The following is a 72,089-nucleotide window of genomic DNA, read 5'->3' on the forward strand; positions in this document are numbered from 1 at the left end:
CATTATACTTCATCTGCCTCCTATTTGCCCACTCACCTGCCTATTTATATCTCGTTGCATTTTTTTAATGTCATCCTCTGTGTTTACCCTCTCTCCTAGTTTAGTGTCCTCCGCGAATTTAGATATATTAAGTTTGATGTCCTCATCTGATCGTTGATGTAGATTGTAAAAAGATTTGTTAAACATGATTTCCCTTTTGTAAAGCCATGTTGACTGTCTAATCATCTTGTCATCCGCTAAGTATCCCACTAAGGATTCTAGAATTTTCCCTACCACCGATGTCAGACTAACTGGTCTATAGTTCCCCGTCTTTTCTCTCCCACCCTTCTTAAATAGTGGTGTGACATTTGCGATCTTCCAATCAATGGGAACCGTTCCAGAATCCAAAGAATTTTGGAAGATCAGACACAAGGCCTCCACTATCTCATGAGTTACCTCTTTTACAACCCTAGGCTGCAAACCATCAGGTCTGGGGGCCTTGCCACTTTTTAATGCCAACAATTTCTCTAGCACTAATTCTTTGCCAATGTAAATTTCCCTAAGTTGTTCCCTATCATTAGCCCCTTGGTTCATCTCTATCTCTGGTAGTAAACTTCTTGTGTCTTCTAACATGAAGACAGAAGCAAAGTATTTATTTAGGGACTCTCCCCATATCGTTATCCCCCATTATAATTTTTTCCTGTCTCTGCCTGTATTGAACCCAATTTACTTTTGCTAGCCTATTCCTCTCAATGTATTTATTGATGTATTATTATTATTGATGGGTTCGTGCCCATGTTGGGATAGTGCTCAGAGTCCAGGCTGATGCTCCAGCCCAGGGGAGCTGTACATCGTCAGAGTTGCCGTCCTTCAGATGAGATGTTAAACCAAGGACCTGTTTGGCCTGACATTAAAGATCCCTCGACACTGATGGAAAAGAGAAGCGAGTTCCTCCCGGCTTCCTGCGCGACGATCAACCAGATTAATGGTTCATTCAACTTCTGGCTGTTTTTGTGATATCGCTGTGTGCAAACTGGTGCTGTGTTTGTCCATGAACACAGACACGATCGGTTCAAAACCTTTGAGACTTCCTAACATTACAGATTTTGTATCAAATACAGAACTGAACGGGTTATTAAAACATTTGTTCACTTCTTCAGTGAGAGAGTAGGAAACTTATGGAACGTTCTCTAGGGAGATGGTAGAAGTAAAGAGTATTGTTTGTTTTTAGAACAAAATTAGAAGTTCAGAGTAGTAAACTAATGGAAAAGCCTCCCTAGTGGAAACAGAAAATTTGTTTCGAGAAAATAATAGAAAATAATATCTCAGGATACACTTTATAAAAATAATAATCCCTCGAAAACCAAAAACAATAATAAATTGATCATTTTCAATCTACGACTGTTTGTGGGACATTGCTGTGCGCAATTGGCTGCCGCGTTCGCCCACAAATATATAGTCAATTCACTTTACAGTGTGTTCTGTGAAGCGCTTTGGGACGTCCTCCCAACGTGAAAAGTGCTATATCAAATGCCAAGGATTATTATTATTATTATTTATAGATCTGAAATTATAGTTTAGGAAATGATATGTCAAGCGACTGCCAGGATGGTGGAAGGCGAACGAGATGGAGCTTTGTCTTCCTTCACCAGCAAATTCTTGTGTTCCCATGTAAACGTGGCCAATATAAAAAGGGTGTGAAATGTAATAGAGCATTAAAAGTCACCCAGTTACTGTGACAGGGGGTGAGGGCGGGTTAGTGTTGGGGACAAACATAACAGAGCATCAGAACATAGCGGATGCGGAGGGTGGAGCTCTGGTGGTGACCACAGAACAAGAGGAGGAAGGAAGGAGAAGGGTGACCAGCTGTGCCAGTGCGAGGCAGACGTGCGCGGGGAAGGAGTGTGTCCTGAGTGAGGGACGATGATGCTGGAGCTGTGCTCTGTACCCTGGTCCTGTCAGCCTCGGCCTTCCGTACGTACTTTCCAATCAGAAACCTGACTGGCTTTAATTACTGCTTTACCTTTTACTGGAATAATTACAGTCATGTGATATCTCCTGCAAATAAGATTCCCGTCTCTAAACTGAACAGAACTGTGTTACTCACTGAGCCCCACAGTGTAAGTGTTTGCCTCACCCTTTGGAACTCCATCCCACAGTCCCTTCCCCTCACCCCTCTCTTGATGTCCTCCCGACATGAAAGTGCTATACAATTTGTTGTTGTTGAATCGGTGATCTTCCCATCCTGCGCAGAATACTGTCTGTGATGAGGTGAGCAGGATACGTCCCTCTGGGGACAAAGTGCACATCTCATTCCAGACACACAGACATTTCCAGATATAGGTGGAATTCTGCGTAGTTTGGTTTGAAGACTCTTCAGCGCAGTGATGAGTTTCCTCTGTTATCAGACACCCGGCTGATCGCAAACAAAGTGTCTGTGCCGGCGCTGGTTCTCACTGCAGCTCTGTATTCTACTGCAGTTTCTGACTGTTAAAATGATGGTATTTTTATAGCATGAAAACAGCCGCTCCGCCCGTTCATTCCATTTTGACAAGTTTTATTTTGTTCACATGATGCTCAGTCCCACCCTGTGTCTCGCTCACTCTCCCTCCCCCCAACACCATTTAATTTAATACACTTCGAACAACAATTCCCTTTTATGGACTTGACTGTGGATTCCTGTAGCTCAGTGGTTAGAGCACTCGCCTCGCAGGCAAGAGACTTGGGTTCGATTAGCATAAGTTGGGCAATTTTCCTCTCACCACACGCTTCTGTTTACTTAGCAGTAAGTAGGAACCTGGTTGTTAGTTGAATGGCGGTTCACATTTTCGTGGGGAATAATTCCTTCAAAAAAAATTATAAATATGTCGTTCAATCCACGACTGTTTGTGAGACACAGCAGCGCAATTGGCTGCTGCGTTTCGCCCACAAAATATACTGTCAATTCACTTTACAGTGTATTCTATGATGCACTTTGAGACATCTCAAAGATGTGATCAAACCCTATATGAAATGCAAGACTCATTATTAATTGACGGACTTTGCCTCAACTCCGTCTGTGCAGAGGATTCCATAATCCCATCCTCTCTGTGTAAAGTGAAGTTTCTAACCCTCTCTAACCGTGGCGGTGGTGTTGCCCTTATCTCAAGGACACCACTTGCCCTATCCCCCTACTCCACTGGCTCTTTCCCCTCCTTTGAGCACTTCACCCTCTCCCACCCCTCCGATCGCCTCATCATCCTGGGCGACTTTAACCTACACTTCACACCCTCCTGCTCCATCTCCACAGACTTCTCTTCCCTGCTCTCCTCACTCAACCTCTCCTTACACATAAACTCCCCCACTCACAGTCACGGCCACCCACTCGATTTGGTGATCACCTGGGGCCTCAGTGTCTCGGATGTCACTATTACCGACAAGGCCATCTCTGACCACTACTTCATCTCCTTCACCACCTCCACCCCCCTCCCCACCTCCACCAGACCCACCACCATCTTCTACCGCCCTTGGAAGAAATTACCCCCACAATCCCTAACCGATGCCTTGGAGTCCTCTGAACTCCTCTCCCTCTGGCCTTCAACCCTCACCGACCCCTCTTCTCCTCTCTCCCTCCTCCACAATACCCTCTCCTCCACACTCGATACTCTTGCCCCCATCACTTCCCGCACTGTCTCCTACTCCCGCTCCTCCCCCTGGTACACCACCCACCTCCGCTCACTGAAAAGTCAGGTGCGGGCCGCTGAACGCACCTGTGTCAAATCTGGCCTAACGGTCCACCGACAAATCTGGCTAGACCTCCTCAAAATTTACCGCTCCACTCTAGCCTCGGCCAAGTCGTCCTTCTACTCCAGGATAATCCTGGAGGCGAAGAACAACCCCAGGCTACTGTTTTCCACCACAACCCGACTCCTCCGTCCCCCCCGCCACGCCGCGCAGGTCATCTCCTCCAACCTTCACTGCGAGGAGATGCTGGATTTCCTTGAATCCAAGATCAAGGGAATCCGCTCCGCGGTCACTTCCCCTCCAACTTCCACCCACCACCCACCCCTTCCCTCCCACACTCCGACTCCTACCCATCCTCCCCTACACACCTTCGTACCCGTTTCCCCACCCTCTGTCACTGAACTCATCCTATCCCTAAAACCAACCACCTGCTCCCTTGACCCCATCCCCACTCCACTCCTTATCTCCCAGCTCCACTTTCTTGCCCCACATATCACTGACATCATAAACCTGTCCCTCTCCTCTGGCTCTGTCCCCATTCCATTAAAAACTGCCACCATCACGCCCACCCTGAAAAAACCCTCCCTTGATGCGTCGCAGCTATCAAGCTACCGGCCCATCTCCAACCTCCCCTTTCTCTCCAAGGTCTTGGAAAGAGTTGTCGCCTCCCAACTGCGCTCTTTCCTTTCCACCCATTCTCTTTTCGAACCCCTTCAGTCAGGTTTCCGTGCTGCCATAGCACAGAAACTGCCCTGGTCAAGGTCACCAATGATATCCTGACCATCTGTGACCAGGGCTCCCTCTGTCTCCTCGTCCTCCTCGACCTATCGGCAGCATTCGATACGGTCGACCACGCTATCCTACTCCACCGCTTGTCCTCCCACCTCAAACTTCAAGGCACTGTCCTTGAATGGTTTAGGTCGTACCTTTCTCACCGTCTTCACTTTGTCTCGACGAATGGCTTCTCCTCCACCCCCCGCACTGTCTCATGTGGTGTCCCTCAGGCTCTGTCCTCGGTCGCCTCCTCTTCACACTCTATATGCTCCCCCTGTGGTGACATCATCCGCAGACATGGAGTTAACTTCCACATGTATGCGGATGACACCCAACTCTACCTTTCCTCCTCTACTCTCAACTCCACGACCACCGATGTCCTGACAGCTGCCTGTCCGACATCGAGTCCTGGACGAGAGACAACTTTCTTCAGCTCAACGTGCGAAAAAACCGGAGGCCCTCCTGATTGGCTCACGTCAGCGCCTCCGCACCTCAGGCGCTGACACCATCAGCATCCAAGGCTGCACTCTCCACCTCTCAAAGCCAGTCAGGAACCTCGGCGTTTTGTTCGACCCTGAGCTGTCCTTTCTCCCTCACATCCGCACCACAACTGGCACCGCCTTCCATCACCTCCGGAACATCGCCAGACTACGGCACTACCTCACCCCTCACGCGGCTGAAACCCTAGTTCACGCCTTTGTCACCTCAAGGCTGGACTACGGGAACTCTCTCCTCGTCGGCCTTCCCGCCACCTCCCTCCACACTGCAGGTCATTCAGAACTCTGCAGCTCGTGTACTGTCCCGCACCAGACACCGCGACCACATCACTCCCACCCCTCGCTCACCTCCACTGGCTCCCCATCCCCAGAGGATTGATTTCAAGATCCTCATCCTCACCTACAAGGCCATTCACGGCCTTGCTCCCTCCTACCTCTCCAACCTACTATCCCCCTACCTACCTGCCCGTACCCTCCGTTCCTCTGGCTCTGGTCTGCTCCACGTCCCCCGCCCCAACCGCCCTACCATCGGTGGTCGGGCCTTCAGCCTCTCAGCCCCAGGCTCTGGAACTCCATCCCCCAGTGCCTTCGCCGCTTCCTCCCTCTCCTCCTTCAAGGCCGGTCTCAAAACCTTTCTCTTTGACCGTGCATTCAGCTCCCCTCTCGACTCTCTTCCCCCTCCTCGCTCCCTCCCTTCCCTCCCCTCACCCTGACCATTTCCCCCCTCCTTGCTCCCCTTCCCTCCCTCACCCTGACCATTCCCCCCTCCTGCCCCCCCCTCCCCCTCACCCTGACCATTTCCCCCCTGCTCGGGTCATGACCCAACTGTGCAGCACCTTGGGACGTCCTCCTGACGTGAAAGGCGCTTTATAAATGGAATCTTGTTGTTGTTGTTGTTAGTTAATTTTTTGTGATGGTTTTTACATTTATTCCTCTTGTGACTGACTGGCTGATGAGAGGAAAATCTTTTGTGACTCTTTGAGGTTTAGCGACCGCTATCAGGTCACCCCTAACCTTCTCAGCTTGCTAAAAAAGCCCCAACCTTTCAAATCTCCTTACAAACTTAAACCGCTAAACCCTGGGGACATCAACAACAACAACAACAACAAGATTCCATTTATAGAGCGCCTTTCACGTCAGGAGGACGTCCAAGGCGCTGCACAGTTGGGTCATGACCCGAGCAGGGGGGAAATGGTCAGGGTGAGGGGAGGGAAGGGAGGGAGAGAGGAGGGGAGAAATGGTCAGGGTGAGGGGAGGGAAGGGAGGGAGCGAGGAGGAGGAAGAGAGTCGAGAGGGGAGCTGAAGGCACGGTCAAAGAGAAAGGTTTTGAGACCGGCCTTGAAGGAGGAAAGGGAGGAAGCAAGGCGAAGGCACTGGGGGATGGAGTTCCAGAGCCTCGGGGCTGAGAGGCTGAAGGCCCGACCACCGATAGTAGGGCGGTTGGGCGGGGGACGTGGAGCAGACCGGAGCCAGAGGAACGGAGGGTACGGGCAGGTAGGTAGGGGGATAGTAGGTTGGAGAGGTAGGAGGGAGCAAGGCCGTGAATGGCCTTGTAGGTGAGGATGAGGATCTTGAAATCAATCCTCTGGGGGATGGGGAGCCAGTGGAGGCGAGCGAGGGTGGGAGTGATGTGGTCCCGAAGCCTGGTGCGGGACAGTACACGAGCTGCAGAGTTCTGAATGACCTGCAGCTTGTGGAGGGAGGTGCCGGGAAGGCCGGCGAGGAGAGAGTTCCCATAGTCCAGCCTTGAGGTGACAAAGGCGTGAACCAGGGTTTCAGCAGCGTGAGGGGTGAGGTAGTGCCGTAATCTGGCGATATTCCGGAGGTGATGGAAGGCGGTGCCAGTTGTGGTGCGGATGTGAGGGAGAAAGGACAGCTCAGGGTCGAACAAAACGCCGAGGTTCCTGACTGGCTTTGAGAGGTGGAGAGTGCAGCCTTGGATGCTGATGGTGTCAGCGCCTGAGGTGCGGAGGCGCTGACGTGAGCCAATCAGGAGGGCCTCGGTTTTTCGCACGTTGAGCTGAAGAAAGTTGTCTCTCGTCCAGGACTCGATGTCGGACAGGCAGGCTGTCAGGACATCGGTGGTCGTGGAGTTGAGAGTAGAGGAGGAAAGGTAGAGTTGGGTGTCATCCGCATACATGTGGAAGTTAACCCCATGTTTGCGGATGATGTCACCGAGGGGGAGCATATAGAGGGTGAAGAGGAGGGGACCGAGGACAGAGCCCTGAGGGACACCACATGAGACAGTACGGGGGGTGGAGGAGAAGCCATTCGTTGAGACGAAGTGAAGACGGTGGGAAAGGTAAGAGCTAAACCATTCAAGGACAGTGCCTTGAAGGTTGAGGTGGGAGGACAAGCGGTGGAGTAGGATAGCGTGGTCGACCGTATCGAATGCTGCCGATAGGTCGAGGAGGACGAGGAGACAGAGGGAGCCCTGGTCACAGATAGTCAGGATATCATTGGTGACCTTGACCAGGGCAGTTTCTGTGCTATGAGCAGCACGGAAACCTGACTGAAGGGGTTCAAAAAGAGAATGGGTGGAGAGGAAAGAGCGCAGTTGGGAGGCGACAACTCTTTCCAAGACCTTGGAGAGAAAGGGGAGGTTGGAGATGGGCCGGTAGCTTGATAGCTGCGACGCATCAAGGGAGGGTTTTTTCAGGGTGGGCGTGATGATGGCAGTTTTTAATGGAATGGGGACAGAGCCAGAGGAGAGGGACAGGTTTATGATGTCAGTGATGTGTGGGGCAAGAAAATGGAGCTGGGAGATAAGGAGTGGAGTGGGGATGGGTCAAGGGAGCAGGTGGTTGGTTTTAGGGATAGGATGAGTTCAGTGACAGAGGGTGGGGAAACGGGTACGAAGGTGTGTAGGGGAGGATGGGTAGGAGTCGGAGTGTGGGAGGGAAGGGGTGGGTGGAAGTTGGAGGGGAAGTGACCGCGGAGCGGATTCCCTTGATCTTGGATTCAAGGAAATCCAGCATCTCCTCGCAGTGAAGGTTGAAGGAGATGACCTGCGCGGGGTGGCGGGGGGGACGGAGGAGTCGGGTTGTGGTGGAAAACAGTAGCCTGGGGTTGTTCTTCGCCTCCAGGATTATCCTGGAGTAGAAGGACGACTTGGCCGAGGCTAGAGTGGAGCGGTAAATTTTGAGGAGGTCCAGCCAGATTTGTCGGTGGACCGTTAAGCCGGATTTGACAAAGGTGCGCTCAGCAGCCCGCACCTGGCATTTCAGTGAGCGGAGGTGGGTGGTGTACCAGGGGAGGAGCGGGAGTAGGAGACAGTGCGGGAAGTGATGGGGCAAGAGTATCGAAGTGTGGAGGAGAGGATATTGTGGAGGAGGGAGAGAGGAGAAGAGGGGTCGGTGAGGGTTGAAGGCCAGAGGGAGAGGAGTTCAGAGGACTCCAAGGCATCGGTTAGGGATTGTGGGGGTAACTTCTTCCAAGGGCGGTAGAAGATGGTGGTGGGTCTGGTGGAGGTGGGGAGGGGGGTGGAGGTGGTGAAGAAGATGAAGTAGTGGTCGGAGATGGCCTTGTCGGTAATAGTGACATCCGAGACACTGAGGCCCCGGGTGATCACCAAATCGAGTGGGTGGCCGTGACTGTGAGTGGGGGAGTTTATGGTGTAGGGGAAAGGTTGAGTGAGGAGAGCAGGGAAGAGAAGTCTGTGGAGATGGAGCAGGAGGGGTGAAGTGTAGGTTAAAGTCGCCCAGGATGATGAGGCGATCAGAGGAGAGGCAAAGAGATGTGAGGAGTGTTGAAATGTCAGAGATGAAGGTGGGAGAGGTTTAGGGGGCCGGTAGAGGAGGAGGATTTTAAGGGAGAGGAATGAGGGGTGGGAGAGGGTGAGGTGCTCGAAGGAGGGGAAAGAGCCAGAGGAGTAGGGGATAGGGCAAGTGGTGTCCTTGAGATAAGGGCAACACCACCGCCACGGCGGTTGGGGCGGGGATGTGGTGGGAGGTGTAGCCGGGTGGCGTGGCCTCCGTGAGGGGGAAGGTGGCGCCTGGGGTGAGCCAGGTTTCTGTCAAGGCCATGATATCAACGTTCTCATCAAGGATGAGATCGTTGATGACCAGGGCCTTGTTGCAGAGGGAGCGGACATTTTGCAGTCCGATGTGGAGGGAGCGGTTGACAGAAGGGTGTGTGGGAGGGGAGGGCCTCCAGGTTGTGAGGCAGGGGTGGGGGGAATGGGGATGAGGGAGGAGAGGTTGACTCCCCGGGTCTGTGTCCGGGGTGGCTGGCGAGAGTGGTGGGGAATGGGGCAGTCGGTGTGGCTGCTGCTGGACAGCCAACGCCGAGTACCGCGGTGAGCCCGGCGGAGGATCCCAGACTGGAACAGAGGGAGGTTGTGGGAGGGTCAAGTGGGGATAGAAGACGAGAGGGACGGAGAGAGAGGAGGAGAGAGCGGAGAGATGGAGAGGGGGGAGGGTTTGGGGGGAGAGAGGAGGGGGCGGGAGGAGGGGGTGAGGGGGCTCGGGTCAAAGCGGCAGCCATAGTGCGCACGCGGGGACCGGGAGCGAGCGGTCAGGTGGATGGCATTATCCCGCAGATTGGGGCATCGAACCCAACAGGACCATAGTGGGGGGGGGGGGGCGCGGAGGGTTTTTTTTTTTTTTTTTTTTTGTTTGTTTTGTGCGCGCGCACTCACCTGAAAACTAATCTATGACGTCGCAGTTCCCCCGCTCCGCCCCCACACCTCCCTCCACTGCCTAGCTGCACTCGCTCCGGCGTCGAGTTTAAGTACCTGGGTCAGTAGGCCCAGGCTCCTCCCCGCGCTGTCCTGCTGCCGCTCCCCGACTGGCTGCACTCGCTCCGGCGTCGAGTTTAAGTACCTGGGTCAGTAGGCCCAGGCTCCTCCCCGCGCTGTCCTGCTGCCGCTCCCCGACATCGCAGTGAATCTAAGCTGCAACTTTTCCATCACTTTTATATCCTTCTTACAGTGGGGGTCCCAATACTATCCACATTACTCCCCGCTGTGACCTAACCAAGCTCTTGTACAAGCTCAGTGTTACCTGTTTGCTTTTATGTTGTGTTCTGGTTCACATTACACCATGTGTGTCCTCACAGGGCTCAGTAGGAATGGCTGGACGATGGAGACCCCCGATACAGTGACCGGCAGGTTAGGGTCACCGGTCACCGTGTACTGCAAGTTCACTCCCCCTCACCCCAGATACACAGGGAACATCACCATCATGTGGAAGGAAGGCTGGACTGGTCCTGCGCATTTTAATTATACAAATTATGGGCCGGATTCACAGGGAAAGTATCAAAATGTTATTGATGTAAACGAGGGAGAGCGACATCGAGTGATTGGGAACCCGAGGAGGAACGACGCAACAATAGAGATAAACCAACTGAGGGGAGAGGACAATAATAAGCTGTTGTCCTGTTGTGTGGAGCTCCAGGGTGAGGACGGAAAGTTTGAAACTGGGCCCAGAACACGTCTGATTGTTACAGGTGAGGAACGATGGGAAGTCCCCTGAGCACCTGGAGGCTGAGGCGGCCTCACTGTGGGGTTGTCTATTTGCCGAGGCCCCTCACATGAGGACCTGGATTCAGCAGCTGGTGATCAGTAAGCCTGGGACGTGGCAATGGATCTCGAGAACATCAAGGTGGCTGGCAGGTCACAAACTGCCCTGTAAGATTCTCCCACCACAAAAAAGCCGGTGTAAAGCAGGGACTGGCTCCACAGTGACATACCAGGCCACAGGACGTCGGGCAGGAGTCAACCCTCTGTGGGGGTCTCTAGTCTGGTTCCTGAGCCAGGCGGTCGCAGTACTCCAGGGCACTGCTGATTTGGCATCAGCCTCATTGGCAGACCAGTCACTGGGCGCGACCATTCCCACTCAGCTCAATAACACCACAGATCTACACAAGCAGCAGGAAGCTTGCCACACAGTGCCGTCACTGGCCAACTGTGCTGTGGAGTCCTGTAGTGTAGTGGTTAGAGCACTCGCCTCACAAGCGAGAGGACTTGGGTTTGATTCCTGGGCAGGAAGAAACCTTGAGCAAGTTTCCTTGCTATACACGCCTCTGTTTACCTCGCAGTAAGTAGGAAGCCGGTAGTTTAGTCGATTGGTGGATCACCTCTGGGGGCAAAAATCTCTCCAAAAATAATTTTTTAAAAATTTGCTCTCTCAATCCATGACGGTTGTTGGAACGCTGCTGGCACAATTGACTGGTGTATTTCTCCCACAAGTTATACAGTCAATTCACTGGACAGTATATTTGGTGAAGCGCTTTGAGATGTCTCAATAGCAAGATATCAAATCCAGGTATTATTATGATTATTATTATGCTGCTTTCGCTGGTTGAACTCCAAATTGCCCCAAACATAATACTCTCTGAATTACATACTCAGAGTGGATATATATGTGGAAGTCTCTCTCTGGTTTAGATACTCTTAACAACGGTGACAGATATCTGTATGTATCAGGAAACCGACTGCCCCAAAACATGAGGAGGGATTTTCTTTACACCACCAAACCTCCATCTGAATTAGGTTGTTCAACAACAACAATAACGTGCATTTATACAGCACTCCTCATGCAGGGCAGCATCCCAGAGCCTTCATAAGCATTGGGGGTCCTTCATCTGAGTAAATTCGCTGCAAAACAGTCACTACACTTGCCAGTAATCATGTTAATGGTCCTATAAACATCCCAGGTTTTGTGTGTGAGACATTGTGTTGGACATAGGCTCATAGAGGGTGAGTGAGGAGCACAGGCCTGAGGGAGATGGTGCCATGAAGAGCAGGTAACATATCCAGGATTTCACAGTGTGTAACATGTACTCTGTCACACTGACTGCTCTGCACTATTCCAATCCTGTTCCTGTCTCAGGTCCTGAAGAGAAGCTCCGGTCAGTGACTGGTACCAAGGGAGGTGATGCCACACTGCCCTGCTCCTTCACCATCCCCAACACATACCAGAATCGTGCCACAGTCACAGTGCTTTGGAGGAGAGGGAGTCCACATGGGCAGCTGGTGTTTAATTACACTCTTGGCCTCACCGCCCACACCAACTCCAGGGAGTCAGAGACAGTGAATGAAGGAAATCGCTACAAGCTGGTCAGGAATGTGGGAGATGGAGACGCTTCCCTGAAGATCAGGGGCCTGGAGTTAAACGACACCGGACGGTATTTCTGTCACGTACACGTCATGTTTATAATGGAAGGATCCCATCAGGACCAGGTGACACAGGACATGTCACGGCTGCAGGTTGTTGGTAAGAGATCTCTTGTCTCTGTGGGACATGGAAAAGGATGAATGAACAGGTCATCACTGACGCAATGTTACAGACGAGGTTTGTCTCATTCCTTACCCTGTTTGTCATGTGTTAATTAGCACAAGAAACATGGTATCAGAAGGAGGAGACTTTAGTATGTTACTGGGGACAGGGTTTCTTCCCACTTGTCTCCTGTTAACCCTACAAGCTAAAGCCCAGGGTGATCCTCGCTGGACAAGCAGCGGGAAGCTTCCCAACAATAAATAATGTGTTTTTCACAAGTCCAGGATTGGTCTGAATGAAGAAGGTCCATCTGGTCTGATCCTTACAGAACACCACCCCCCCCCATCACAGTATCAACTGCTTTTTAAATGAGTCCCAGTGTCCTGGCCTCAGCCACCCTTCCTGGCCACCTGTTCCAATCCCTGATTACCCTCCGAGTAAAGCAAAACTTAAACACACGACCAGGTCCATCAGTGTCGGAATAAGACAGACTGGTTACCATCCCAGACACTGCACTGCCATCAGAACAGCAATATTTAGTTTCCCAACAGCACACGGTGTAGAAGTTACTGATTTTCTTCACGGATTTGATAAGAAATACGTCATTGCTCTCAGATACGTCAGGAGGGCACAGGGTCAGGGTTGTGATGGGCAAAATAAGAACAGATACCCGGAAGTACTTCTTTGTCCAGAAGGTAATTAATGACAGGAAGTTACCAGGAAGGGTGGTTGAGGCCGGACACTGTGGCTTATTACAGAAAGAGGTCGATGCTGTAACATCGACAGTGGGGTTGGGGGGGGATTGGGAACTTTGAGGTCAAATGGGCTGAAGCATTTTCTTCACACAAAACTCTCTTGAGATTTTATCAATTACATTGATACAATTGATACAAAATACATTTGCATAGCGTCTTTCCCAACAAAAGGACGTCCTGAGGCCCTGAGACTCGAATAGACTAAAATAGACTATATTAAAAAAATATTTTGTAAAGTGGTTGTAGCGGAACACTATGAACAACATGTCCAAGGAAAGAGAAGGGATTAGAGTAGAGAACTCCAGTGGGGGAGCGAACCAGCACAGACACGATGGGTAGATAGCAGGGAATGGGGTTAGAGTAGAGAGCTCCAGTGGGGAGTGAGCACCAGCAGACACGATGGGAGAGAGCAGGGAATGTGGTTAGAGTAGAGAACTCCAGTGGGGGAGCGAACCAGCACAGACACGATGGGTAGATAGCAGGGAATGGGGTTAGAGTAGAGAGCTCCAGTGGGGGAGTGAACACCAGGACAGACACGATGGGGAGAGAGCAGTGAATGGGGTTAGAGTAGAGAGCTCCAGTGGGGGAGTGAACACCAGGACAGACACGATGGGGAGAGAGCAGTGAATGGGGTTAGAGTAGAGAGCTCCAGTGGGGGAGTGAGCACCAGCACAGACACGATGGGGACAGTTGTTTGGTTTGAATATCTCTGTGTTTCTTTATACCTGAAGCTCCGGCCGTCATCCTGAGTCTGTCCCTCGTGGCCGGAGGTGACATTGTGTGCTCGGCTGAGGGGGAACCACCGGCCAACATCACATGGATCGACCCTGAGAATAACACGCTGCCCATTAACACCAGCCACACGCCAGTCACACATGTACCGGACAAGCATCAAACCGTGGGGGAGATCCGGGGCCCGAGGCTGAGGGGAACTTACCGCTGTGTAGCTGAGAACACACAGGGCAGAGACACCCGAGACATCCTCGCACCTGGACCACAGAGTGATGGCAGCTTCATCACTGTGATGCTGTGGCTGATGCCAGCAGCTAAATGTCTCTTTCTGTTGGTGATCGGGATCGTTCTCCTCTGTAAAACACAAGGTTTGTCAATCCTTTGCTGTTTGTATCTTAAATACAAAACCACTGAAAACCACTCCTGTGGTTATAATACATAACAGAACACAATACACAGTCACTATTTTATAGTAAAATCTCCTGAAACACTTTGAGATATCTTGAAATCATGATAAGGCGTTGTATCAAATGCAAGAATTATTATTATTCCAAAACAAGCACAGTCACTACACTTCACAGTAACAAACATCCTGTGAAGAGTATTCAGATGTTTAACCATGTGATGATGCGCTGCATCCAATGGAAGCATTATTATAACTAATGTGCTTTGTCAGATGTAGTGACTGTGTTTTTGTCAGCAAACGCTGCAGCCAGTCAGTGCGCAGCAAATCCCCCACACCCAGCAGTGATGTGGGCGACCAATTCATCTGGAGGATTGCTGGCCAGGACCCTCGGAGAAATCCCACCTTGAGACCTACATGAATATGGGGAAGGTCTCGTCTCCTCATAGCCCACTCCTCTGGCTGCCCCTTTTGCTTGGCATCCAACCTTGCCACGATAAAGAGCTCTGAGACGCTGTCCTGTGTGAATACAAGTTGTTGTTGGATTTACCCCATTTGTGGACCATCCGAGATTTGAGGGCAAAACATCTCAAGGGCTGAGATGAGGTGGAATTTTGCGATTCTGTTGAGCCTTTGAGAACATGGGAACCCGTGACTCCCAATAACAGTGTTTGTTTGGCTGAAACATGATCTCATTCTTTTTCTTCACTCATAGATTCAAGACGTCTCCATCCTGAGGCCAAGAAAAGAAGGAGCTCTGTATAGTTCCCGCTCTCTCACCTGTGCCTGTCTCCAGTGGCCATGAAAGTGTCTCGTACAAGATCACAAGAGCTTGAAGTCAGGCAGAGCTTCTGATGATCGAGACCTTTTGGCCTATAAGATCTCATCCTTGCAGTAAGCGCCAGCCTGCAGTCCTCCCATTATAGCATTGAGCTGCTTCGACGACGTTCACAGTCACCTCCTCTGTCCCCCCGGCTTGGCAACAGGCTACGCCACTATGAAGCATTCCGAGACGCTGCCCCATGTGAAGGGCGCTGAATAAATGCACTGTTGCTGTTAGGTTGAAGGTTATGACCTCCAGCAGCCACTCATGTCAAAGCCTTCCATGTTCTAAATAGCTGTGTTTGAAAAGATGACTTCTTTCCTCTGTTCCAATCGTTGCAGTGAGAATCCTGATCTCACCGTTCTTCTCACCCACTGTGAAACGCTCAGTGTATTCAGGGGTTGTGCTCATCCCGTGCCTTCAACTTCACACATCTCATCAACTCCTCGCGGCTTCCTGGAATCTCATCCTTTCCAATGGGTTGTTGGAACCTCCAACCTCCAACCTTGAAGAACATCGTTGATTCCAAGACATTGAATGGGACTCTCTCATGAACTCCTTTTGCTACTAAACCTGTGCTCCTTAGTAAATATTCTGTTTTCCAAATGACTGAATAAAATACTTGTGAAGGTATCACTCAGTCGTGTGGGTTAGTGTGTCTGCAGGCGGGTGAATCTGTGGTACAATAATCGAGTCCTGTAGCTTAGTGGTCCTGTAGCTTTGAGCTCTGGCCTCGCAAGTGAGAGGATCTGGGTTCAATTCCCGGACAGGGTGAAATGATCGGTAGTTTCCTGACTTCACACGCCTCTGTTTAAGTTGATCGCTTTTCCGGAAGGTAATAATCCCTTAAAAAAAGTTGTTCACTCAATCCACGACTGGCACTGATGTGTTCAATTCGCTGCCGCATTTTGCCGACAAAATATAGAGGCAATGCACCTGACAGTATATTCTGTGAAGCGATTTCAGACGTCTCAAAGACGTGATAATGCGCTATATCCAGGGAAGGATTATTACAATACAAAATGACAATACAACATTAGATTGTATAGCGCTGTACGTTTCCTCCACGTGCCTTTGTTTACCTATCAGACAGTGGGAACTAAACAGGTCAGTCGATCGCTTTTAGTGTAATACTCTCTTCAAAGAAATTGTTTTTAAAGTAATTTGGTCACTTTGTTTGTGGGACACTGCTGTATGCAATTAGCAGCTGCATTTCTCCTTAAAAATACCCAGTCAATGCATTTTACAGTATACTCTGTGAAGCGCTATGAGACGTCTCAAAGATGTGACAACGCATTGTATCAATTGTAAGATTTATTACAAAGAAAATGACAATACAACTTTAGATTTGTATAGCGCCGTTCACATTGGGAGGATATCCCAAGAGGTTGGACAGTCAGGCATTTAGATCCGTGCAGGAGAGTTGTTGGGATCAGGGATGGCGGAGGGCAAGGAGGGTCGGAGTGACAAACTGACAAATGACGCTCTGTCTATCTGGGACCAGGGCTCCCTCTGTCTACTCGTCCTCCTTGACCTCTCTGCTGCCTTCGACACCATCGACCACTCTACCCTCCTCCACTGCCTCCTCTCACCTCAACGTTCATGGCTCTGTCCTTGACTGGTTCAGATCGTACCTCTCACACCGCCTCCACTTCATCTCCACAAACGGCTTCTCCTCTGGGATCCCCACCGTCTCGTGCAGTGTTTCTCAGGGCTCTGTCCTTGGTTCCCTCCTCTTCAATATCTATATGCCCCCTCTCGGTGACATCATCCGCAGACATGGGGTCAACTTCCACACGTATGCAGATGACACCCAACTGAACCTCTCTGCCTCCACCCTGAACTCCAGGACCACTGCTGTCCTGACAGAATGTCTGTCAGACATCAAGTCCTGGATGAGAGCGAACTTCCTTCAGTTGAACGTCAACAAGACCGAGGCTCTCCCGATTGGCTCCCGTCAGCACCTCCTCACCTCAGGCGCTGACAGCACCACCATCCATGGTTGCACACTCCACCTCACTGAGCAGCACGGAACCTCGGGGTCTTGTTTGAGCCAAACTTTCCTTTCTACCCCACATATGCATCACGACCCGCTCTGGCTTCCCACCTCTGCAACATCGCCCGGCTCCGCCACTGTCTCACCCCGCAGGCCGCTTTCATTACATCGTGGCTTGGCTTTGCAAACCCATTGCTTCTCGGCCTCCCCAACTCCTCCCTCCATAAGCCGCAGATCATCCAGAACTCTGCAGCCTGTATCCTCTCCCGCACTAATCTCCATGATCTTATCCTCGCCTAACACCACTGGCTTCCCATCACCCAGAGGATACAGTTCAAGACCCCGGTCCTCACATTCAAAACCCTCCATGGTCTTGCTCCCCCCCACCTCTGTGACTTTCTAACCACCTACCATCCTGCTCACTCCCTCTGTTCAGTGGGCTCTGCCCTGCATCATGTTCCCCGCCTCACTTGCGCTACTATTGGCAGGCGGGACATCTTCCACTCTGACCCCATCCACTGGAACTCCATCCCGCAGTCCCTCCGCATCGCCCCCTCCCTTGCCAACTTCAAGACCCAACTCAAGACCCCCCCTTCGACATTTCTTTTGATCTCCCTGCTTCCCCCACTGCCCTCCACACTCCCCGACCCCAACCCCCAGTTCGGGTCCGTAACTCTGTCTGTCCAGCAATTTGGGACGTCCTCACGACGTGAAAGGTGCTTTACAAATGTAATTTTGTTGTTGTGCTGTTGCTGTAGGAGAGTTCCCGAAGGCAATGTCGAAGCAGCGGATCTTGAGACGTACCTGGAAAGAGGCGAGGGTGGGAGCGCAGTGGAGAGACTAAAGGGTGGGGTTGGGTAGAGTTCCAAAGGGTGGGGACGGAGAGGCTGAATGCCCACTCCTGATGGTGGGCAGGAGGGCAGACCTGGTGTGGGCCGAAGCCTGCTGTGTGGAGGGAGTGCGCAAATTGATATGGGTTAGCAGGTCACAGAGGTAGGAAAGAGCGAGGCCGTGGGGGCCCTGAAGGCAAAGATGAGGATTTTGAACTCTATCCTCTGCGGGAAGTGGAGCCAGTGACGCCGGGCGAGGGTGGGGGTGACAGGGTCACAGCGCCAGGTGCAGGAGAGGACATGAGCTGCAGAGCTCTCAAGGCCTCCACCATATACAGACATACAGAGAGACACACTCACACAGTGAGAGACCAACACAGAGAGAGACTCACATACACTCACGTCACAGGGAGAGACATATTCACTCACAGACACAAAGAGAGCGAAAGACAAAAACAGTCACTCACACAGAGAGTGACGCAAACACAGACACGGAGAGAGACACACACACAGACACATAGAGAAAGATGAACACATTTATTCACACACACACACAGAGACACAATCATAGACACACAGAGAGCTGCCGTATAGAGCCCCAGTAAAGAGCGATCACCAGCACAGACAGCAGAGGGGGGGAAGGCTTCTGTGCCGTAAACCAACAAATCACATGGACAGCGGCTCCACTTCTCTGACCTTAACATAACGCAGGAAGTCAGTTTGGCTCAGTCAGTCACACTCTCACCTCTGGGTCTAAAGCCTGGGTTCGTGCCCATGTCGGGATTGTGCTCAGAGTCCAGGCTGATGCTCCAGCCCAGGGGGAGCTGTACATCGTCAGAGTTGCCGTCCTTCAGATGAGACGTTAAACCAAGGACATGTTTAACTGACATTAAAGATCCATCGACACTGATGGAAAAGAGAAGCGAGTTCCTCCCGGCTTCCTGCGCGACAATCAACCAGATTAATGGTTCACAAAAACAGTGTTATCGCTGTGTGCAAACTCGCTGCTGTGTTTGTCCATGAACACAGTCACCATCTGTTGAAGACCTCTGAGATTTTAAACCATTACAGGTTCTGTATCAAAGTACAGAAACATAAAGGTCATTGAAACATTTATCTACAAAAAATGTTCTACATTTATTCTACAAAAGTTGCAGATTTTAACGTTTGGCATTTTTTGCTGCAGTTACACCTGACGGCCACTGAGCCAAAGTGGCGCTGTGCCATCGCGCATCACAGAGCACACACTGCAGTTACCACTGGCGGCCGCTGTGGCGCTGTGGCGCTGTGGCGCTGTGGCAGCCGCCGTCACAGAGCAATCACGTGGCCAAGAGGCGGGAAGAAAATGAAGGGCAACAACAACATTAAATGTTTAAAGAGCCGATCCCCTCCTGAGCCCCTCCCCCTGAGCCCCTCCCCCTGAGCCCCTCCCCCTGAGCCCCTCCCCCTGAGCCCTCCCCCTGAGCCCCTCCCCCCGAGCCCCTCCCCCGAGCCCCTCCCCCCGAGCCCCTCCCCTGAGCCCCTCCCCTGAGCCCTCCCCCTGAGCCCCTCCCCCTGAGCCCCTCCCCCCGAGCCCCTCCCCCGAGCCCCTCCCCCTGAGCCCCTCCCCCTGAGCCCCTCCCCTGAGCCCTCCCCCTGAGCCCCTCCCCCCGAGCCCCTCCCCCCGAGCCCCTCCCCCCGAGCCCCTCCCCCTGACCCCTCCCCCTGAGCCCCTCCCCCAGAGCCCCTCCCCCAGAGCCTCTCCCCCAGAGCCTCTCCTTTGTGCCTCTCCCCTGAGCCCCTCCCCCAAGCCCTCCCCCTGAGCCCCTCCCCCCAAGCCCCTCCCCCTGAGCCCTCCCCTGAGTCCCTCCCCCTGAGCCCCTCCCCTGATCCCTCCCCCTGAGTCCCTCCCCCTGAGCCCCTCCCCCTGAGTCCCTCCCCTGAGCCCCTCCCCCTGAGTCCCTCCCCCAGAGCCTCTCCTTTGTGCCTCTCCCCCTGAGCCCTCCTCCTGAGCCCTTCCCCTGAGCCCCTCCCCCCAAGCCCTCCCCCTGAGCCCTCCCCCCAAGCCCCTCCCCCTGAGCCCCTCCCCAAATCCCCCCACAGGAGATCTTCCACAGGAGTCCCCCCACATGAGTACAGATAAAGATGAGATGTCTGTCTGGATGTCCATCTGCGTTCCATATCGGAGACGTCGGTTGTAAGCGAAGTTGTTAACAAACAATAAACATCAAGAAATAACACGTAGTAAATTCTTGCAAAAAAGATGTTAATGGTTTGTTTAACAAATCTGGGCGGCCCACAGGTCGGGGGTGGGGGGGGGGGCGGGGTGGGGGATTAGGACTGACTGGGGGGCTACAGCAAGTTATCACCTCTGCCTCTCAGGGCTGCTCCCAGATACACAGAGAGAGAGTCACAGACAATATGAACTGCGGGGCCTCAGGGTGAGGGAAGCCCACTTCCCCCTCGAGCCGCACCGCGCCCGCACATCCTGGGCGGCTCCGCTCACAGTCGTGGCAGCGAGTTAACAGCCGGTGGCAGCGCAGAGGCCCCGAACTCACTGTGTGTTTAGCCGTTTGTAGCCGAGGGGATGTCCGTAGCGGACTCCGCGGGAAAATTGTGGTCCACTTTTCTATTGGCCGAGATCATACCCCATCGGGTGTCAGTCTGGCGAGTCAGTAGCACTCTCGCCTCTGGGTCAGAGGGTTGTGGGTTCACGCCCCACATCAGGACTTTCTGTTCACCATCCAGGCTGACACTTCAGTGCCGTCTTGGGGTCGCCCTTCATTGTCACAGGTGAGTGTACAATCCATCCTAATGTACAGCAATTCCCAAGTGTTGGTGGTTTGGATAACCCACAGCATAGGGATGGGTTTCTGCGCGTGTCAGACACCCGACTAACGAAAAATACACCGATACCTCTGCACAGACACAGTGGGGAAAGAGCAGGGATTTGGATTACCGTATAGAGCCCCAGTAAAGAGCGATCACCAGCACAGACAGCAGAGGGGGGGAAGGCTTCTGCGCTGTAAACCAACAAATCACATGGACAGCAGCTCCACTTCTCTGACCTTAACATAACGCAGGAAGTCAGTTTGGCTCAGTCAGTCACACTCTCACCTCTGGGTCTAAAGAACATAAGAACATAAGAATTAGGAGCAGGAGTAGGCCATTCAGTCCCTCTAGCCTGCCCCGCCATTCAATAAGATCATGGCTGATATATTCTAACTTCACCTCCTGCCTTATCCCCATATCCCTTAATCCCTTTAACCGCAAGAAATCTATCAATCTCAGTCTTGATTATGTTCCATAAATTCACTACCCTCTTGAGTGAAGAAATATTTCCTCAACTCTGTTCAAAAAAGCTGACCCTCAACTCAGTGCGAAATGACTTACCCCTAATTTTAAGAATGTGAACCCCTGCTTATAGTTTCTCCAACCAAGGGAAAAAGTCTCCCACTATCTATTCTGTCGTGTTTCCTCCGGCTCCGGTCTGCTCCCCATCCCCCGCCCAACCGCCCTACCATCGGTGGCCGGGCCTTCAGCCTCTCAGCCCCGAGGCTCTGGAACTCTATCCCCCGGTGCCTTCTCCGCCTCCTCCCTTTCCTCCTTCAAGGCCGGTCTCAAGACCTTTCTCTTTCACCGAGCCTTCCGCTCCCCTTTTGACTCTCTACCCCCTCCTCGCTGCCTCCCTTCCCTCCCCTCACCCTGACCATTTCCCCCCCAATGCTCGGGTCCCGACCCAACTGTCCAGCGCCTTGGGACGTCCTCCCGATGTGAAAGGCCCTCTATAAATGGAATCTTGTTGTTGTTGTTGTTGTGGTGCCCCTTAATAACCTTATAGGTCTCAAAAAATCACTCCTCATTCTTCTATATTCTAGAGAATATAGGCCTAAATTACTCAACCTATCCTCACAACTCACCGCCCTCATCCCAGGTACCAACCTAATGAATCTACGTTGAACCCACTCCAAGGTGAGTACATACTTTCCTAATAATAATAATAATAATAATCCTTGCATTTGATATAGCGCTTTACACGTCTTCTAGACGTCCTAAAGCGCTTCACAGAATATACTGTAAAGTGAATTGACTGTATATTTGTGGGCGAACGCGGCAGCCAATTGCACACAGCAATGTCCCACAAACAGTCGTGGATTGAAAATGACCAATTTGTTATTGTTTTTGGTTTTGGAGGGAATATTATTAGGCTCTGTGTGGAGTAAGGAAACTTGCCCAAGGTTTCGCCCTCTGCCTGGAATTGAACTCAAGTCTCTCACTTGCAAAGCGAGTGCTCTAACCACTGAGCTACGGGACTCCACGGAAGGTGTGTTGGTCTCCTTAAATAAGGAGACCAACACCCAATACTCTTGGTGCGGTCTCACCAGGGCCCTATATAGCTGCAGTAAAACTTTCCTACTCTTATATTCTAACCCTTTTGTAACAAATGCCAACATACCATTAGCCTTCCTAATTCCTTACTGTACCTGCAAACTAACTTTTTGTGACTGGTATACAAGGACACCCAAGTCCCTCTGAACGCTAACACTATCGAGTCTCTCCCCTTCTAAAAAATAATCTGCTCTACTGTTTTTGCCACCGAGGTGATGACTTCACAGTTCCCTACATTATACTTCATCTGCCTCCTATTTGCCCACTCACCTGCCTATTTATATCTCGTTGCATTTTTTTAATGTCGTCCTCTGTGTTTACCCTCTCTCCTAGTTTAGTGTCCTCCGCGAATTTAGATATATTAAGTTTGATGTCCTCATCTGATCGTTGATGTAGATTGTAAAAAGATTTGTTAAACATGATTTCCCTTTTGTAAAGCCATGTTGACTGTCTAATTATCTTGTCATCCGCTAAGTATCCCACTAAGGATTCTAGAATTTTCCCTACCACCGATGTCAGACTAACTGGTCTATAGTTCCCCGTCTTTTCTCTCCCACCCTTCTTAAATAGTGGTGTGACATTTGCGATCTTCCAATCAATGGGAACCGTTCCAGAATCCAAAGAATTTTGGAAGATCAGACACAAGGCCTCCACTATCTCATGAGTTACCTCTTTTACAACCCTAGGCTGCAAACCATCAGGTCCGGAGGCCTTGCCACTTTTTAATGCCAACAATTTCTCTAGCACTAATTCTTTGCCAATGTAAATTTCCCTAAGTTGCTCCCTATCATTAGCCCCTTGGTTCATCTCTATCTCTGGTAGTAAACTTCTTGTGTCTTCTAACATGAAGACAGAAGCAAAGTATTTATTTAGGGACTCTCCCATATCGTTATCCCCCATTATAATTTTTCCTGTCTCTGCCTGTATTGAACCCAATTTACTTTTGCTAGCCTATTCCTCTCAATGTATTTATTGATGTATTATTATTATTGATGGGTTCGTGCCCATGTTGGGATAGTGCTCAGAGTCCAGGCTGATGCTCCAGCCCAGGGGGAGCTGTACATCGTCAGAGTTGCCGTCCTTCAGATGAGATGTTAAACCAAGGACCTGTTTGCCTGACATTAAAGATCCCTCGACACTGATGGAAAAGAGAAGCGAGTTCCTCCCGGCTTCCTGCGCGACAATCAACCAGATTAATGGTTCATTCAACTTCTGGCTGTTTTTGTGATATCGCTGTGTGCAAACTGGTTGCTGTGTTTGTCCATGAACACAGACACGATCGGTTCAAAACCTTTGAGACTTCCTAACATTACAGATTTTGTATCAAATACAGAACTGAACGGGTTATTAAAACATTTGTTCACTTCTTCAGTGAGAGAGTAGGAAACTTATGGAACGTTCTCTAGGGAGATGGTAGAAGTAAAGAGTATTGTTTGTTTTTAGAACAAATTAGAAGTTCAGAGTAGTAAACTAATGGAAAAGCCTCCCTAGTGGAAACAGAAAATTTGTTTCGAGAAAATAATAGAAAATAATATCTCAGGATACACTTTATAAAAATAATAATCCCTCGAAAACAAAAAACAATAATAAATTGATCATTTTCAATCTACGACTGTTTGTGGGACATTGCTGTGCGCAATTGGCTGCCGCGTTCGCCCACAAATATACAGTCAATTCACTTTACAGTGTGTTCTGTGAAGCGCTTTGGGACGTCCTCCCAACGTGAAAAGTGCTATATCAAATGCAAGGATTATTATTATTATTATTTATAGATCTGAAATTATAGTTTAGGAAATGATATGTCAAGCGACTGCCAGGATGGTGGAAGGCGAACGAGATGGAGCTTTGTCTTCCTTCACCAGCAAATTCTTGTGTTCCCATGTAAACGTGGCCAATATAAAAAGGGTGTGAAATGTAATAGAGCATTAAAAGTCACCCAGTTACTGTGACAGGGGGTGAGGGCGGGTTAGTGTTGGGGACAAACATAACAGAGCATCAGAACATAGCGGATGCGGAGGGTGGAGCTCTGGTGGTGACCACAGAACGAGAGGAGGAAGGAAAGAGAAGGGTGACCAGCTGTGCCAGTGCGAGGCAGACGTGCGCGGGGAAGGAGTGTGTCCTGAGTGAGGGACGATGATGCTGGGAGCTGTGCTCTGTACCCTGGTCCTGTCAGCCTCGGCCTTCCGTACGTACTTTCCAATCAGAAACCTGACTGGCTTTAATTACTGCTTTACCTTTTACTGGAATAATTACAGTCATGTGATATCTCCTGCAAATAAGATTCCCGTCTCTAAACTGAACAGAACTGTGTTACTCACTGAGCCCCACAGTGTAAGTGTTTGCCTCACCCTTTGGAACTCCATCCCACAGTCCCTTCCCCTCACCCCTCTCTTGATGTCCTCCCGACATGAAAGGTGCTATACAATTTGTTGTTGAATCGGTGATCTTCCCATCCTGCGCAGAATACTGTCTGTGATGAGGTGAGCAGGATACGTCCCTCTGGGGACAAAGTGCACATCTCATTCCAGACACACAGACATTTCCAGATATAGGTGGAATTCTGAGTAGTTTGGTTTGAAGACTCTTCAGCGCAGTGATGAGTTTCCTCTGTTATCAGACACCCGGCTGATCGCAAACAAAGTGTCTGTGCCGGCGCTAGTTCTCACTGCAGCTCTGTATTCTACTGCAGTTTCTCACTCTTAAAATGATGGTATTTTTGTAGCATGAAAACAGCCCCTCCGCCCGTTCATTCCATTTTAAACAGTATTATTTGCTTCACCAGCTGCTCAGTCTTACCCTGTGTCTCGCTCACTCTCCCTCCCCCCAAAAAACATTTAATATTCCTCCTCTTCAAACATCTATCCAATTCCTTTCAAAAGACTTGACTGTGGATTCATGTAGCTCAGTGGTTTGCACACTCACCTCAAAGGTGAGAAACCTGGGTTCGATTCCCAGCAGGCGAAAGGTTAGGCAAGTTTCCCTACTCCACAAGCTTCTGTTTATCTAGAAGTAAGTAAGAACCCGGTTGTTAGTCGATTGGCAGATCACTTTTCTGGGGGTATTAATTCCTTCAAAATAAATGATATTAAATTGGTCACTCAATTCACGACTGTTTGTTGGTCACTGCTGTGGACTATTGGCTGCTGCATTTCTCCCACAAAATATACAGTCAATTCACTTGAGAGCATATCCTGTGAAGCGCTTTGGGACGACTCAAAGACGTAATAAGGTGCTATATCAAATGCAAGGGTTACTTTATTATTATTGATGGACTTTGCCTCAACTCCGGTTTGTTACCTGTCTGCTTTTATGTTGTGTTCTGGTTCACATTACACCATGTGTGTCCTCACAGGGCTCAGTAAGAATGGCTGGACGATGGAGATCCCCGATACAGTGACCGGCAGTTTAGGGTCACCGGTCACCGTGTACTGCAAGTTCACTCACCCTCACCCCAGATACACAGGGAACATCACCATCATGTGGAATGCAGGAGGGACTGGTCCTGTGTATATTAAATATACAAATTATAGGCCGGATTCACAGGGAAAGTACCAAAATGTCATTGATGTAAACGAGGGAGAGCGATATCGAGTGATTGGGGATCCGAGGAGGAACGACGCCACAATAGAGATAAACCAACTGAGGGGAGAGGACAATAATAAGCTGTTGTCCTGTCGTGTGGAGCTCCAGGGTGAGGACGGAAAGTTTGAAACTGGCCCCAAAACACGTCTGATTGTTACAGGTGAGGAACGATGGGAAGTGGGAATGAGACGTGACGTTCCTCACTGGGGCCGGAGTCAGTGGGAAGTGTCCCGTCCCAGGACGGGCAATAGAGAGCCAGTGTTCCCTGTGATGGACGGTGTGTAGCAGGGAGCTGACAGGTGACAGTGAGTGAGCGGCTGCAGGGAGGGAGGGCTGTGCTGTACACTGACCTGTCACTGAGCACCTGGAGGCTGAGGCGGCCTCACTGTTGGGTTGTCTATTTGCCGAGGCCCCTCACATGAGGACCTGGATTCAGCAGCTGGTGATCAGTAAGCCTGGGACGGCAATGGATCTCGAGAACATCAAGGTGGCTGGCAGGTCACAAACTGCCCTGTAAGGTTCTCCCACCACAAAGCCGGTGTAAAGCAGGGACTGGCTCCACAGTGACATACCAGGCCACAGGACGTCGGGCAGGAGTCAACCCTCTGTGGGGGTCTCTAGTCTGGTTCCTGAGCCAGGCGGTCGCAGTACTCCAGGGCACTGCTGATTTGGCATCAGCCTCATTGGCAGACCAGTCACTGGGCGCGACCATTCCCACTCAGCTCAATAACACCACAGATCTACACAAGCAGCAGGAAGCTTGCCACACAGTGCCGTCACTGGCCAACTGTGCTGTGGAGTCCTGTAGTGTAGTGGTTAGAGCACTCGCCTCACAAGCGAGAAGGCCTGAGTTCGATTCCCGGCAGTGTCAAACCTTGGGCAAGTTTCCTTACTCGACACGCCTCTGTTTACCTATCAGTAAGTAGGAACGTGGTTGTTAGTCGATTAGTGGATCACCTCGGGGGGTAATAATCTCTCCAAAAATAATTTTAAAAAGAATTTGGTTGCTCAATCACCGATATTTTGATGCAACACTGCTGGCGCAATTGGCTGCTGCATTTCTCCCACAAAATATGCAGTCAATTCACTTGAGAGCATATCCTGTGAAGCGCTTTCGGACGACTCAAAGACGTAATAAGGTGCTATATCAAATGCAAGGGTTACTTTATTATTATTGATGGACTTTGCCTCAACTCCGGTTTGTTACCTGTCTGCTTTTATGTTGTGTTCTGGTTCACATTACACCATGTGTGTCCTCACAGGGCTCAGTGGGAATGGCTGGACGATGGAGACCCCCGATACAGTGACCGGCAGGTTAGGGTCACCGGTCACCGTGTACTGCAAATTCACTCACCCTCACCCCAGATACACAGGGAACATCACCATCATATGGAATGCAGGAAGGACTGGTCCTGTGTATATTAAATATACAAATTATGGGCCGGATTCACAGGGAAAGTATCAAAATGTCATTGATGTAAATGAGGGAGAGCGATATCGAGTGATTGGGGATCCGAGGAGGAACAACGCCACAATAGAGATAAACCAACTGAGGGGAGAGGACAATAATAAGCTGTTGTCCTGTCGTGTGGAGCTCCAGGGTGAGGACGGAAAGTTTGAAACTGGCCCCAAAACACGTCTGATTGTTACAGGTGAGGAACGATGGGAAGTGGGAATGAGATGTGACGTTCCTCACTGGGGCCGGAGTCAGTGGGAAGTGTCCCGTCCCAGGACGGGCAATAGAGAGCCAGTGGTCCCTGTGATGGACGGTGTGTAGCAGGGAGCTGACAGGTGACAGTGAGTGAGCGGCTGCAGGGAGGGAGGGCTGTGCTGTATACTGACCTGTCACTGAGCACCTGGAGGCTGAGGCGGCCTCACTGTTGGGTTGTCTATTTGCCGAGGCCCCTCACATGAGGACCAGCAGCTGGTGATCAGTAAGCCTGGGACGCGGCAATGGATCTCGAGAACATCAAGGTGGCTGGCAGGTCACAAACTGCCCTGTAAGGTTCTCCCACCACAAAAAAGCCGGTGTAAAGCAGGGACTGGCTCCACAGTGACATACCAGGCCACAGGACGTCGGGCAGGAGTCAACCCTCTGTGGGGTCTCCAGTCTGGTTCCTGAGCCAGGCGGTCGCAGTACTCCAGGGCACTGCTGATTTGGCATCAGCCTCATTGGCAGACCAGTCACTGGGCGCGACCATTCCCACTCAGCTCAATAACACCACAGATCTACACAAGCAGCAGGAAGCTTGCCACACAGTGCCGTCAATGGCCAACTGTGCTGTGGAGTCCTGTAGTGTAGTGGTTAGAGCACTCGCCTCACAAGCGAGAAGGCCTGAGTTCGATTCCCGGCAGTGTCAAACCTTGGGCAAGTTTCCTTACTCGACACGCCTCTGTTTACCTATCAGTAAGTAGGAACGTGGTTGTTAGTCGATTAGTGGATCACCTCGGGGGGTAATAATCTCTCCAAAAATAATTTTAAAAAGAATTTGGTTGCTCAATCACCGATATTTTGATGCAACACTGCTGGCGCAATTGGCTGCTGCATTTCTCCCACAAAATATGCAGTCAATTCACTTGAGAGCATATCCTGTGAAGCGCTTTCGGACGACTCAAAGACGTAATAAGGTGCTATATCAAATGCAAGGGTTACTTTATTATTATTGATGGACTTTGCCTCAACTCCGGTTTGTTACCTGTCTGCTTTTATGTTGTGTTCTGGTTCACATTACACCATGTGTGTCCTCACAGGGCTCAGTGGGAATGGCTGGACGATGGAGACCCCCGATACAGTGACCGGCAGGTTAGGGTCACCGGTCACCGTGTACTGCAAATTCACTCACCCTCACCCCAGATACACAGGGAACATCACCATCATATGGAATGCAGGAAGGACTGGTCCTGTGTATATTAAATATACAAATTATGGGCCGGATTCACAGGGAAAGTATCAAAATGTCATTGATGTAAATGAGGGAGAGCGATATCGAGTGATTGGGGATCCGAGGAGGAACAACGCCACAATAGAGATAAACCAACTGAGGGGAGAGGACAATAATAAGCTGTTGTCCTGTCGTGTGGAGCTCCAGGGTGAGGACGGAAAGTTTGAAACTGGCCCCAAAACACGTCTGATTGTTACAGGTGAGGAACGATGGGAAGTGGGAATGAGATGTGACGTTCCTCACTGGGGCCGGAGTCAGTGGGAAGTGTCCCGTCCCAGGACGGGCAATAGAGAGCCAGTGGTCCCTGTGATGGACGGTGTGTAGCAGGGAGCTGACAGGTGACAGTGAGTGAGCGGCTGCAGGGAGGGAGGGCTGTGCTGTACACTGACCTGTCACTGAGCACCTGGAGGCTGAGGCGGCCTCACTGTGGGGTTGTCTATTTGCCGAGGCCCCTCACATGAGGACCTGGATTCAGCAGCTGGTGATCAGTAAGCCTGGGACGCGGCAATGGATCTCGAGAACATCAAGGTGGCTGGCAGGTCACAAACTGCCCTGTAAGGTTCTCCCACCACAAAAAAGCCGGTGTAAAGCAGGGACTGGCTCCACAGTGACATACCAGGCCACAGGACGTCGGGCAGGAGTCAACCCTCTGTGGGGGTCTCTAGTCTGGTTCCTGAGCCAGGCGGTCGCAGTACTCCAGGGCACTGCTGATTTGGCATCAGCCTCATTGGCAGACCAGTCACTGGGCGCGACCATTCCCACTCAGCTCAATAACACCACAGATCTACACAAGCAGCAGGAAGCTCGCCACACAGTGCCGTCACTGGCCAACTGTGCTGTGGAGTCCTGTAGTGTAGTGGTTAGAGCACTCGCCTCACAAGCGAGAGGGCTTGGGTTTGATTCCCGGCAGTGTCAAACCTTGGGCAAGTTTCCTTACTCGACACGCCTCTGTTTACCTATCAGTAAGTAGGAACGTGGTTGTTAGTCGATTTGTGGATCACCTCGGGGGGTAATAATCTCTCCAAAAATAATTTTAAAAAGAATTTGGTTGCTCAATCACCGACATTTTGTTGCAACACTGCTGGCGCAATTGGCTGCTGCATTTTTCCCACAGTCAATTAACTTTGCAGTATATTCTGTAAAGCGTTTTGAGATGTCTCAATAGCGTGATATCAAATGCAAGTTTTATTATTATTATTATTATTATGCTGTTTCCGCTGGTTGAACTCCAGCCTCACACACACCCACACAAGCCTTGCACTTGCCAACATGTGCATAATACTCTCTGAATTGGATACTCAGAGTGGATATATATGTAGAACTCTCTCTCTGGTTTAGATACTCTCAACAATGGTGACAGATTTCTGTATGTATCAGGCAATTGGCTGCCCCAACACATGAGGAGGGGTTGTCTCCATGGATCTACACCATCTGAAATGGTTGTTCAACAACAACAATAACGTCCATTTATATAATGCCCCTCGTGCAGGGCAGCATCCCAGAGCCTTCATAACCATTCAGGGTAGTTCATCTCAGTAAACTGGCTGCAAAACAGTCACTACACTTGCCTGTAATCATGTTATTGGTCCTATAAACATCCCAGGTTTTGTGTGTGAGACATTGTGCTGCCCACAGGCTCATAGAGGGTGAGTGAGGAGCACAGGCCTGAGGGAGATGGTGCCATGAAGAGCAGGTAACATATCCAGGATTTCACAGTGTGTAACATGTACTCTGTCACACTGACTGCTCTGCACTATTCCAATCCTGTTCCTGTCTCAGGTCATGAAGAGAAGCTCCGGTCAGTGACTGGTACCAAGGGAGGTGATGCCACACTGCCCTGCTCCTTCAACAGGCCCAGCACATACCAGAATCGTGCCACAGTCACAGTGCTTTGGAGGAGAGGGAGGCCACATGGGCAGCTGGTGTTTAATTACACTCTTGGCCTCACCGCCCACACCAACTCCAGGGAGTCAGAGACAGTGAATGAAGGAAATCGCTACAAGCTGGTCAGGAATGTGGGAGATGGAGACGCTTCCCTGAAGATCAGGGGCCTGGAGTTAAACGACACCGGACGGTATTTCTGTCACGTACACGTCATGTTTATAATGGAAGGATCCCATCAGGACCAGGTGACACAGGACATGTCACGGCTGCAGGTTGTTGGTAAGAGATCTCTTGTCTCTGTGGGACACGGAAAGGGGTGAATGAACCGGTCATCACTGACGCAATGTTACAGACGAGGTTTGTCTCATTCCTTACCCTGTTCCTCATGTGTTAATTAGCACAAGAAACATGGTATCAAAAGGAGGAGACTTTAGTTTGTTACTGGGGGCAGGGTTTCCTTCCCACTTGTCCTGTTAACCCTACAAGCTAAAGCCTTGGGCTGGACAACCAGCGGGAAGCTTGGCAATGACAAATAATGTATTTTTGACTGGATCCAGGATTGGTCTGGATGAAGAAGGTCCATCTGATCTTAACCTTACAGAACCCCCCGCTCCCACCCCCACCACCCCAATCACTTTTTAAATGAGTCCCAGTGTCCTGGCGTCAGCCACCATTCCTTTCCTCTCAGATACATCAAGAGGTCACAGGGTCAGGGTTGTGATGGGCAAAATAAGAACAGATACCAGGAAGTATTTCTTTGCCCGGAGGGTAATTAATGGCTGGAAGTGGTTACCAGGAAGGGTGGTTGAGGCCGGACACTGGGACTCATTGCAGAAAGAGTTCGATTTAGTAACATCGACAGTGTAGTTAAGGGTCGGAAGGTTGAGATCAAATGGACTTTCTTCACACAAACCTCTTTTGTGATCGTATGACTGGGAGCAGGGTTTCTGCACACTTGGCTCCTGTTAACCCTGCAAGCTAAAGCCAAATATACAACATACTGATGTTTTACACATTTGATATTAAATGTTTCTCATTAACAAATATCTAAAGAAATTTCACAAGATACAACAACAAATTACATTTATATAGCGTCTTTCTCGTCAGTTGAACATCTCAGAGCGCTGGCGACCCGAATAGACCCGAATATTAAACAAATGAATTTTGAAAGTGTTTGAAATGGAACATTATGAACAACCTGAAGATATACAAGAAAAGAGAAGGAATTAGAATAGAGAGCACCAGTGGGGGAGTGAGCACCAGCACAGACACGATGGGGAGAGAGCAGGGAATGGGGTTAGAGTAGAGAGCTCCAGTGGGGAGTGAGCACCAGCACAGACACGATGAGGACAGTTGTTTGGTTTGAATAACTCTGTGTTTCTTTATACCTGAAGCTCCGGCCGTCATCCTGAGTCTGTCCCTCGTGGCCGGTGATGGAGTCGGAGTTGACATCGTGTGCACGGCTGAGGGGGAACCACCGGCCAACATCACATGGATCGACCCTGAGAATAACACGCTGCCCATTAACACCAGCCACACGCCAGTCACACACTTAGTGGACAAACATCAAACCGTGGGGGAGATCCGGGGCCCGAGACTGAGGGGAAGTTACCGCTGTGTAGCTGAGAACACACAGGGCAGAGACGCCCGAGACATCCTCGCACCTGGACCACAGAGTGATGGGGACAGACAGAGCGATGGCAGCTTCATCACTGTGATGCTGAGCCTGATGCCAGCAGCTAAATGTCTCTTTCTGTTGGTGATCGGGATCGTTCTTGTCTGTAATACACAAGGTTTGTCAATCCTTTGCTGTTTGTATCTTAAATACAAAACCACTGAAGCTCAACTGGTTATGATATATAACACAATGCCGTACAGTCACTATTTTACAGTAAAATTCCCTGAAGCACTTTGAGATATCTTTATTATGTCTAAACAAGCACAGAAATCACGACACTTCACAGTAACATCCTGTGAAGAGTATTCAGATGTTTAACCATGTGATGAGACGCTGCATCAAATGGAAGTATTATTATAACTGAAGTGCTTTGTCAGATGTAGTGATCGCATTTCTGTCAGCAAACGCTGCAGCCAGTTAGTGCGCAGCAAAGTCCCACACCCAGCAGTGATGTGGACGACCAGTTGATCTGGAGGATTGCTGGCCAGGACACTCGGAGAAACTCCTTTCTTTTTTCTTATTGTGTCGTGTGATCATGAGCCTGGAGAGCACGACAACTGAGCCAAGCTAACTTTCTGTCTCTCACATTAATCTGACTATTAATATATCAATTGCCCCTCCATCTCTGAGGCCTGAAATTCCAGCCGGACAGACCATTCGGGCTTTAACTTTGTCACAAGTCTTAATAACTTCCCAATTACTCCTCTATCACCTCGTACCCCACTGCTCTGCCCATCCCCCTTTGCTCAGCTAACACAGGGCTGCTGTGCGTCGCCTGACCCCTCCACACCAGCATCAGTGGCCGTGCCTCCTGTCACTATGGCCCTAATCTCTGTAACTCCCTGCCTCAGTTCCTGTTTTTTTACAACTCATTATATTGAAATCCCACCTTGATACCTACCTGAACATGGGGTAGGTCTAGTCTCCTCAAAGTCCACTTCTCTGCCTGCCCACTTTGCTCAGGTAACACAGTCCAGTGTAGGTGGGATGCTCGGAACTCTTAAACATGGTGTTGGGTTTCAATATTGTCTTTGACTGTGCCTATGGTTACCTCGCCCTTCAACCTTGCCACTATACAGAGCTCTGGGACGCTTTCCTGTGTGAATACAAGTTGTTGTTGTTGTTGGATTTACCCCATTTCTGTACCACCCTGGGTTTGTGGGCAAAACATCTCAAAGGCTGAGACGAGGTGGAATTTTGCGATTCTGTTGAGCCTTTGAGAACATGGGAACCCGTGACTCCCAATAACAGTGTTTGTTTGGCTGAAACATGATCTCATTCTTTTTCTTCACTGATAGATTCAAGGCGTCTCCATCCTGAGGCCAAGAAAAGAAGGAGCTCTATATAGTTCCCGCTCTCTCACCTGTGCCTGTCTCCAGTGGCCATGAAAGTGTTTCGTACAAGATCACAAGAGCTTCAAATGAGGCAGAACTTCTGATGATCGAGACCTTTTTGCCTATAAGTTCTCATCCTTGCAGTAAGCGCCAGCCTGCAGTCCTCCCATTATAGCATTGAGCTGCTTCGACAACGCTTACAGTCACCTCCTCTATCCCCCCGGCTTGGCATCAGGCTACGCCACTGTGAAGCATTCCGAGACGCTGCCCCATGTGAAGGGCGCTGCATAAATGTGTGAAGCCGGGAGAGGAAAAGAAGCCGGTCAACTTTGCAGAGACAACAACCTTCACTGCTTGGAGGAACGTTCAACCTTGAAGAACATCGTTGATTCCAAGACATTGAATGGAAATCTCTCATCAACTCTTTTTGCTACTAAACCTGTGCTCCTTTGTAAATATTCTGTTTTTAAAATGATTGAATAAAATACTTGTGGAAGTATCACTCAGTCGTGTGGGTTAGTGCGTCTGCAGGCGGGTGAATCTGTGAGACATTAATTGAGTCCTGTAGCTTAGTGGTTTGAGCTCCTGTCTCATAAGCAAGAGGACCTGGGTTTGATTCCCAAACAGGGTGAAATGTTTGGCAATTTTCCTTCCTCCACGTTTACGTATCAGACAGTAGGAACTAAACAGGTTAGTCGATCGCTTTTAGTGTAACACTCCCTTCAAAAAAATTGTTTTTAAAGTAATTTGGTCACTTTGTTTGTGGGACGCTGCTCTGTGCAATTGGCTGCTGCATTTCTCCTTAAAAATACTCAGTCAATGCATTTGACAGTATACCTGTGAAGCTCTATGAGACGTCTCAAAGTTGTGACAACGCATTGTATCAATTGCAAGATTTATTACAAAGAAAATGACAATACAACTTTAGATTTGTATAGCGCCGTTCACATTGGGAGGATATCCCAAGAGGTTGGACAGTCAGGCATTTAGACCCGTGCAGGAGAGTTGTTGGGATCAGGGATGGTGGAGGGCCGGGAGGGTAGGAGGGTTGCCGAAGGCCAGGTTGAAGCGGAGGGTCTTGATACGTGTCTTAAAGGAGGCAAGAGAGGGAGCGCAGTGAAGGCACTGTGGGATGGAATTCCAAAGGGCAGGGGCAAAGCGCCTGAATGTCCGTTGCCGATGGTGGGCTGGGGTGGCAGACATGGAGCAGGCCGAAGCCTGCTGTGCTGAGGGATTGGGCAAGTTGATATGGGGTTAGTAGTCACAGACGTAGGAAGGAGTGAGGCCGTGGAGGGCCCTGAAGGCAAGGACGAGGATTTTGAACTCTATCTTCTGGGGCATGTAGAGCCAGTGAAGCCGGGTGAGCATTGGGGTGATAGGATCACAGCGCCAGGTACAGGAAGGGACACGAACTACGGAATTCTGGATGATCAGCAGTTTGTGGAGTGAAAAGTTGGGGAGGCCATCAAGCAGGGAGTTGGCATAGTAAAGCCTAGATGAAATAAATGGATGATGAAGATTTCGGCGACCTGAAGGGATGAGACAGTGGCGGAGTGGGGATGTTGAGGAGATGCGGAGAGCAGAGTGTGTCATGTCTCGGATGTGGGGCAGAGAGTACAGATGAGGGTCAAACAAAATGCCAAGGTTCCAGACTGTCTCAGTGAGGTGGAGTGTATATTCTTGGATGAAGATGCTGTCAGTGCCTGAGGTGTGGAGTCGCTGACGGGAGCCAATCAGGTGGGCCTCAGTCTCGTTGACGTTCAACTGTAGTTAGCTCTCATCCAAGACTTGATGTTGAGGGGATGGAGGGACTGGACAACGAGGAGCGATTAGATAAACTGGGCATGTTCACACGGGAGGAGAGAAGGTTGAGGGCGATATGATTACTGTTCTTTAAGATTCTGAAGGAAATAGATAATGTAGATCATGACAAGCTGTTTTATTTTGTACTGCACAATGGAAACAGTGGACTAAGACTGAAGGGGGTAAATTCAGAACAATTCTGTGGAAACACTATTTAAGTGACAGAATAGTAAACTAATGAAAAGCCTCCCTAGGGACACAGTGGAAACAGAAAATGTCATTAAAAAAAAAGATGCATTTCTGCTAGAAAATAATATCTCAGGATACAGTGTGTAGTTTGGGACATGATATGCCAAGGCACTGCCAGGATGGTGGAAGGCGAAGACCCCTTGGTCTTCTTTCGCCTAACAAATCTTTATGTTCTTATGATGTTTGACAGACATTCTGTCAGGATAGCATTGGTCCTGGATTCAAAGGTAGAGGCAAGGGTGGAGGCAGCGAGAAAGACCATAAGACCATAAGATGTAGAAGTAGGAGTAAGCCATTCAGCCCCTTGAGCCTGCTCCGCCATTTAATAAGATCATGGCTGATCTTCTAACTTAATTCCATTTACCCGCCCTATCCCCATATCCCTTAATTCCTCTATCCTCTAGATATCTATCAACCTCAGTCTTGAATATGTTCAAGGTCTGAGCATCCACAGCATTCACAGTTTACTCAATCTCTCCTCATAGGCCAATCCCCTCATCCCAGGAACCAATCTAGTGAATCTACGTTGTACAATTCTGTACCCCCTCTAAGGCGAGTATGTCCTTTTTAACACTACCTAGTCTCTCCGCCTCTAGAAAATAATCCGCTTTTCTATTTTTACCAACTAGGTAATAACTTCACACTTCCCCATATTATACTCCATCTGCCACATTCTTGCCCATTCACCTCGCCTGTCTATTTTCCTTTGCATTCTTCATTTGTCATCCTCACAGCTTACTCTCCCAACTAGCTTTGTATCGTCCGCGAATTTAGATAGGTTAAGTTCTATTTCCTCATGTAAATCATTGATATAGACTGTAAATAACTGAGGCCCAAGCACTGATCCTTGTGGCACCCCACTAGTCACATCCTGCCAATCTGCGAAGGAACTGTTGAACATTACTCTCTGTTTTCTTCCTGTTAGCCACTCTCCAATCCATGCTAATATATTTCCTTCAATCCCATGGGTTGTAATCTTATGCAAAAGTGTTATATTTGGCATCTTGTCGAATGCCTTCAGGAAATCCGAATACACCACATCTGCTGGTTTCCCCTCTATGTAATCTGCCAGTTACATCCTCAAAAAACTCTAAAAGATTTGTTAAACATGATTTCCCTTTCGCAAAGCCATGTTGACTCTGCCTAATCATGTTACGATTTTCTAAGTACCAACAACGCCGTCCCTAATTAAGGACCCAATTGCCTGACATTAAAGATCCCTCAACATTAATGGAAAAGAGAAGCTAGAGCCCCAGTAAAGAGCGAGCACCAGCACAGACAGCAGAGGGGGGAAGGCTTCTGTGCTGTAAACCAACAAATCACATGGACAGCAGCTCCACTTCTCTGACCTTAACATAACGCAGGAAGTCAGTTTGGCTCAGTCAGTCACACTCTCGCCTCTGGGTCTAAAGCCTGGGTTTGTGCCCATGTCGGGATTGTGCTCAGAGTCCAGGCTGATGCTCCAGCACAGGGGGAGCTGTACATCGTCAGAGTTGCCGTCCTTCAGATGAGACGTTAAACCAAGGACCTGTTTGCCTGACATTAAAGATCCCTCGACACTGATGGAAAAGAGAAGCGAGTTCCTCCCGGCTTCCTGCGCGACAATCAACCAGATTAATGGTTCATTTACCTTCTGGCTGTTTTTGTGATATCGCTGTGTGCAAACTGGCTGCTGTGTTTGTCCATGAACACAGTCACTACCTGTTGAAAACCTTTGAGACTTCCGAACATTGCAGATTCTGCATCAACAACAACAACAACAACAAGATTCCATTTATAGAGCGCCTTTCACGTCAGGAGGACGTCCCAAGGCGCTGCACAGTTGGGTCATGACCCGAGCAGGGGGGAAATGGTCAGGGTGAGGGGAGGGAAGGGAGGGAGAGAGGAGGGGGGAAATGGTCAGGGTGAGGGGAGGGAAGGGAGGGAGTGAGGAGGAGGAAGAGAGTCGAGAGGGGAGCTGAAGGCACGGTCAAAGAGAAAGGTTTTGAGACCGGCCTTGAAGGAGGAAAGGGAGGAAGCAAGGCGAAGGCACTGGGGGATGGAGTTCCAGAGCCTGGGGGCTGAGAGGCTGAAGGCCCGACCACCGATAGTAGGGCGGTTGGGGCGGGGGATGTGGAGCAGACCAGAGCCAGAGGAACGGAGGGTACGGGCAGGTAGGTAGGGGGATAGTAGGTTGGAGAGGTAGGAGGGAGCAAGGCCGTGAATGGCCTTGTAGGTGAGGATGAGGATCTTGAAATCAATCCTCTGGGGGATGGGGAGCCAGTGGAGGCGAGCGAGGGTGGGAGTGATGTACTTTCCAATCAAATGCAGAAATGAAAATGTTATCAAAACATTTGTTCAATACTTCAGTGAGAGAGTAGGAAACTTATGGAAAGTTCCCTCAGGAGACGGTGGAAGCAAAGAGTGTTGTTTGTTTGAAGAATAAATTAGAATTTTTTGCTAATAAAAGAATATCTCAGGATACACTGTATAGTCTGGGACACGACATATCAAGCGACTGCCAGGATGGTGGAAGGCAAACGAGATGGACCTTTGTCTTCCTTCGCCAGCAAATTCTTATGTTCCCATGTAAACGTTGTTGATATAAAACAAGTGTAAAAGAGAATCAAAAGTCACCCAGTTACTGTGACAGGAGGTGAGGGCAGGTTAGTGTTGGGGAGAAACATTACAGAGCTTCAGAAGAAAGCGGATGTGTGGGGTGGAGCTCTGGTGTTGACCACAGAACGAGAGGAGGAAGGAAAGAGAAGGGTGACCAGCTGTGCCAGTGCGAGGCAGACGTGTGCGGGGAAGGAGTGTGTCCTGAGTGAGGGACGATGATGCTGGGAGCTGTGCTCTGTACCCTGGTCCTGTCAGCCTCTGCCTTCCGTACGTACTTTCCAATCAGAAACCTGACTGGCTTTAATTACTGCTTTACCTTTTACTGGAATAATTACAGTCATGTGATATCTCCTGCAAATAAGATTCCCGTCTCTAAACTGAACAGAACTGTGTTACTCACTGAGCCCCACAGTGTAAGTGTTTGCCTCACCCTTTGGAACTCCATCCCACAGTCCCTTCCCCTCACCCCTCTCTTGATGTCCTCCCGACATGAAAGGTGCTATACAATTTGTTGTTGTTGAATCGGTGATCTTCCCATCCTGCGCAGAATACTGTCTGTGATGAGGTGAGCAGGATACGTCCCTCTGGGGACAAAGTGCACATCTCATTCCAGACACACAGACATTTCCAGATATAGGTGGAATTCTGAGTAGTTTGGTTTGAAGACTCTTCAGCGCAGTGATGAGTTTCCTCTGTTATCAGACACCCGGCTGACCGCAAACAAAGTGTCTGTGCTGGCGCTAGTTCTCACTGCAGCTCTGTATTCTCATCCAGTTTCTGACTGTTAAAATGTTTGCATTTTTGTAGCACGAAAACAGCCCCTCCGCCCGTTCATTCCATTTTAAAAATTGTTATTTTCTTCACCAGCTGCCCATTCACACCCTCTGGCTCGCTCTCTCCCCCTCACCCCAAACCCTTTAATATTCCTCCTCTTCATACATCTATCCCATTCCCTTTGGTAGACTTGACAGTGGATTCCTGTAGCACTTGCCTCGCAGGCGAGAGGCATGAGCTCGATTTCCGGCAGGTCTGAAAGTTGGGAAACTTTCCTTACTCCACTCATTTTTGCTTACCTAGCAGCAATTAGGAACCTGCTTGATCCATCGACTGGTGGATCGCTTTTCCATGCGTAATAATTCCTTCAGAAAAAATAATAATAAATTGATCAATCAGTCTACAACTGTATGTGGGGCATCGCTGATCACAATTGGCTTCTGCTTGTTGTTCACAAAATGTACAGTCAATTCACTTTATGCAAAGCGCTTTGAGACGCCTCGAAAATGAGAAAAGGTGCTAGATCAAATGCAAGGATAATTATTATTATTATTCTGAGTGACGGAATTTGTCTCAACTCCGTTTGTGACAGAAAATTTCACAATCCCACCTTCTCTGTGTACAGACAGGGTTTTTAACCTCCTCTCAATTTCTTTTTTTGTGATGGTTTTAGATTAATTCCTGACTGGCTGAGGAGAGGATAAATCTATTTTTGTGAATCTCTGAACCTTTGTGACCTCTATCAGGTCACCCCTAACCTTCTCAGCCCTCGAAAAAAAAGCCCCAACCTCTCAAATCTCTTTTAGTAACTCAAAACCCTAATCCCTGAGTACATCACCAAACTGCAACTTTATCATTGCTTTTATATCCTTCTTACTGGGGGTCCCAAAACTGTCCACAATACTCCCAGCTGTGACCTAACCAAGCTCTTGTACAAGCTCAGTGTTACCTGTTGTGTTTATATTTGTGTTCTGGTTCACATTACACCATGTCTGTCCTCACAGGGCTCAGTGAGAATAACTGGACGATGGAGACCCCCGATACAGTGACCGGCAGGTTAGGGTCACCGGTCACCGTGTACTGCAAGTTCACTCACCCTCACCCCAGATACACAGGGAACATCACCATCATGTGGAAGGGAGACTGGACTGGTCCTGCGCATTTTAATTATACAAATTATGGGCCGGATTCACAGGGAAAGTATCAAAATGTTATTGATGTAAACGAGGGAGAGCGACACCGAGTGATTGGGGACCCGAGAAGGAACGACGCTACAATAAAGATAAACCAACTGAGGGGAGAGGACAATAATAAGCTGTGGTCCTGTCGTGTGGAGCTCCAGGGTGAGGACGGAAAGTTTGAAACTGGGCCCAGAACACGTCTGATTGTTACAGGTGAGGAACGATGGGAAGTGGGAATGAGACGTGACGTTCCTCACTGGGGCCGGAGTCAGTGGGAAGTGTCCCGTCCCAGGACGGGCAATAGAGAGCCAGTGTTCCCTGTGATGGACGGTGTGTAGCAGGGAGCTGACAGGTGACAGTGAGTGAGCGGCTGCAGGGAGGGAGGGCTGTGCTGTACACTGACCTGTCACTGAGCACCTGGAGGCTGAGGCGGCCTCACTGTGGGGTTGTCTATTTGCCGAGGCCCCTCACATGAGGACCTGGATTCAGAAGCTGGTGATCAGTAAGCCTGGGACGTGGCAATGGATCTCGAGAACATCAACAACAACAACAACAACAACAAGATTCCATTTATAGAGCGCCTTTCACGTCAGGAGGACGTCCCAAGGCGCTGCACAGTTGGGTCATGACCCGAGCAGGGGGGAAATGGTCAGGGTGAGGGGAGGGAAGGGAGGGAGAGAGGAGGGGGAAATGGTCAGGGTGAGGGGAGGGAAGGGAGGGAGCGAGGAGGAGGAAGAGAGTCGAGAGGGGAGCTGAAGGCTCGGTCAAAGAGAAAGGTTTTGAGACCGGCCTTGAAGGAGGAAAGGGAGGAAGCGGCGAAGGCACTGGGGGATGGAGTTCCAGAGCCTCGGGGCTGAGAGGCTGAAGGCCCGACCACCGATAGTAGGGCGGTTGGGGCGGGGGACGTGGAGCAGACCGGAGCCAGAGGAACGGAGGGTACGGGCAGGTAGGTAGGGGATAGTAGGTTGGAGAGGTAGGAGGGAGCAAGGCCGTGAATGGCCTTGTAGGTGAGGATGAGGATCTTGAAATCAATCCTCTGGGGGATGGGGAGCCAGTGGAGGCGAGCGAGGGTAGGAGTGATGTGGTCCCGAAGCCTGGTGCGGGACAGTACACGAGCTGCAGAGTTCTGAATGACCTGCAGTGTGGAGGGAGGTGCCGGGAAGGCCGGCGAGGAGAGAGTTCCCATAGTCCAGCCTTGAGGTGACAAAGGCGTGAACCAGGGTTTCAGCAGCGTGAGGGGTGAGGTAGTGCCGTAGTCTGGCGATATTCCGGAGGTGATGGAAGGCGGTGCCAGTTGTGGTGCGGATGTGAGGGAGAAAGGACAGCTCAGGGTCGAACAAAACGCCGAGGTTCCTGACTGGCTTTGAGAGGTGGAGAGTGCAGCCTTGGATGCTGATGGTGTCAGCGCCTGAGGTGCGGAGGCGCTGACGTGAGCCAATCAGGAGGGCCTCGGTTTTTCGCACGTTGAGCTGAAGAAAGTTGTCTCTCGTCCAGGACTCGATGTCGGACAGGCAGCTGTCAGGACATCGGTGGTCGTGGAGTTGAGAGTAGAGGAGGAAAGGTAGAGTTGGGTGTCATCAAGGTGGCTGGCAGGTCACAAACTTCCCTGTAAGGTTCTCCCACCACAAAAAAGCCGGTGTAAAGCAGGGACTGGCTCCACAGTGACATACCAGGCCACAGGACGTCGGGCAGGAGTCAACCCTCTGTGGGGGTCTCTAGTCTGGTTCCTGAGCCAGGCGGTCGCAGTACTCCAGGGCACTGCTGATTTGGCATCAGCCTCATTGGCAGACCAGTCACTGGGCGCGACCATTCCCACTCAGCTCAATAACACCACAGATCTACACAAGCAGCAGGAAGCTTGCCACACAGTGCCGTCACTGGCCAACTGTGCTGTGGAGTCCTGTAGTGTAGTGGTTAGAGCACTCGCCTCACAAGCGAGAGGGCTTGGGTTTGATTCCCGGCAGGGAGAAAGCTTGGGCAAGTTTCCTTACTGTACAGGCCTCTGTTTACCTAGCAATGAATTGGAACATGATTGGTAGTCGATTGGTGGATCACCTCTGGGGGTAATAATCTCTCGAAAAATAATTTTAAAAATAATTTGGTCACTTAATCACCGACTGTTTGTGGGACACTGCTGGCACAATTGACTGCTGCATTTTTCCCACAAAATATACAGTCAATTCACTTTACAGTACATTCTGTGAAGCGCTTTCAGATGTCTCAACAATTTGAGATCAAATGCATGTATTATTATTTTTATTATTATTATGATTATTATTATTATTATTATTATTACTATTATTATTATTATGCTGTTTTTGCTCCAATTTGCCCCAAACACATACTCTGGTGTCCCCAAGCCTTGCACTTGCCAACATGTGCATAATACTCTCTGAATTAGATACTCAGAGTGGATATATATGGAGTACTCACTCTCTGCTTTAGATACTCTCTACAACAGTGACAGATTTCTGTATGTATCAGGAAATCAGCTGCCCCAACACATGAGGAGGGATTTTCTCCTTGGGTTTACACCAACAATCCTCCACCTGAATTAGGTTGTTCAACAAAAATAATAACTTGTATTTATACAACACCCCTTGTACAGGGCGGCATCCCAGAGCCTTCATAACCATTGGGGTCCTTCATCTGAGTAAACTCGCTGCAAAACAGTTCCTACATTTGCCAGTAATCATGTTATTAGTGCTATAAAAAAACAGGGTTAGACTGTGAAACATTGTGCTTCCAAGAGGCTCATAGAGGGTGAGTGAGGAGCACAGGCCTGAGGGAGATGGTGCCATGAAGAGCAGGTAACATATCCAGGATTTCACAGTGTGTAACATGTACTCTGTCACACTGACTGCTCTGCACTATTCCAATCCTGTTCCTGTCTCAGGTCATGAAGAGAAGCTCCGGTCAGTGACTGGTACCAAGGGAGGTGATGCCACACTGCCCTGCTCCTTCACCATCCCCAACACATACCAGAATCGTGCCACAGTCACAGTGCTTTGGAGGAGAGGGAGGCCACATGGGCAGCTGGTGTTTAATTACACTCTTGGCCTCGCCGACCGATCCAACTCCAGGGAGTCAGAGACAGTGAATGAAGGAAATCGCTACAAGCTGGTCAGGAATGTGGGAGATGGAGACGCTTCCCTGAAGATCAGGGGCCTGGAGTTAAACGACAATGGACGGTATTTCTGTCACGTACACGTCATGTTTATTATGGAAGGATCCCATCAGGACCAGGTGACACAGGACATGTCACAGCTGCTGGTTGTTGGTAAGAGATCTCTTGTCTTTGTGGGACACGGAAAGGGGTGAATGAACAGGTCATCACTGACGCAATGTTACAGACGAGGTTTGTCTCATTCCTTACCCTGTTTGTCATGTGTTAATTAGCACAAGAAACATGGTATCAAAAGGCGGAGACTTTAGTTTGTTACTGGGGACAGGGTTTCTTACCACTTGTCTCCTGTTAACCCTACAAGCTAAAGCCTAGGGTGATCCTCGCTGGACAAGCAGCGGGAAGCTTGACAATTATAAATAATGTGTTTTTGACTAGATCCAGGATTGGTCTAGATAGAAGGTTCATCTGATGTTATCCTTAAAGAACACCAGCAACAAAATCACATTTATAGAGGCCCTTTCACATCAGGAGGATGACTGAAAGTGCTGAACGGAGCTCGAGCATGGGGAATGGGTGATGAAGGGGTGAGGGAAGATAGAAATGTGGGAGGATGACCCAAAGAGAAGGGTCTTGAGACTGGCCTTGAAAGAGGCAAGGGAGGCAGAGCATCGAGACAGTTCAGATGACACCAAGGCAGCAGAGAGGGAGCTGGGAGGGAGATTGTTTTCCAGGGGCGGTAGGAAATTGAGGTGGGATGGATTGAATGGTGGTGGGAAGAGGGATTGAGGAGTTGAATGAGATGAAGTGATGGTCCGAGATGATTTTGTCGGTGATGGTGAGGTCCGAGATGGTGAGGCCCTGAGTGATGACCAAGACGAGAGGGTAACCGCGGAAGTGGGAGATGGAGGGGATGTGGAGGAAGAGGTTGAGGGAGGAGGTTAGGGAGGAGAAGTCAGCAGAGGTAGAGCAGGAGGGCTGAAGTGAAGGTTGAATTCCGAAGGTGCTGGGACCCAAATGGACTTGAATATTGGAAAAAGGAATTTTGAAAAGTGTTTAAAATGGAACATTGTGAACAACATGAAAATGCACAAAAAAAGAGAAGGGATTAGAGTAGAGAGCTCCAGTGGGGGAGTGAGCACCAGCACAGACACGATGGGGAGAGAGCAGGCAATGGGGTTAGAGTAGAGAGCTCCAGTGGGGGAGTGAGCACCAGCACAGACACGATGGGGAGAGAGCAGGGAATGGGGTTAGAGTAGAGAGCTCCAGTGGGGGAGTGAGCACCAGCACAGACACGATGGGGACAGTTGTTTGGTTTGAATATCTGTGTTTCTTTATACCTGAAGCTCCGGCCGTCATCCTGAGTCTGTCCCTCGTGGCTGGAGGTGACATTGTGTGCACGGCTGAGGGGAAACCACCGGCCAACATCACGTGGATCGACCCCAAGAATAACACGCTGCCCATTAACACCAGCCACACGCCAGTCACACATGTACCGGACAAGCATCAAACCGTGGGGGAGATCCGGGGCCCGAGGCTGAGGGGAACTTACCGCTGTGTAGCTGAGAACACACAGGGCAGAGACACCCGAGACATCCTCGCACCTGGACCACAGAGCAATGGTGGTCGTACTGTATATATCGTGGTATCCATTGTGGTGCTGCTCGTTCTGGTGACTGCCATCATTATCTGGCGGGTAAAGAGAGGTAGGTGTTTACAGACAAAGGTAATGTTTATTCCAAGTGAGTCTGTCTCAGCCGCTCGCACTCTCACCTCTGGCTCAGCAGATTATCTGCCGCGGTTATCTCCATAACAACATTCACTTTCAATTGTAATTACTGTATAGCGCTGCCTATCCACACACTGGGTATCCCGATCCATGCAGTGGATATATATATCCTTGTTTCCCATTATCCACATGCAACAAGAACAACAAATTACATTTGCATTGCACCTTTCACATTCACATCTTGAAGACTGAGGTAGATAGCTATTTGTTAGGTCAAGGTATTAAGGGATATGGGGCAAGGGCAGGTAATTGAACTTGAGGTACAGATCAGCTATGATCTTATAGAATGGCGGAACAGGCTGGAGGGGCTGAATGGCCTACTCCTGTTTCTATGTTTCACGTAGGTAGGATGGCCCAAGGGGCTGCACAGTCAGTGATCTGGACCCCAGATGGGGATTGGGATCAGGGAGTTTGGAGGCCAAAGAGAGGAGGGTGACCAAAGGTGTGGTCAAAGCGAAGGGTCAGGACATGAAGGAAGTAAGGGAGAGATCGAGGTGAAGGGACAGTGGGATGGAATTCCAAAGTATGGGGGTAAAGAGGCTGAAGGCCTGACAAATACAGAGTGAGGGAGAGCTGAGACAGCCAGAGAAGGAAAGGTAGACAGAGAGATACAGAATCACTCAGAAACCTGATAATTGTACTGTTTTAAAAATCACAAAGCAATTAATGATGTGAAGCTCAAAGCGTGAATGCAAATGTATGGTGATCTTGCTGAAATGGGCATTGGATTAAGACGGTGAAAGCCTCTGAGTACTTTCATTACCGGCACTTACACCGGCACTTCTTCAGCACACTGAGCAGTGGCCAGTGACTACCAATAGACGCAACTGGGGGTGGGATTAGAGACCACCAGTGGGGGAGAGAGCACCAGCACAGACATAGTTGAGCTAATGGCTTCTTTGGATGGTGATATGAGCCTGGCTTCCTGCTTCAGTAACACCACACAACAGGAAAAGGAGAGTTTGCCACAAGTCTTTCACTGGAATAAAATGTGCACGAACAAAGGTCATCAGCAAACTGTCTAAAGCAATCTCTCATCTTTCTTTGATCTCTTCAGGTGGTGGTGTCGGACATTGCTGCCAGTGTTCACAGAGGTGAGAAATCCCTTTACTTGTATATTCACATTCAAGTTGCTAATTGCTATTGATTGTGTGGAGAGTGGAGTGGGCTACGGAGAATGGGGTGTGGAGAATGGGGTATGGAGAGTGGAGTTGGGTGCAGAGAATGAGGTTGTGTGGAATTAGACTACCAAGACCACCACAGAGGGTGGACTATATTCCGACATGCCATTGCCAAATTTCACCTTAGAGCCCGCTCATCCCTAAGGAGACCCTACTTACTAACCCACCTCCCAAAAAAGTCACAAATCCCACACGCAGCTATGAGTTAAATCGTTTTCTCGGGGTTTGGACCTGCGATCACACCGGTCTCTACGTTCACCCATTCACTGGAAAACACGTTGAGCCAAAAGAGAAGCATGCTAATAAGGGAAGTGACATCAGTGGTCTCTTTCAACAGCGTGATGTTGGTCCTTTAGTAATTATTATAATAATCCTTGCATTTTGATATAGCGCATTATCACATCTTTGACACGTCTCAAAGCCCTTCACAGAATATACTTAAAATGAAATGACTGTATAGTATGTGGGCTAGACACAGCAGCCAATTAAGCACAGCAGTGTCCCACAAACAGTCGTGGATTGAATGACCAAATTATTTATTTATTCATTTTGAAGGGATTATTACCCCTGGAAAAGTGATCCCCCAATCAACTAGCAAACTAGCAAATATGGGGACAAAACAAAATCCAGGAAGGGACTATTATTTAAATGGTAAGAAAATACAATACACAATACAAAATTACATTTGTATAGCACCTTTCACGTCGGGAGGATGTCCCTGAAAATAATCTGTACGGAAAATGAAAAGGACCAGGGGATCCCGATTGACAATAAATTGAAGCTATCGCAACACTGATCAGCAAACCAGATGGTGGGTTGCATTAAAAGGGCAGTATTGAGCTGAAATAGTAGGGTAATCCTGCCACTTTATAAATCACTGGTGCAACCGCACTGGAATACTATGTGCAGTTGTAGTCACCGCAATATAAAAAGGCAATATGATTAAGGTCTTTAAGATTCTGAAAGGAATAGATATGGTAGACCATGACAAGCTCTTTTATCTTGTACTGAACAGTAGAACCAGAGGTCACGGACTGTGATTGAAGGGGGTTAAATTCAGAACAATCTGTGGAAATACTGCTTCAGTGAGCGAGCAGTAAATTTATGGAACAGACTCCTTAAGGAGACAGTGGAAGCAGAAAATGTCATTTGTTTCGAGAACGAATTAGATACAACTCGCATTTATATAGCGCCCTTCATGCGGGGTAATGTCCCAGAGCGCTTGGCAGTAGTGGAGTCCGACACCAAGCCAGGGGGAGAGGGAGGAAGGAATTGACCGTAAGCACGGTAGGCAAAAAGTAAAGACTTTAGGCAGGATTGAATCAAATCAAATTATTATTTCAAAAAATGTTATTCCTCAAAATCCCTCAACCCTTCCTCCTTGACCCCTCCCTCCCCACATTTTTGGGGAGGGAAAAGATTTCTGCTAGAAAATAATATCAAGCTGAATATCTCAGGGTACAATATATAGTTTGGGACACACAGTATCAAGGATTGCCAAGATGGTGGAAGGCGAACGGTTGTGTCACAAGGATCTTACCAATTTAACATGCACGTGCATCAGTTGTCTTATGGTTATTTGCTAATTTTCTCTACTTCCCTTTTCTCGTATACAGCCTTTCTCCAGTACTTTTCCCAAATGGCCATTGTTGATGGGTGTTTGCCAGTCAGTGTTGGTCTTCTATCCTGAAGCAAATTCTTATGTTCTTATGTAGGAGCAGTCAAAGAGGAAGGTCTTGAGATGCATCTTGAAGGAGGCCAGGAAGGGGGTGAGATGGAGGGGCTCCAGGATGGAGTTCCAGAGGGTGGTGACAGAAAGGCCTGAAGGCTGAAGGCCTGACTACCGATAGTGAAGCGGGCAGGGCAGGGGAAATGGAGCAAGTCAGTGCCTGCCAAGCAGAGTGAACAGCCAGGTTTTTAACCTTTCAGTGGGTCGCAGAGGTAGGGAGGAGTAAGACCATGCAGGACTATCTACGTACATAGTGTAAAATCATTAGAGTTATGGAAAGTTAGTCAGAAATTCCACCAAATTAATACAGCAACCACTTTGATCCTCCACCTTGAGATATTCTGCTGCCCCTCAACTGACTGCTCGTTTTTTCCCTTTTATATTTTCCTGCCATTGACAATTATCTAGCCAACAATGAATCAACAATAACTGATCACTAATCCTCTCTGAAACAGCCTGAGGTCGAGTCCCCACAAGATTCAGCGCCTCGGCACGTCCTCCTGACGTGAAATACGCTGTAAAAATATAATTTCTTATTGTTGTTGATCTCAGCCTCAGTAAAGATGAGCCTGTGTGTCACTTAGAACCAGAAATTTTACAGTACAAGGAGACCATTCATCAGCCTATCATGTCCGCAGGAAAAGCTCTCTGTTTAGTGCCATTCTCCTGCCTCATATTCACATGTAGGGTTGACTACACAGCAGTCACTCACTGACTGGCAAACACCCATCAACAATGGCCATTTGAGAAAAGTACTGGGGAAAGGCTGTATGCGAGAAAAGGGAAGTAGAGAAAATTAGCAAATAACCATAAGACATGTGATGCATGTTCATGTTAAATTTAGCATTTACTAAATTTAATAAGTGGTGTTGGTAAGATCCTTGTGACACAACCGTTGTTTGCGTCATTTACTGGTAAGATACTTGTGACACAACCTTTGTTTGCGGAACCTTGCACAATGAAATGATCAGTTGCACATTTCTTATCAACTTTTCTTTCATTTCCCCAATCTTTTATCCAACTGAATCTGAAGCCAATTGAAGCCTCGTGCTGTCCCCAGCTGAGATCACTAACCTATCAGTCGCTTGGGATTGGAATTTACCAATCTGGTTTGTTGTACGCTCACTGGTCACTGGATAAACTCACTGAACCAGCACAGAATGTCTAATAATAGGTGATTGGTAAATCCTGTGGTTTTCTTTCATTGGATACACTCAGTTCCCTATGAGGAGAAAGAAGTTCCCTATGATGAGACGTCTCAAAGCGTTTCACAGAATATGCTGTGAAGTGAGTTGACTGTATATTCTGTGGGTGAAAGAGAGGAACATATATTCACAAACCTGGATTCTACGCAATATCTTCCAGCAACCATCATCCCAAACCATTTCATCCTAAAGCCTTTGTTTAGGCATACAATGATTCTGGAGGGAGAGGAACTGGGGGAGGGTTTTTTGTCTCTTGTGGTTGAGCTGCTCCAACACGAGTTGAGCTGTTCAGCTCACCCTAACAGATTCGAACAGGGATGACCAATACAGTCATGTAATAATCCAAGGTTTATTCATTAATACAAATAGCTTAACTTATTCTTAAAACTGAGACAATAAATACAATAGAATCGATATTGATTCCACTGGAAAATGTGCTGACCCTCTACACAATTCCAACTATCTCAAAGTTGTATCTTTCTTTTATGTGTTTCTAACTCCACCTCCACTTCTCCTCAAATGGCTTCTCCTCTAGACCCCAGACCAGCTTGTGTGGCATTGGTCAGCATGTCGACTGAGAAACTCACTGCTTGTCAGCCTCCCCAACTCCTCCCTCCATGGCTGCAGATCACCCCCATCCTTGCCCAAGTCCACTGGCTTCCCATCACACAGAGGATACAGTTCAAGATCCTGGTCCTCACCTTCAAAGCCCTCCATGTTTTTGCTACCCCCTACCTCTCCGACATCCTAACCCCCTACCACCCTGTTCACTTCGTCTGCTCAGCGGCGACGGCCTGCTTCACGTCCCCCGCCTTACTCATACCACTATCAGTGGGCGGGCCTTCCGCCACTCTGCACACACTCTCTGGAACTCCATCCCGCAGTCCCCCTGTTTCGCCCCTCCCTCGCTACCTTCAAGACCCACCTCAAGACCCTCCTCTTGACCGTGCTGTCGATCTCCCTTCTTCTCCCCGCCCTCCCCCCTCCCCCACCTTGACCCCCAGCTTGGATCTGAAACTCTTCTATCCCGCGCCTTGGGACGTCCTCCCTATGTGAAAGGCGCTATACAAAGGTAATTTTGTTGTTGTTGTTGTCACAGAGATAGCCCCCTCCCTGCGCAGGCGGGTAGCAAAACTTGAGCTGCTTGAGCTCCTTATAACTGATAAGGAGAAAGAGAAATGCACAGTTAATTGGGAGGATTCCTGTTTTTCAGTCTTGAGCAAATCAGATTTCCAGGAGTAGGCTTCTCTCTGCGACCCCCTTGTTTTCACACCTGTGCTCAAGGACATGATTACTCAACTCTTAGATGGGAGGATGGCAATGGGTCTCAGGCACCGAGCCAGGGAAAAGTTACCAGAACCTGATCTCAGCCGGGGTCAAGCCAATATATCTTTTCCTTTGCTAACACTAATTGGCACATGTAACCTCTCAGGGGCCCTAAGTTAGTCTTTTAAAAGCACCCAGCCTTGCCTATCTATGCCCTAGTAGCTAAGGAATCCCAAAATAACTGACTCTCTGATCAGCGAAATAATCGCTCACTGTTTATCCTATCGTGCCCCTTTCTGATCTTGAAACTCAATCTGGCCACCGCTTAACCCTCTCAGCTCCTGTGAAAATGCCCAACCTCCCATGCCATCAACCATAGAAACAGAATGGGAGCCCAAAACTGTATGCAAAGTTTGTGACCCATTAACATTCTCAGACCCAATGCCTCAAGAGTCCCTTCATAACCGACCCTCTGCTCTGTGGTCATATCCTAGTGAACAACAACAAAATTACATTTGTGTAACGCTTTTCACGCCGGGAGGACGTCCCAGTGAATCCATTTGCTTTCAGCCACTTTGCCCCACTCTCTAAAACTCTCACCTAAAACCAACCTCTCCACCTCGCTTTCTACCTTGAAAACCCGGTTCTTTGATGGTTCCATCGATTGTGACTGCGCGGTCTCCCACACACTTCCGACTCCTGCTCCTTCTCTGTGAAGTGATTAGAGAAGATCCCTGACATGAAAGACGCTATATAAGTGCAAGTTCCTGTTCTTGAATCTCCACCACACCTGGTCTGTGCCTTTTATATCCTTCCTTCCTTATTATTATTATTATTATTATTATTATTATTATTATTATTATTATTATTATTATTATTATTATTATTATTATTATTCCTGAAATGCATTCCCAGAACTGCACACAAGGCTGTGGCCTAGCTGAGGCTTGGACCCTTCAGAGAAGATGGTTTCTCCCAGTGTCCTGGCCATCAATCCCCTAATAAACTTAATCATACTTCATGATTATTTATGAGGAAGTTGCAGTGTGCACATTGGCTGGTGAATTTTACACTAAATCCTGTGAAGTGCTATAATAAGTCCTCCTGATGTGAAAGACACAGTATCAAATGTAAGGATTATTATATATAAGGTTTTATCTCCCATCCTCTATGAAATGTACACTATAAAAAGTTTTCTCTCTTTCTTTAGTCATCAAATGGATTTGGATGTTAACAACGACATGGTCCAACCTCAGCCGCCTGCAGGAGACGGTAACTGTTCTGTCTCGATTAGAGATTCCACAATTTTCAACCCGTGCTTTCAATAACCTGTCGCTGGGTCTCAGCCGAGCTCAGTCAGTGACCCTCTCATCTCTGGCTCTGGGTGTCTGACACACACAAAAAACCATCACCGTGCTTAAGACCATCCAGAGCAGAGCATCCACGTATGTCACTTAGCAGGAGCCAAATGGGAAGAATCCCTATTAACAGTGACTGGTCTGCCTTTCCAAGCCCTGCCAATGAGCCTGGCTGACTGGGCTGTCATCAGCACGGCCACAGATTACTGCAGACTTGCCTGGCTCAGGAACCCTGCGAGGGTATATTGGCACATGTACCCTCTCAGAGGCCCAAAGTGAGTCATTTAAAAACACCCAGCCTTGTCCATCTATGCCCTAATGGCTAAGGAATGCTATGCTAAATGGTCTGGAGACTGCCACAGAGGGTGGATTTGATTCAGTTGCCAATACATCTCTGGTCAGTGCCAGCTTGAAAGGCACTATATATGTTTGTTGTTGTCACTTTATAGCCAGCTCAAGCCCAAAGAGACTCTGCCTCTGCCTCAGAATGTAAGAGTTTTGGGCTGTTTGATGAGGCAGTTTATGGTTTATCCAGGCCCAATTATTGTTTTGAGACTTTTTAACATTATATTTGGAAAAGAAAAATCTGAGAGTCAATGGGAAAAGGGGCAACAGCCAAATGGCCTCCAACTCGGTATAAATATTCTGATTGTATAAACAACAACAAATTACATTTGTATAGTGTCTTTCATGTCAGGAGAACGTCTCAAAGTGCTGGATAATCAGGGATCCGCACTCGAGTTGGCATCAGGAGGGGTGGAGGGTGGGGATGGTTAGTGGGGTGACTGAAGACACCATCGAATAGAAGAGTCTTGAGATGGGCTTGAAGGGAGGGGGCGAGGTGGAGTGACTGTGGGATGGAGTTCTAGAGGGTGGGGGCGAAGAAGCTGAAGGCCCACCCACCAATGGTGGGGCGAGCAAGGTGGGTGACGTGAAGCAGGTCGGAACCCACTGATCGAGGTAGCAGTCAGGTTGGAAAGGGCTTAGGAGATCACAGAGCTTGTGAAGAGCGAGGCCGTGGAGGGCTTTGAAGGTCAGGATCCTCTGAGTGATGTGGCAAAGGGGAAACTGGAGAAGGAGCTGACTGTTGTGTCTCTGACAGACGTAGCTGCTGTGATCTACAGTGTGGTTACCCCAGCACCGGCCCGGCAAACAGATTCAGGTAAGAAATGTATCACACAGGGACGGAGCCGGCATTGGCTCGCACCTCAGCCGACAGGGATCTGCCTTCCCTCTCCTGTCCAGGGTTAACTGTCAGCCTGGCTCAGTTGGCAATACTCTCAACAAAACGGTTGTGGTTTCAAGCCCCACATCGGATCTTTCCATTCACGTAATCCATTCTGACACTTGTCTGCCTGTTCAGGTGGACATTAAAGACCCCATGGCAATGTTTGATCCCGGAGGAACTTCAAGTTGGAGCAGGAGGAGGGCATTCAGCCCAACAGCCTGCTCCACCAGTTTATTGGATCATGACAGATCTTTCAATCCCTGACTTTTCTCCATGCCCCTTCATCCCCTTCCTGTCCAAGTCTTTATCCGTCAATACCTTTTAAACCACGATTCATTCCACTTCTGAAGAGCATCGCATACTCTCACCACACTCAGTATGAGAAATATTACACCAAGGTGAGGACACATATACAGTACATATAAAACCAGTGTCATATTTCCTTTGTGAAGTTGATTCCCATTTCTGATGGAAATGTTATCAATATTGAAATTATTTACTAATAACTGTCTCTCTCTCTCTCCTTCCCAAGTGTACGCAAATTCCGCCAGAGCCAGAGCCTCTGATGACAGTGAGTATTGTCAGCCTTTTCTGGTTTATTGTGTATCCAGTCGCCTCGCTGCTCGCACTCTGGGTCAGGAGGTTGGGGATTCGAGCCCCTAAATCAGGGACCTCGAGGTCACAGTCCAGGCTGATGCTCCAGTGCAGTACTGGGAGGAGCGTTACATTATCAGAAGCGCTGTCCTTTGATTGAGGTCTGTGTCTATTGAGGGTTTTTTGGCCATGTGTAGAAACCCATCACCGTTCTCAAGAGTATCCAAACCAGACTGGGAATTCCACATCTATGTCACCTGTACATGGAAATTTCCCTGTGTCTGGAATGGACTGGAATCCTTCTGTTGGAAAAGAGAAGGGAATTTCTCTCTCCTGGTGTTCTGGCCAACAATGCTCCAAATATAATTGGTCACTCACTTCTTGGCTGTTTGGACATTGCTGAATGCAAATCGGCTGCCAGGTTTGCTGATAAAATACACAGTCACTGCACTTGACAGTGATTTGCTTGGAGACATTTGGACCTTAGAGACGTTATATTAAATGTGCAAGTTCTTATAAACTTTAACCTGGGTCACACTTTATATCGGAGCTCTCAGCAAGTGGCGGGACATGTCCTGACTCCATTTTGTTTTTTTTTTCCAGATGTGATTTATGCTGTTGTCGCCAACTCGAAGGGGAGATCAGCTGAGCAGTGAACACTGGTCCCGCCCATAGTCTGCAGTCCGCCACTTATACAGGTGAGACCTGCAGTAAATTAAATTGTGCCTAATACATTAGTCAACGAATCTTCATTGTACAGTTTGACAGTCGGAGCATTGTGAGTTATAGCCTGAGCGGTTTATAGTGCAGCTGTTTCACTACACAGGAGGTTACATCAACCACAACCTGACAACCCAGAAGTGGGATTGGCAGTCATTTTGTACTTGCCTTGGAGGGGGCGCAGCGTAGATTTACTCGGTTAGTACCAGGGATGAAGAGGATGAGTTACGAGGATAGGCTGACCAATTTGGGCCTATGTTCTCCAGAATATACAAACCTATAAGATCATCAAAGGGCAATGATAGAGTAGACAGTGGGAGATTGTTTCCCCCGGTTGGAGAAACTAAAACCAGGGGTCACAACCTTAAAATCAGAGGCAGCCCTTTCGCACTGAGTTGAGGAAGAACTTCTTCACTCAAAGGGCAGTGAATGTATGGAACTCACTACCCCAAAGGGCTATTGATGCTCAGTCCTTGAACATATTCAAGACTGAGATAGATATATTTCTTATTGCAAAAGGGATTAAGGGATATGGGGATAAGGCAGGGTCAGGTTATTAGCTGGAGCTAGATTAGAAGATCAGCCATGATTGAATGGCGGGGCAGGCTCGAAGGGCCGAATGGCTTCCTCCTGCTCCTAAATGTTATGTTATTGTGCTGAGGCACAGTATCCCTTCGCCGTGCCCCCACCTTTGCCCATCTTCAGATTGCACCTCAATACCATCCTCTTTATGCCTGCAGTCACCTCCCCACTCTCCCTACCTCGACATCAAGCCGCTCTAAGACACTTCTTCATATGAAGATCGTTATATAAATGCAATTTATAGTCCAACCAAATGCAGGAAATTTTTATAACACTGTTTGCAGGACACTGTGTGTGCAAATTGTCAGCCACAGTTGCCTACACTTTATCGTATATTCTGTGAAGCGTTTTGAAACATCTCAAAGACGTGACAAGGCGCTATATCAAATGCAAGGATTATTATAACGCTCACTTCATTTGAGTGTTAAACCAATTTTAATCTATGAAGCAATGGAGATGGTTTATTTTATAGGGAAAATATTATGGGATAGGCGCTGTGGTATTGCTGTGTAATCACAGGCTGTCCAGGCAAGAGCTGGGGTGATTGTCACAGAGCCTGGTGTGGGAGAGGACCACCAAAGATGGTGGCGGTCTGGTCTGAAAGAGGAAGAGTCCATTCTCGGTCAGGAGGAGAACACTGCCGTCTAGTGGACAGTCACCAAGTAACAAAGTGCCAGGCTTAAAATATTTCAAACTTTACCCTTATTCCAACATTGAACCGCTAATCAATTACCTTTATTATCTTCTTACAGATTATTTTTTGGTCAGCCGGGTATCTGACACATGGGGAAACCCATCACCATGCTTAAGAGTATCCAAACCAAACCAGAGCATCCTACCTTCACAAGGAAATTGCTGTGCGCAATTGGCTGCCGTGTTTCGCCCACAAATATACAGTCAATTTACTTTACAGTCTATTCTGTGAAGTGCTTTGAGACATCGAGCAGACGTGAAAAGCGCTGTATCAAATGCAAGGATTATTATTATTATAATTCCAGAGATATTTACTGGAATGGAATGTGCACTCTTTCCCTGGACGGACGCACCTTCTTACCTAATTCTGGAAAATATTGGATGTAGGCTGACAGGAGTCAAGGCTCCAGAGTGGGCATTGGGGTAACTTCTGAAGTGTAACCAGCCATTGATATCGCTGTCTGGCAAGATTCCCCACTGCTTATCTGACTAGGACCACCTTATCTATCAGGGCTTTGGCTTGCAGGGTTAACAGGAGATGAGTGGGATGATTCCCTGCCCCCAGTGTCTGATCTGCCCCTATATGTCCTGCGAATGAGCCAGGCTGGCTCATAAAATACAGATATTTGACAGATTGCTTTCGAATACCCAGCAATCATCTGTGAACTAATTATAAGTTCTATATAAATTAAAGTTGTTATTATATTTCAATAAACCCTGGACTCTGGGAATGCAGAATTTCAACCTAGCCGGACCGAGCCTGAAACAAAAAGATTCCATGGTCTACATGTAGACCCTGACTCCCACCTCTCCTAGCATATGCCCCATCTCACCTTCCTTGCTGACTTTCACAGTGACCAGGACCATTGGCTTTGACTCCCCCCTTAGCTGGCTAGCCAGAGTTTAAATGTATTATTATTAAGTTTTTATTACAGTAAATCCTGCCATTTCATCACTCTAAGGGAAAAGAGCTCAGTCACTCTATATGCAAGGTGACTATGCAGCACAAGACCTTCACTGTCACTAGGGGATGCTGCGAGGGAGGATGCTACACCAACTCACACTGCCGTGCGCAGAGCAGTCAGCTGTCAAGCACGACAGAGCAGCCCAGGACCCCACGACTGTCAGTTTATTTGTTAAATCATGTTTACGTTAATTAAGTACAGCATAAGTTTATGCATACGCACAAGTATCTATAAATGTGCTTATTTTCTGTGTTGGGGAATGCACAATCTCTCCCTGGAGGAACGCTCCCTAATTTCCTAATTCCGGAGAACAAAATATAGATTGGTGAGAGCTATGGCTTGGGGACCACAGAGTGTGATTGTGCTAAGAATCCCTGTTCCCAGTTATTGTTCCAACCCTCCATATCCTGCCGATATATAAATATCCGATAAAATCATGTTGCCAATAAACACTGCCAATAAATAGTTCTCAATATCACTGTGAGAGGACAAATGCATTTGTTTTCGATTCACACTGAATATCTATGCATTGAAAGCACCAAGGATTTTGTCCTTGTTCACCAGCCACAAATTGAGGGGTGTTCTTGGGACACAAATTTCTTTTTGCAACCTCAGCTTTACACTCCCTGTTGAGCACTTTGTGAATTGCATTTGGCTTTGTTCTAATTAAAAATGTCTTTCACGAAAACTTGTTGCAACAACATAAATAACAATGCATTGGATTTACACAGCGCCTTTCACATCGGGAGGATTTCCCAAGAAGCTGGACAGTCAAAGATTTGCAACCGAGATGGGGGTTGGAGTCAAGAGGGGTGGAGGATCAAAGGGAATGGGTGAGGATGACTGAAGGCATAGTCAATGAGGAAGGTCTTGACATCCTTAACTTACTCAGGCTTTAACAATCAGACAGAAACTAACTGAAGTCAACGGCTAAAACCTGAGATCTTGTCACAATAGCTAATCCAGACCAGCACACTGAGGGTGACTTTTTCCCTCGCTAGCAGACCACTGATCATGAGACTTTGCTGTATTTCAGAACATAGAGATTATAAAACCAGACCGGCTCATAAGATACAGATATTTTACAGATTTTCCAGCTATTAGCTGTGAAGTATTACAGGTGGTCTATAAATGAAGGCTGTTATTATTATAGTTCACTAAACGAGTGACTCGGCAGAATTTTCTCTCACGATGAGTCCTCCAGGGTCACTAGAATGTACTGTGTCATGAGAGAAAATGCCACCAAGTTGCTCATCACGAGAAATGGCCTAACAGGTTGAGGACATTTTCCTCCGGTACAAGTAATTTTGCTCCAGTGATATATCGATATCCGGCCCGGGAGATGATTTCATCTGACCGCAAACCATTTCCAAATCGCTCCCTCCCCGGGTGTTATGATGTAGTGGCAATAACAGAGACCTGAGCAGGTATGGGAGCTATTTATTCCTGTCTAACTGGAGTCTTCAGTGGCGAGAGCACTCGTCTCACAAGCGAGAGACCTGGGTTTGATTCCCAGCAGGGGAAATGTTGGGCAAGTTTCCTTACTCCATACGCTTTTGTGTACCTAGCAGTAAGTAGGACCCCGGCTACAGGACTCCACAGAAGGCATGAAAAGCACTATATCAAATGCAAGGATTATTATTATTATTGCAATGTATTCAGGAGGGATAGGGAAGGAAAATAAAAGGAGGGTGTGGGGGGTGGTGGTGATATTGATGAAAGACACAGTTACGGCTCTGGAAAGAGACGATGTGCTAGAGGGTCCAAAAACAGAATCTACTTGGCTAGAGTTAAGAGGCAGAAAAGGAGCTGTTACCCTGTTAGGTGCATTCTATAGACCACCAAATAGTGGGAAGGAGATACATTTCTGCAAGCAGATTTCAGAAAGATACAAAACCAATAGATAATGGGGGACTTCAATTATCCTAACAGATTAGAATCAGGGAGAGATTGAGCAAGGTGGGGCAAGGATTCCTGAAATGTGTGCAGGATAACTTACTGGGTCAGTATGTTTCCAGCCCAACGAGGAATGAAGCAGTGCGGGATCTAGTTCTGGGGAATGAAGTGGGGCAAGTGGAGCAGGTTTCAGTAGGAGAGTATCTGGACAACAGTGATCACAACATCATTAGGTTTAGAGTACTTATGGAAAGGGACAAGCAACAATTAAAGAAAGATGAAGATACTCAACTGGAAGAGGGCTAATTTCAGTGAGTTAAAAAGGGACCTGACCAAGGTGGACTGGAAAGAAAGATTGGCAGGAAAAACAGCTTATGAACAATGGGAAGTCTTCAAGGAGAAGATAGATGGGGACAGAACAAATACATTCCCACAAAGGGGAAAGGTGGGGCATCCAAACCTCTCTGGATGATTTAAGAAATTGGGATTAACATAAAACAGAAGAAAGGAGCATTACGATAAATGTCAGACCCAAAATACAGAAAATAATCAAATAAAATATAGAAAGTACAGAGGAGAACTGAAAAAGGAAATAAGAGGGGCAAAGAGATTGTATGAGAAAAGATTATCGGGTAACATAAAAGGAAACCCTAAGGTATTTTAATAATAATAATAATAATAATAATCCTTGCATTTGATATAGCGCTTTTCACGTCGGGAGGACATCCCAAAGCGCTTCACAGAACACACTGTAAAGTGAATTGATTTTGTAAGCATATAAAGAATAAAAGGTTGGTCAAAAGTAGGGTGGGGCCAATTAGGGGCCAAAGAGGAAATCTTGTGGAAGCAAAGGGCATAGCTGATGTACTGAATCCGTTTTCAATAAAAAAGAGAATACAGCCAAGGCCATAGTATCGGAGGAGAAGGTAGAGACATTGGATGAGATAAGAATAAACCAAGAGGAGGTACTAAAAAAATTGACGGTGCTCAAGGTAGATAAGTCAACTAGTCTAGATGGGATGCATCCTAGGTTACTGAGGGAAGTAGGGTTGGAAATAATGGAGGCTCTGGCCACATTTTTTCAATTCTCCTTGGACACAGAAGTGGTGCCAGAGGACTAGGGGGTTGCAGATGTTACTCCCCTGTACCAAAAGGGGCAGAAGGATAAACTCAGGAACTAATGGCCAATAAGCTGTCCTCGGTCCCCTCCTCTTCACCCTCTATATGCTCCCCCTGTGGTGACATCATCCGCAGACATGGGGTTCACTTCCACATGTATGCGGATGACACCCAACTCTACCTTTCCTCCTCTACTCTCAACTCCACGACCACCGATGTCCTGACAGCTGCCTGTCCGACATCGAGTCCTGGACGAGAGACAACTTTCTTCAGCTCAACGTGCGAAAAACCGAGGCCCTCCTGATTGGCTCACGTCAGCGCCTCCACACCTCAGGCGCTGACAGCATCAGCATCCAAGGCTGCACTCTCCACCTCTCAAAGCCGGTCAGGAACCTCGGCATTTTGTTCGACCCTGAGCTGTCCTTTCTCCCTCACATCCACACCACAACTGGCACCGCCTTCCATCACCTCCGGAACATCGCCAGACTACGGCACTACCTCACCCCTCACGCTGCTGAAACCCTGGTCCACGCCTTTGTCACCTCAAGGCTGGACTACGGGAACTCTCTCCTCGCCGGCCTTCCCGCCACCTCCCTCCACACTGCAGGTCATTCAGAACTCTGCAGCTCGTGTACTGTCCCACACCAGGCTTCGGGACCACATCACTCCCACCCTCACCCTCGCCCTCGTTCGCCTCCACTGGCTCCCCATCCCCCAGAGGATTGATTTCAAGATCCTCATCCTCACCTACACGGCCTTGCTCCCTCCTACCTCTCCAACCTACTATCCCCCTACCTACCTGCCCGTACCCTCCGTTCCTCTGGCTCCGGTCTGCTCCACGTCCCCCGCCCCAACCGCCCTACCATCGGTGGTCGGGCCTTCAGCCTCTCAGCCCCGAGGCTCTGGAACTCTATCCCCCAATGCCTTCGCCTTGCTTCCTCCTTCAAGGCCGGTCTCAAAACCTTTCTCTTTGACCGTGCCTTCAGCTCCCCTCTTGACTCTCTTCCCCCTCCTCGCTCCCTCCCTTCCCTCCCCTCACCCTGACCATTTCCCCCTCCTCGCTCCCTCCCTTCCCTCCCTCACCCTGACCATTTCCCCCCTCCTCGCTCCCTCCCTTCCCTCCCCTCACCCTGACCATTTCCCCCCTGCTCGGGTCATGACCCAACTGTGCAGCGCCTTGGGACGTCCTCCTGACGTGAAAGGCGCTTTATAAATGGAATCTTGTTGTTGTTGTTGTTGTATATAAATGACCTGGACTTGGCTATACGGAATACAAGTTCCAAGTTTGCTGATGATACTAAGCTGGAAAAGTAGTAAATAGTGAGGAGGATAGTAGCCGACTGCAAGAGGACACAGACAGACTGGGGTAACATGGGCAGAGAGGTGGAGAAGTGAGGAGTGATACATTTTGGGAGGAAGAATGAGGAGAGGCAATATAAACTGATGGTACAATCTTAAGGGGGGGGAAGGAGCAGAGAGACCCGGGGGTCATATAGTAAATCCTTGAAGGTGGCCGGACAGGTAGATACAACTGTTAAAAAGCATGCAAGATATTAGTGCTTTATAAACAGGGGCATAGAATACAAAAGTCAGGAAGTTATGATGAACCTTTATATAAAACACTGGTTAGGCCTCAGCGAGAGACTGGGTTCAGTTCTGGGCCCCACACTTTAGGAAGGATGTCAAGGCATTGGAGAGGGTGCGAAGGAGATTGACCAGAATGGTACCAGGAATGAGGACTTCAGTGATCAGGAGAGGCCGGAGACGCTGGGAGTATGGAGCAGGGAGGGTTAAGAGGAGACTTAATAGAAGTTTTCAATATTATGAGGGGATTTGATAGGGTAAATAAGGAGAAACTATTTCCATGAGCGGGTGGGTTGGTAACCCGAGGACACCGATTTAAAATAGTTGTTAAAAGAAACAGAAGGGGGGTGAGGAGAAATGTTTTCACACAGTGAGTTGTTGGGATCTGAAATGCATTGCCTGAAAGGCTGAGGGAAGCCGATTCCATAATAGCTTTTACAACAACAACTTGTACTTATACAGCGCTCTTCATGCCAGATTGCTTCTCAGATTGCTGGTGGAGCACAAGGTCGAACCAGGGGGAAGATGACCGTGGGTCTGGTCGAAAAGGAAAATCTTCAGGCACGACTTGAAGATGGGGAACGAGGAAGTGAGGCAAAGCGGTTGAGGGAGGGAGTTCCAACGTTTTGGGGCGTAGTGACTGTAGGCACAGCCGCCGAGGTGGAGTGGAGGATTCGGGGGACACGGAGGAGGCCGGAGCCAGTAGAGTGGGTACTGCTGTGGGGAGAGAGGTTAGAGAGATGGGGGGCAAGGAATGGAGGGATTTAAACTAGAGTGAGGATCTGGAAGTGGATCCGCTCCGTGACAGGAGCCAGTGGGGTTTGGCCGGGACTGGAGTAATCGGGGACGGGGTTTGGTGTGGGTGAGAATGCGGGCGGCGGAGTTTGAATGAGTTGGATTTTGTGGACAGTGGAGGAGGGGAGACCGGCGAGGAGGGAGTTATTGTCGTCCAGCCGAGAGGTTACAAAGGCACGGAAAGGATTTCGGCAGCTTTTGGGGTGAGGTATTGTCGGAGACGGGCAATGTAGGTGAGGTGGAAGAAAGCGGTGCTGGTCAGAGACCGGATGTGGGGGTGGAAGGATAACTGGGGATCAAACCTGATGCCTAAGTTGCACTCGGGTTCAGAGAGTTTTAAGAACAGGTCGGGTAGGTTGAGGAGTTGGAACCGCGGAACAGAAGACGTCGGCGGGAGCCAAAGAGTATGGCTTCTGTCTTGTTGATGTTTAACTGCAGGAAATTTGAGCTCATTCTGCTCCTGATGTCCGACAGACAAACTGACAGAACATCTGGGGACTGGGGGGGTCGCAGCTGGAGGTGGAAAAGTAGAGTTGAGTGTCATCCGCAAACGTGGATTTTACCGCTACATTTTTTTCACTTTATTGATAAAAATTAAACATAACACATATTGTTGCAAAAAATATTAATTGCTTCTTTAACATAAATTGTGTGGCCATATTAACTGGGGCTGGGGGAACACCAGCGAGCTTACAGGAGCTCACCACCTTCTGCCTATCAGGACCAGTCCCGCACACAGACCCAGAGAGAGACACACACATACACTCACAGACCCAGAGAGAGAGACACACACACACACAGAGACACACACACACTCACAGAGACAAATCCACACTCACAGACACACATACACACACTCGAAGACATAGAGACATACAGCGTGAGTGCTCCGAGGGCCGAAAACTGCATTTATGGCGGATTTGTGGCGGTCGCTGGTTGTGGTGGCGGAAATAATAATAATAATAATCCTTGCATTTGATATAGCGCTTTTCACGTCGGGAGGACGTCCCAAAGCGCTTCACAGAACACACTGTAAAGTGAATTGACTGTATATTTGTGGGCGAACGCGGCAGCCGATTGCGCACAGCAATGTCCCACAACCAGTCGTAGATTGAAAATGACCAATTTATTATTGTTTTTGGTTTTGGAGGGATTATTATTAGGCTCTGTGTAGAGTAAGGAAACTTGCCCAAGGTTTCGCCCTCTGCCTGGAATGGTGCGGCCATAGTTTTCTATTGGACCAGATAAACACTCGGCATTTGAAGGGAAGCATTTAAAGTATCTGTAAAAAAAAGTAAATGATGTCCTCCCACTGTGGATTCCCCCTGTGAATACACAGCAATAACGTGTTCACATATAGCACATTAAGAGAGAATAAGAGAATTATTTAGGGCTATGGGGAGAGAGCGGGGAGGGGGATTGATTTAGAAGCTCGTTTCAAAGAGCCGTCACAGACACAATGGGTCGAATGGCCTCCTTCTGTGGTGTATAATTCTATGATTGTGTGAATTGGCTACTCAATGCTGGAATGGCCACCAAGTGGCAGTGTGTCCCTCCTGACCGGGAATGGACTCTTCCTCTTCCAGGCCAGACCGCCACCATCTTTGATTTCCCTGAAGTGGAGATAAACACAATTGTAAATTGCAGACCTCGGGGCCGCCCGTGAATACACAGCAATAACGTGTTCACATATAGCAGGGCCGCAAGCCACAGCCGCGCTATAAACACACTCGGACTATAATGAGCCGAGCTCTCGGGGACGGACTGTACAATGTTCATGCATTGACTGCTGTTCTGGGCACAATATAAGTCACTACAGGTCTCACCTGTATAAATGGCGGACAGCAGACTCTGGGCAGGACCAGTGTTCACTGCTCAGCTGATCTCCCCTTCGAGTTGGCAACAACAGCATAAATCACATCTGGAAGAGAAACAAAATGGTGTCAGGACATGTCCCACCACTTGCTGAGAGCTCTGATATAACGTGTGACCCACGTTAAAGTCTATAAGAACTCTCACCTTTACTATAACGACTCTAATACCAAATGTCTCAAAGCAAATCGCTGTCAAGTGTAGTGACTGTGTATTTTATCAGCAAACCTGGCGGCTAATTTGAATTCAACAATGTCCACATACAGCCAAGAAATGGGGGATCAATTTTATTTGGAGAATTGTTGGCCCGGACACCAGGAGAGAGAAATTCCCTTCCCTTTTCCAACAGCACATTGCATTCCAGACACAGGGAAATTTCCATGTGGAGGTGACATATATATGTGGAATTCTCATTCTGGTTTGGATACTCTTGAGAAGGTGATGTTGGTTGACCCAAAAAACCTCAATAGATACAGACGGGATCTTGGTTTAACATCGCAATTAAAGGACAGCACTTCTGACAATGTAGCGCTCCTCCCAGTACTGCACTGGAGCATCAGCCTGGACTGTGAGCTCGAGGGCCCTGATTTAGGGGCTCGAATCCCCAACCTCCTGACCCAGAGCCAGAGTGCGAGCAGCGAGGCGACTGGATACACAATAAACCAGAAAAGGCTGACAATACTCACTGTCATCAGAGGCTCTGATGGTGGAATTTGCGTACACTTGGGAAGGAGAGAGAGACAATTATTAGTAAATAATTTCAATATTGATAATATTTCCATCAGAAATGGGAATCAACATCACAAAGAAAATATGACACTGGTTATTAAACAGAGTATACATAGAAATCCGGAGAGGGGGGTTCAATGTCTAAAGCTCAGTCCCCAAAGCTGGGACAGGATTCAATTGGTGCTACTCTAATGCAAGTGATTTGGACTTGATACTACTCTAATATCAGGGCCTGGGGATTGGTGAGCACCAACCACAGGGTTAGGACTTAGGTGAATGTAGCAGCCAATTTGCACCAAGCTCCATAACCCCATATAATAATAATAATCCTTGCATTTGATATAGCGCTTTTCACGTCGGGAGGACGTCCCAAAGCGCTTCACAGAACACACTGTAAAGTGAATTGACTGTATATTTGTGGGCGAACGCGGCAGCCAATTGCGCACAGCAATGTCCCACAAACAGTCGTAGATTGAAAATGACCATTATTATTATTGTTTTTTTTTGGAGGGATTATTATTAGGCTCTGTGTGGAGTAAGGAAACTTGCCCAAGGTTTTGCCCTCTGCCTGGAATTGAACTCAGGTCTCTCACTTGCAAAGCGAGTGCTCTAACCACTGAGCTACAGGACTCCACACTCATCCCCACACTCCATTGCCTTGCTCCCTCCTACATCCCTGACCTGCTAAGCCCCTATCAACCTGTCTGCTCCCTCCATTCAGCAGGCTCCGGCCTACTTCATGCTCCCACCTTACCTACCCTACAATCGGCGGCCAGGCTTTCAGCCTCTCTGACCCACCCTTTGGAACTCCATCGCACAATCCCTTAGCCTCCCTTGCCTCCTCAATGCCCTCCTTTACGTCCATGCCTTCAGCCGTCCTCCTACCTCTCTGCCCTCCCTCACCCCAACCCTGCTCCCCTCTCGCTCGGGTCCTGATCCACGGCTATTCAGCACCTTGGGACATCCTCCCGACGTGAAAGGTGCTTTACAAATGTAATTTCTTGTTGTTTCTTACCTGAATCTGTTTGCCGGGCCGGTGCTGGGGTAACCACACTGTAGATCACAGCAGCTGCGTCTGTCAGATACATAACAGTCAGCTCCTTCTCCAGGTCTCTGCAGCTTCCCCTTTGCCACATTCTACCTCGTCCTGTCCCCATTTTCCTGATACACCAGCCACTTCCACTCCCTCAAGATACAGGTGAGTGCTATTGAAAGCACCGGGCTCAAATCTAATTAATGGTCCACTGGCAGATCTGCCTCGACAACATCAAAACAGCTCCATCCTCACCTCCACTAATTCATCCTTCTACTCCAAGATAATCTTGGAGGCAAGCACAACCCAAGGCTCCTCTTCTCCATGGGTTGAGGGTTGTCCCCTCCCCATCTCCGCAACATTGCTCAACTCTGCCACGGCCTCAGCCCTCAGGCTGCCGAAATCCTCATTCACACATTAATGACATTAGACTCGACTATCGCAACTCCCTGCTTGTCGGACTTGCCAAATTTTCCCTCCATAAGCTGCAGATTATTCAGGCCCTTTGACTGTGAGGCTCTGAAAGGCTCTCCCTTTAGCCCCACTCCCCTTTTCCCATTGGCTTTCAGATTTTTCTTTTCTAAATATTATTGGTGACTTGGCAGGTGTATTTTGCCAACTCCCAGATCCTGGGAATAGCTGTGAGATGAGGGACCAATTTATCCAGGGATTGTCATCCAGGACATTGGAAGGAACTCCCTTCCTTTTTCTGATAGTGTCACGGGATCTTTAACATCCCGATGGGCACAAGGATTCTTTCCACTCAGCTCCTGTTGGGTGACAGACATATGGCACTCTCTGGGAGGATGGTCCCAGCTGGACAAGCAGCAGGAAGCTTATTATCTAATGCTTTCAATGGCAAGCTATGTGGTTTCAGCTGGTTATACTCCAGCAGTTATCTCGATGACTTGGTTCTCGCTACTGTGAACTGAAAACTTTCTGAAATGAGGTAAGCAGGATGAGTCTCTCCGTGGAGACAGACAGAGTGAGCCATTCCATATATGGAAATTTCCACGTGTAGGTGATTTACATGGGTGGAATTCTCAGTCTGGTTTGGATGCTCTGAAGCACAGTGATGGGTTTCTCTGTGTGAAGACACCCAGAGCCAGAGGTGAGATGGTCACTGACTGAGCTCGGCTGAGACCCAGTGACCGGTTATTGAAAGCACGGGGTCAAAATTGTGGCATCGCTAATTGAGACAGAACAGTTACCGTCTCCTGCAGGCGGCTGAGGTCGGACCATTTCGTTGCTAACACCCACATCCATTTGATGACTGAAAAAAAGAGAAAACGTTTTATATTGTACATTTTATAGAGGTTAGAAGATAAAACCTTATATATAATAATTTGATACAGTGTCTTTCACATCAGGAGGATGTCTTATAGCACTTCACAGTGTAGGATTCAGTAAATAATGTTTTATTCTATCCTAAAGAAGGAATACAAGACTACGATTTAAACAACTTTGAACGTACAATAATAGCTGAATATTTTGGGGTGAATCTCTCAGCCTGGACTGACTGGGACTATCAGATTGTCCCCTCTACCTAAGCTCGCTGACACCCCCACCGTCTCGGTGTGCGCATTTTGGCTACCGCCTCCACCCAAGCTTCTCCATAATGCTCCTAACCCTGTCCTCTGCCCTCCACTATTCCCCCTCGATCCTCCTGTCTCACCGGCCTCCCCGACTCCTATTCCTGCTCGACCGTCCCACAGCCTCCCTCTGCTCCAGTCTGCGAAACCTCCATCGGCCTACCGCAGAAGATGTTGCTTCCTGTCCAAGAGCAGCCTCTCTGACTGCCCTGTTCTCCATTCTCGCCACAAGGCTCACCGGTCCCTGACCATGGGGACCAACATCTCCTCCCTGATCCCATCCCCACTGTACGTGTTAGTCATCAACCACCCTTTGAGCACCTTACCATTTATCACCACTCCAACCATGCCCTCAAAATTCTCCTAATCTAGTGCCCCCAAGCCCTTCCCCAATTTCATCACTGACATCTCTACCCTCCTATCTTCTCTGCCCCTCTGCTCCGAACTCCTCCTCATCCTAGGTGGCTTCAACTTTCATTTCACTCCCTCCTGCTCATCTGAACTCCTTCCCCTCTGGGCTTCCTTCCACCATGACATATCCTCCTCGATCACTCTTCTCCACAGCTCCCTCTCCTCTACTCTCGATTCCACTCTCTTCGCAAACCATCTCCTATCCATATAAGTCAGCATGGTACACCAGCCACCACCGCTCCCTTAAAGCACAGTTGCGTGCCGCTGAGCACACATGGCTTAAATCAAACTTAACGATCCATCGGGACATCTGGCTGGACCATATCAAATCCTACTGCTCCGCCCTCGCCTCCGCTAAATCGTTGTTCTACTCCTAGACAATCTTGGAGGCTAAGGACAACCCCAGGCTCCCCTTCTCCATCATGAACTACTCCTCCACCACCATCTCACGCCTTGCTCATCCTCAGCTTAAATGCCAACCTCTAGGCGATGCTACAATTCCTGGAATCCAAAGTCAAGGGAATCTGCTCAGTTGCCTATGCCATTCCATTTGCTACCCCCTTGAGATCAACATCGCCCACCCCGGCCCTTACGTATCCCCCCCTCCACACCTTCAAACCTGTCTCCCCCTCCTCTCTCATCACCATTATAACCAGCATGAAACCGACTACCTTCTCCCTCGACCCCACTCCTACCCCTCTCCTTACCTCCCAGCTCCATCTCCTTGCCCCTCTACTCATTGACATCATGAATCTCTCCCTGTCCTCTGATAGTGTTCCCACATCATTAAAAACCGCCGTCATCACTCCAATCCTTAACAAACTCTCCCTGGACCCATCTCTAATCCCAAATTACCGCCCCGTTCCCAAATATCCTTTCCTCTCCAAGGTCCTGGAACGAGTTGCTTCTCAGCCTCACTCCTTCCTCTCCTCCACTGCCTTCATGAACCCCTCCAATGGGGTTTCCCTGCTGCCCACAGCACAGAAACAGCCCTGGCCAAAGTGACAAATGACATTCTGTCCATCTGCGAACAGGGCTTCCTTTGCTTCCTTATTGACATCTCTCACAGTTGACCATTCTATCCTCATCCCACTTCAATCTTCACAGCTCTGTCCTTCACTGGTTCAGATCGTACCTCTCACACCACCACCACTTTATATCCACAAACGGTTCCTCCTCTAGCCCCCGCACGGTCTCGTGCGGTGTTCCTCAGGGCTCTGTCCTTGGTCCCCTCCTCTTCAATATCTATATGCTCCCTCTTGGTGACATCATCCGGAGACATGGGGTCAACTTTCACATGAATGCGGATGATGCCCAACTCTACCTTTCTACCCTTAACTCCAGGACCCACTGCTGTCCTGACAGAATGACTGTCGGATATCAAGTCCTGGATGAGAGTTAACTTTCTTCAGTTGAACGTCAAAAAGACTGAGACTTTCTTGATTCACTCCCGTCAGCGCCTCCTCACCTCAACCAAAAACATCACCATCCATGGTTTCATACTCCAGTCACACTCCAGCTTGCTAAGCCAGTCCGAAACCTTGGCATCTTGTTTGATCCTCAACTACCCTTTCTACCCCACATTTGTACTATGACCCGTTCTGCCTTCCCCACCCCTGTAACATCGTCCGGCTCTGCCACTGTTTTACACCGTAGGCCGCAGAAACCCTCATACATGCTTTATTACATCGAGTCTCGACTATGCAAACTCCTTGCTTGTCGGCCTTCCCAACTCTTCCCTCCATACGCTGCAGATCATCCAGAACTCTGCAGCCAACATCCTCTCCCACACTAGGCTCTGCGACCCTATCAACCCCATCTCGCCCGACTCCACTGGCTTCCTATCCCACAGAGCATACAGTTCAAGATCCTGGTTCTCACCTTCATGGACTTGCTCCATGGACTTGCTCCCCCCTACTTCTGTAACCTACCATTATGCTCGTCCCCACCGCTTAGCTGGCTCAAGCCTGCTTCATGTCCCCTGCCTCGTTCGCCTCACTATTGACGGTTGAGCCTTCTGCCACTCTGTCCGCACGCTCTGGAACTCCTTCCCTGCTTCATCCCGTGCCCTACACACTCCCCGACCTCGACCCCTAGCTTGGGTCCAAAACTCTTCTGTCCAGAGCCTTGGGACGTTCTCCCAACATGAAAGGCGCTTTATAGATGTAATTTTGTTGTTTTTGTTGGGTGATACCGAACTGGAAACCGTACAATAATATCTGGATACCTCTTGAGTGATATCGAACTGTACAACAATAATTGGATTCCTTTTGATGGATATCTAATTGGATTAAAAAGAACAGATTAAAATGGACATTAAATTGGACATTGCTCCTCTATGTCTCTCACAGCATTTGTTTTGATCAATTTAAATTGTTGTGAACTACGGTATACATGGATATGTAAGCATAATTGGATACATTCTTTTAATTATTTATAACCATTATTAATCTGAATTGTGATTAATTGTACAACAACAGCGTCTCTCATGTCAGGGATCTTCACCAATCACTTCACGGAAAAGCAGCACGATGCTAACCCAGGTGGGGTGGGGGAGGGGAAGGTCCAACAGGAAGGTCTTCAGGCGCGACCTGAAGATGGAAAAGGAAGGGGCAATGTGGTGGGATAGAGGAAGAGTGTTCCAGAGTGGGGCTTAGGTAAATAGTGTCTCTTTGGGCTTCGCTGGCTACAAAGTTAGATGCTTGGCAACGGAATGTAATGGTCTCTAGTTCGGTTCGTTAGACAGGAAGGTCTGCAGTATTCCAGGCACTGCTGGTGATAGCAGGACTTGGAAGGGAGAGCAGTCACTGGGGGCAGGGAATCCTCCCACTCAGCTCCTGCTAACCCTGCAAGTCAAAGCCCTAACAGTGAGGGTGGTCCAAGCTGGAGAGGGAAGCAGGAAGCTTTCCAGATACAGGGCTCAACAGCAATTAGGAACTTGGAAGTGGATGTAACAGTGAAGGGATTAGAAAGACGCTCTCACCTCTCTGAACACTGACAGCAATGTCCGACACCATCAGCTGAAGAAATTAAAGAAAGATGAGAGAATGATTTAGATGGTTTGCTGATGACCTTTGTTAGTGCACATGTTATTCCAGTTAAAGACTTGTGCAAACTCTCCTCTTCCTGTTGTGTGGTGTAACCATGGCTACTGAAGCAGGAAGCCAGGCTCATGTCACCATCCAAAGAAGCCATTAGTTCCACTGTGTCTGTGCTGGTGCTCTCTCCCCCACTGGAGCTCTCTACCCTAATCCCATCCCTGCTCTCTCTCCCCATGGCGTCTGTGCTGGTGCTCGCGCCCCCACTGGAGCTCTCTACCCTAATCCCATTCCCTGCTCTCTCTCCCCATGGCGTCTGTGCTGGTGCTCTCTACCCGACTGGAGCTCTCTACCCTAATCCCATCCCTGCTCTCTCTCCCCATGGCGTCTGTGCTGGTACTCGCGCCCCCACTGGAGCTCTCTACCCTAATCCCATTCCCTGCTCTCTCTCCCCATGGCGTCTGTGCTGGTGCTCTCTACCCGACTGGAGCTCTCTACCCTAATCCCATTCCCTGCTCTCTCTCCCCATGGCGTCTGTGCTGGTGCTCTCTACCCGACTGGAGCTCTCTACCCTAATCCCATCCCTGCTCTCTCTCCCCATGGCGTCTGTGCTGGTACTCGCGCCCCCACAGGAGCTCTCTACCCTAATCCCATTCCTGCTCTCTCTCCCCATGGCGTCTGTGCTGGTGCTCTCTCCCCCACTGGAGCTCTCTACCCTAATCCCATCCCTGCTCTCTCTCCCCATGGCGTCTGTGCTGGTGCTCGTGCCCCCACTGGAGCTCTCTACCCAAATCCCATCCCTGCTCTCTCTCCCCATGGCGTCTGTGCTGGTGCTCTCTCCCCCACTGGAGCTCTCTACCCAAATCCCATCCCTGCTCTCTCTCCCCATGGCGTCTGTGCTGGTGCTCTCTCCCCCACTGGAGCTCTCTACCCTAATCCCATCCCTCCTCTCTCTCCCCATGGCGTCTGTGCTGGTGAAGGAGAGATTGTTGGCCCCATTAATTGTTATTGGGCACTTTGTGTGAGGAATCAGGTTTCCATGTGTCTCTCTCTGCGTCTCTAACTGTATGTGGGGATTTATCTCCTAAGAATCAATGGATATTGCGACACCCTGTCTGTGCTGGCGCTCAAGTGAATAAGGTAATAGGAGGATATCTGATGATTAGGTAACAGCAGAGGGAATATCTCGTCTGTGGTTATCAGGATCTGGGGCGACCCGTCCTGTGTCTGAGCAGATACCCAGTGTGTGGATACACAGCGTTACACAGCAATTACAATTGACAGTGAATGTTGTTATGGAGGTAACCGCGGCAGATAATCTGCTGAGCCAGAGGTGAGAGTGCGAGCGGCTGAGACAGACTCACTTGGAATAAACATTACCTTTGTCTGTAAACACCTACCTCTCTTTACCCGCCAGATAATGATGGCAGTCACCAGAACGAGCAGCACCACAATGGATAC

At 48.9% G+C, this 72,089-nt stretch overlaps 1 protein-coding gene and 1 long non-coding RNA gene across 3 annotated transcripts; one reads left to right on the forward strand and one right to left on the reverse strand.

Annotated features, from left to right (window-relative positions):
* The first annotated feature begins 24,138 nt into the window (after nt 1–24,138).
* Nucleotides 24,139–54,297, forward strand: LOC103188797. Of its 2 annotated transcripts, XM_042336154.1 has the most exons (11): nt 24,139–24,285; nt 25,453–25,842; nt 26,945–27,334; nt 28,434–28,823; nt 30,404–30,787; nt 44,596–44,955; nt 46,096–46,132; nt 51,630–51,691; nt 52,880–52,939; nt 53,538–53,576; nt 54,203–54,297. In XM_042336154.1, exons 1-11 carry the CDS (start codon nt 24,234–24,236, stop codon nt 54,253–54,255), a joined length of 2,217 nt encoding a protein of 738 aa, XP_042192088.1. In that variant the 5' UTR covers nt 24,139–24,233; the 3' UTR covers nt 54,256–54,297. The 2 variants fall into 2 exon arrangements, with proteins under 2 accessions (XP_042192088.1, XP_042192095.1); XM_042336161.1 differs by lacking the exon at nt 25,453–25,842.
* A 9,540-nt stretch (nt 54,298–63,837) lies between these two features.
* LOC121848149 lies at nt 63,838–66,851 on the reverse strand. The gene is made up of 4 exons (XR_006084882.1): nt 66,799–66,851; nt 65,570–65,629; nt 64,512–64,547; nt 63,838–63,874 (listed from the first exon to the last, which is right to left on the reverse strand). It is a non-coding gene; the product is annotated as an uncharacterized LOC121848149 (long non-coding RNA).
* Between the last annotated feature and the right edge of the window lie 5,238 nt (nt 66,852–72,089).

The sequence above is a fragment of the Callorhinchus milii genome, unplaced genomic scaffold (assembly GCF_018977255.1).
Source record: "Callorhinchus milii isolate IMCB2004 unplaced genomic scaffold, IMCB_Cmil_1.0 Scaffold1, whole genome shotgun sequence".
NCBI classification, from domain to species: Eukaryota; Metazoa; Chordata; class Chondrichthyes; order Chimaeriformes; family Callorhinchidae; genus Callorhinchus; species Callorhinchus milii.

Bases quoted from the DNA above. Each gene is read 5' to 3' on its own strand.
- LOC103188797 (XM_042336154.1), top strand. From the start codon at position 24,234: ATGATGCTGGGAGCTGTGCTCTGTACCCTGGTCCTGTCAGCCTCGGCC. The intron at 28,824-30,403 runs GTGAGGAACGAT...TTCCTGTCTCAG, and splicing joins AACACGTCTGATTGTTACAG to GTCATGAAGAGAAGCTCCGG. The intron at 53,577-54,202 runs GTGAGTATTGTC...TTTTTTTTCCAG, and splicing joins AGCCAGAGCCTCTGATGACA to ATGTGATTTATGCTGTTGTC.